Source organism: Tetrao urogallus (assembly GCF_951394365.1).
Source record: "Tetrao urogallus genome assembly, chromosome: 24".
Classification (NCBI taxonomy): domain Eukaryota; kingdom Metazoa; phylum Chordata; class Aves; order Galliformes; family Phasianidae; genus Tetrao; species Tetrao urogallus.
This window is the reverse complement of record NC_136837.1, coordinates 4,409,813-4,479,894: the sequence shown is the minus strand read 5'-3', so window position 1 is coordinate 4,479,894 and position 70,082 is coordinate 4,409,813. Positions and strand designations below refer to the sequence as shown.

Below are 70,082 nucleotides of genomic sequence, written 5' to 3'. Positions count from 1 at the left end.
ACGTGAGGCTTTTGGAGCCCGGGTTTGGCTGCGGAGCGAGCAACCCCAACCGGCACCGCCCGCCTCGCCCCCGCTCGGCTGCGCAGCCCCAAATCGGGTCGGTCGCTCTTTAAAGGGCCGCGGGAGCGCCGCACCATGTGATGCTCCGTCCTCAGCTGCGAGCTGCCTGCGGGAGCAGCGCGGTGCTGGGCACCGGGGCCGAGCGCAGCCCCCCGTCCCGCAGCCCCCCGTCCCGCAGCCCCCCGTCCCGCAGCCCCCCGTCCCGCAGCATGCCCCCCTCCCTGCCCGCCGGCTGAACGCCTCAGACTCGGGGACACCGCCGGCACAACCTCCTGGAGCCGGACAAGGTGAGGCGTCCTTCGGAGCTACGGACAGCAGAACGGCTGCTCGCGGACCCCCCCCGCCGCTCCCCCCACCCCGGCGCGGCGGGTCACGGAGCTCCGCTCCGCGCGGTGCGTTGCGATGGACGGACGCGCTGCGGGGGGACGGGGCAGGACGAGGTCTGGGGGGGCCGGCACAGGCAGTGGGATATTTTTTTTCCCACCCCACCCCCGCCCGGGTTCCGTCCCGGCTCCATCTCGGCTCGCAGCGCAGTTTGTGACCGCCTCCCTCTGCGTTTGCAGGTAACAGAGGGAGCGCAGAGGGGAGCGCAGCATCATGGCACAGCCCGTGTCGGCTTTCCAGGCTGCTTACATCTCCATCGAAGTGCTGATCGCTTTGGTGTCGGTGCCGGGGAACATCCTGGTCATCTGGGCTGTGAAGATGAACCAGGCGCTGCGGGATGCCACTTTCTGCTTCATAGTCTCGCTGGCGGTGGCCGATGTGGCCGTGGGTGCTCTGGTCATCCCTTTAGCCATCATCATCAATATCGGACCGCAAACGGAGTTCTACAGCTGCCTCATGATGGCGTGTCCCGTCCTCATCCTCACCGAAAGCTCCATCCTGGCGCTCCTGGCCATCGCCGTGGATCGGTACCTGCGGGTAAAGATCCCGGTCAGGTAGGACAGTGTGAGGAGTGGGTCTGAGGTGGGCACTGGGGGGGTTCAGAGGGAACAGTGATGTCTCAAACCCTTTGAGAAGCAGCAGCACCAGCAGGAAGGTTTGGCTGCAGCAGGAATCGGGGCAGGCTGGGTAAAGGGGATCCCACAGCTTCTGGTTGTTTTGCTCGGGGGGGTCACTGTGCTCCACTCTGTATCTAGAAGGGGACGACGGCTCTGTCCTCAGCCCAGGTTTCCCGTGCTGAAGGTGGAGGGCACTGACAGCCTCAGGGACCTGTGGGTAGGGGTTGTGCAGAGTAGAAACAGTCCCTGTGCACTCCCTCCCTACCACACATGGCTTCTCAGGCAGTTTCCCGTTGCACAATTTGTGTACATGTATTTTTTTTCAAGCCTGAAAAATCCCCATTTTCCACCCCAACAGCACTCCAGAGCCCTCTGTGCCCTCTCACTGCTTTTGGTGCTTTTTTGGTTCTTCTGCATCCTCTGTGTGCTGGGGACAGGTTCAGCTGTGGGAGGACTGCAGGTCTATACTTAGCAGCGCCGCTGAGCTCGTGTCTCTGCTTCTCCCAGCAAATGCAGCCTCTCCTCCCTTGCTCCCTCTGAGCATCAGTTGGGCTTTTGGGGGCAATTTCTGCCCTGGCCCAGGACCCTGAGAGCATTAAGGTGGAGCCTTCTGTGCTGCATGTAGTTTGGGTGGGTTTTTCTCCTGCTATATTAACTTTGCATTTGGTCCATCCTGGTCTGAGCACGGTGAGATTTTGCTCTGCCTGTTCAGATCTTTTTCAGTATTGAATAACTTTGCACTCAGTGGTGCCAACCTTCCCACTCTGTCATCCACCCTTATCCCAAATTCCCAGCAGCTGGCACTGTCTGTGGGTGATTTTTTGCCCTAAGCACATCAGGGATCACAAATGGTAGAAAATACCACTCAAGCATAATTCCTGAATCTAAAATGCTCCAGATTTCCCCCAGCCTGTTGCTGGATGCCAACAATAACAATAAAATGATACTGAAACATCTTTCTGGTGCTGACGTGCCCTCTCAGCCCATCACCTTTGCATCTGGGGCTCTGTGGCTCCCACGGATGGAACTGATGGGGGAAGCTGGACCAAGGGGACTCTGTGGGGATGGATGTCCCATGCCTGCATGCACTTTGCAGAGGTGGTGCTGTGCAGCCCCAGGATTCCCTGCAGGTCCTGTGTTTGGGATTTCTGAAGGGATGCATGAGAGTTTCCATGCCATGTGCTGGCTACCTGGGGGCTGAAGGCAAGGGGGCTTTTGGCTGGGAGCAGTTGACTGAAGGAGATAAAGCCAAAAGCATCATTCAGGTGGAGCAGAAGGTACCACACCCCCCCCAAGCTTCCCAAAGGGAGCTGCTCCAAACAGCTGGAAGCCACCTAAAATAGGCTCAGTGCCTTTGTGCTGGAGGAAAACTCCCATCTCCCCCTCGTATCCTTCCTCCCCGCCCGGCAGCACCCCTGCATTCCATCTCCCCTCGCTGAGCGCAGCGGGGTCCCCCCAGCCCAGACCCCGCTTCCCCCTCCCTGATGTGCTTAGGGAAGATGAAACGAGTTCAAAGGGAGGGGAAGGAGCCAGGCAGGAACCGGCCCCCGGCATCCCTGTGGCAGGATGCAGGATGCAGGAGGGACGGTGCCGGAGGGATGTTTTCATGGGGATGCAGTTCCTTTAGTATAGGAACCACGGCCCCCTCGACTAGGGATGCTGGATGCCAGAACACAGCCTGATCCCATCCTTGGGCTTCCTTAGGATTTCTCTCCCTTCATCTGCTTTGAAATACACGCTAGGAGAAGAAAACCAGGGGAAATTTGCTGGAAATCTTGTACATGAAGGATCCCCCTCTTCTTACCCAGACCCTAACACTTAAGGTTGGTGGGTGCCCCCAGCCCATCACACCCCATGGCACCCTGAGGAGCAGCTCGCCTGGCCAAGCTGCATTTCCCACTTCTGAAGGTTCTGAGCAAATATACGATGCTGCAGAGATGTAGAAGTTAGATCAAACTGGGCTGGAAATTGCTCAGTAATGGGAGGCAGGAGCAGAGAGGGGAGGCTGAGGCACAGCATGGGTGAAACAGGGTCTGTGGGTGGCCCTGGGAACAGCACTGGCACTCTGTGCTGCTCCAGCAAAGCCCTGAGCCTTAGGAGATCTGAGAGCACAGGAGCATCCCTCAGCCCTGGACCACAGATTCCACCAGTGAGGAGGATTGCAGGTAACCTCCTGGATGGAGGCAGCAGTGCAATGCTTCCTCAGCTTGGCTCTACACTTTCTGGGCTCCTGCTGGGATTGCAGCGCTCTTTCCCCTTCTCTCTGGGCCTGCCAAGAGCCACAGGCCTGGGGCCAGCTGGGGTTGGGTCACAGGAAGGCTCATCACCCTCGGCCAGCTGGGGCACAGGGCTGAGGTTTTCCTCCACTGAGGTTTCAAGGGAGGACTTGGTGGGATGGTGGGGGGCACTTCACTGTGGTGGGGGTGAGGCATCACTGGGACAGGACACTGCATGGGCCTAAATTCCCATGAATTGGAGAAGAGAAGCACCTAAGGGGTATGGAAAGTATTTCCAGTGCTCCCAGCAGTGAGTGTTGGGAAATCTGTAGGGATATTTAGGCTCTGAGAGGCAGCAGCAAGGCCAGCACGGAGAAGGAGAGGTATGGGATGCGATAGGGATGTGTGGTGGCCCCAATCCCCGTGGCTCTTGGTCCCCTGGAGATGATCCCTGTGGAAAGGGGGAGGCACTGAACCTCAGAAGCAAGATTTTGGGCTGTCTGAAGGATTTTGATCCAGAACAAAAGGTTGAAATGAAGAAAATGAAGTGCATGCTGCATACGAGGTGATGTGACCCACAGGGAATGTCCCCAGGGAGGCAAGGGTGACCGGAGATGGCTCCCAGCAGCCTGGACAATGCAGCAAATGATGTGTGAGGGCAATGGTGAGTGACTCTGTCCATCCAACCAAGTGAATGAACAAAGCCACGGCTTGTCTGAGGCTTATTTTTGAATTTGGAGGACAGGTTTCAAAGCATTCAGGCGACTCATTGGGAGCTGAGGGAGTTCTGGGGAGCTCACGTTCACAGAAGCTCACCGAGGCATCTTTCAGCTCCGTTAGCTGACAAAAAGATGCAGTCCAGCCTTACAAAGCAGGCTGCATTTCTAAGGAATCCTGTTTTCCTAAACCAGAGGAGTTCTGGGAACCGGCAGCTCTTTGCAGCCTCCTCTTGCTCAGAGCCCTTTTGTTCTGCCCTTGCTGCCTTTATTTTTAGCAGATGAGGGTGACCCGCAGGGAGCAGGTAGATGGGAACTGAGAGCAAAGAGGAACCAGAGATCACAGCCCGGAAGGGTTTGCTGGAGAGCTGTTTCCAAGTTGTATTTGTCAGCACTCCCTGATCAGCTCGGCACATGGCTGCTAAATCTCAGCGTTTCACATCATGCTCTGCTCAGAACCAGGAAGCACAGACAAGTTGTGGTGCTGGACCAGGAGCCTGAACCCAGTGCCACCAAAATGATCAGAGCCCTGGAAACAGGCAGGCATTTACCAGCAGGTTTTATCAGTCTCAGATCCTGCAAACACCTGATGGAGCCACTTTTCATCATGACTGTGATCCACGGAGTAGCATTCAGCCAAGTGAATGCTAAGTCACAGGCTGGGGCTCTTCCCTCTGCGATGGGATGTCAGGATTAGACTCTCTGGGAGTGCACAGCTGCTGCAGCAGCACTGTGAGACGTCTGCTGGCAGCCCGAAAATCAGGTCACAGAAGAAGCCACAGCCGCTGCGATGCTGGCTGGAGGGGGGCGAGCTGGGCTGGGAGCACTGTTCCCATATCCTTGGCTTTTGGGTTTGTGGATGTCCCCTCCCTGGGAGGTGGCAGAGATCGAAGCGTGGGATGCTCCGTACTTGGCAGGGCAGAGGAGAGGGGGGGAATGCCTGGATTTTTCTGAATGTAGGGGTTATTCCCAAAATTTTTGGACTAAGAAGGCAAGGGGAGACGTGTGGCTGTTGGGGATGCTGCTCCCCATGCCCACACGCAGGGTCTCCAGCTCATCCCAGCCTCCCAGATGCAATCCGTGTGCTGGGTCAGCTGCTGGGGATTGTTCTGCCCTGACCCCGTTTGCTGGAGCCAACATCTGTCCCCTGGGCAGAGCTTCCATCTGCCTGCTGGGAGATGAATGGTAACCAGCTCCTAGCTGGTGTTTTCCTCTTACGCTCCAAAATCACACTCTGGGAAGATTTTCATTGGGATTTTTTTATAAATGCTACCAATTGTGAGGTAAAGGCATTGACAGTGCCTTACCAACAAATGCGAGGGCAGGTTCCCTGGAAGGGTAATAGTACACTTGCAGCTAGGGAAACTGAGGCACAGTGCAGTGCCAGGACTTGCTCAGTGCAGGAGTAGTGTGGTGAAAGAGGGGTTACCCATTGTCCTACTGGTCTGAAGAGTTTAGAGTCGGGTACCAAAGGTTCATTCAGGTGTTTCCAAAGGTGCTGGGTTGGTGGAGGTGATGCCAATGCACACTGGGGTCTGATACTTTCCAAGGACCCCATAGAGGCAGCGAAAATAGTTCAACACGATACAGGAGGTTCTGCCAAAGCTGCTGATTCAGTCTGCCTGATCCCTGCCAGCCCAGCCTGGCCCTGCAGGCAGTGTGTCAGGAGTGAGTCAGGAGCAGCTCACCCTGGTGTGTGCCTTCACTGCAGCCAGTTGGAGCTGGAGCCGAAGAGACCTTTGCTGGGTTGTCCTGGGTCATCCTTCATCCCTGAGCTGGAAGAAGTTGACTGCAGCAGTGAGAGATGTCACTGTCACCCCGCCTTTATAGAAAGGCCAGCTTGACTCTGATGACCGGAGAGGGATTTTGGCCATAAGTTTGGTGGAGACAACTGGAACAAAGCCCACCAGACTGTGCTTTCAAGATCTGGTTGGCAGGGACCCACAGACCAACAGCCACGGTTTGCAATCAGTGAGGCCAGAGCCAACCACCCCTTCTGTCCAGAACACACCAAAGCAGACTGCACCCAAACACAGGGGGCTTTTGGGCATGGGGAAGTGTAATGAGGGGATGCAGAAGCCAATTGTGTCCTATATCCATGCTGAAATCAGCCTGGCAGTGGGAGAATGACTCATCCTGAGAGGTCACAGCCTGGGCATGGGATGGTACTTGAGGAGAGTGATTGGAGATGGAGGAAGTAGAGAAAGTCAGGAAGTTGGAATTGTGATGGGTTCTGACATCCTGGTGTGGAAGAGGGGGTGGAAAGGTCTTCAGAGCACAGGAAAGAATGGGGAAAAAAGGAGGAGGATGTGTGGAGGAGGCAACCTGGTGAAATGACCTGGGAGATGAGTTTCTTTGTGACACACACGGGAGTCATTTCAGACTGGAACAAAACCGATGGGCTGGAAAAAAAACCTCTGATTGGAGGAAGGTCAAGGGAAAACCTGCAGGATCCTGTCCAAAGGGTGCAAGGGAGGTTCAGTCAGGGAGCAGGGAGTCATGGTGCCTGCAGAAAGTGGGATATGGGGCAGGGAGGAGATCATGCGAGGGAGAGACATCGGCCTGGTGGGATGGAGATGACTTGAGCGGTGTGACTCCTTGGGGGCAACACCATCCTCAGTGCCTGAATGAAGAATTTCCTGCCCACAAAATCAGAAACCAGCCTTCCCTGGGGCTGGCTGAGCTCCTGGCAGGGAGATGCCATTGCTGGCAGCATGGATGCCCAGCTGCTGGGGCAGGCGTGCTGCTCTCACGTGGCATGCCCAGCCACAAGAAAGAGCAATTGATGATCTCCAAGATGTGGACAAAACAGCCCCAGAGCCAGCAGGGAACCCTGCAGAATAGCAATAAGCTAATCAGCTCCTGCTGCACCAGCACCCAGCCCTGCTCAGCCTGCCCAGGCACGTAGCTAGCTGCCTTCCTGACAGGCAGGTCTGGGGGTTAAAAAGACGTCACTGGTGATGCCATCAGCAGGTGTGAAATAATCCCACAGAGATGGTCTCCTCCTCAGTTGCTTGTGGGCTAAGAAACATATTATTGATGGGGTGAGAACTGAGGAGGAAGGGACGTTTTTGGAGATGCAGGGCAGAGTAGGATCGGGTGCTGGGAGGTTTGTTGGTGTCTGGGTTTGTCCTTTGCTGCACAGAGCAGACAGTTCCTCTGTGCCCTGTCCTGTCCCTCCCCACCCCATCCCATCCCTGCCTTGTTCCTGTCTGGGCTCTGCCCCCAGCGCCAAGCTGAGCGTTGCTTCCAGAACTTCTGGTTGGTTTGGTTGGAATTTTGTTCTTAATTAAAAATCACTCTCAAAAAGGAAAGGGATTTGCCCCCCAAGCCTCATCCTCTTGTCTTCTTCAGCTGCTTCAGTCTTTGCTGCCCCTGCACAAGGTGCCCATGGGCACAGCACCCAGGTACCAGTGATGACTGGGCAGGGACACAGCAGCAGGGAGGTGACGTCCCCTGGTCCACCACCCTTGTGCCACTCATGGAAGGAGGGCTGCACTGAGCAGCATGGGGCACTGCCTTCCCCGGGCCATTGCTATCAGAGCTGAGAAGTTTTCTCTTGGCTACTTTCAAAGGAGAGAAGTGCCAGCTCCTGGCACTGGGGATGCGCTCTCATTCAGCTCAGTTCATCTTGCTTCGCTTGGCACAGCAGAGCCCCCCTCTGCAACTCGGTTTCCCCATCTGCTCGCAGAGGGAACGGTGCTACAAACTCTCCGAAAGCACCGAGGAACGCTGCCTCAGACACAGCCATAATTAGCACAGGCTCTCAGACTGTGTAATTCCTCTTTCTTTTTTGCACTGGTATCAACACTCTGTGAGTTAAACCCTGCAACGTGCAGCTACGACGCATTTATTTCAGCTCGAGTGGCTCTGTTTGCCCGTGACCCTGCGCGGCCGAGAGCTGATGGCACAGCCTGCATCCAGATGGATGAGCACCACTGTGCAGAACCAGGGTTTACTGAATGGAGATCAGCACCCACTCCCATCGTGCTCACAGCCTGGGCAGTGCAGATGTTCCGTGCTCGCAGGGCCATTCCCAGCCCTGATTGCAGCCACAGCAAAACGTCTCCATCTCCAGAAGCGTGGGGACCCTCTTTGTACGTCCCTTGTGCCCCAGGAAAAGGGATGGCGGGGCCTCGGAGGCTCCATGGGGGCTGATGTGGTCCTCACACATGGGGAGGACTGGCTGCTGCCTGACCAATCAGTCCTCCTTGTCCATGCCCTGCTGCAACCGGGCTGCATCTTCCCACTGCTCCCTGCCTGGACTTAATTGCCAGGGTAATTAGGAAGATGCACAGGGTGTGATTTATCACTGCAGTTTCTGCTCTCAGGTCTCAGCTCTTTCTCTGCCATCCTGGTGCAAACACCAAGCGGGTTCCTTCCAGGCTGCAAGGTCAATCGGTTTCCTTCCAAGGGAATAAATCATCATTTAAACCTGAAGGAGGAAACGGGAATTAAATAATGAACTTCAGGTTTGCTTTGCACTTGCATTTATTTGTTTTCCTGGTGAAAGATCAATTCTCTGCGGTGAGGGAACATTTGATTGCGGTGCTAACTGGAGCCTTCACTTCCAATTTGGCGCTGCATTTGGCTGATCAAGATGTATAGATCTGCCCTGGACAGATTCATGTGTACATAAATAACTTGATGACTAAACACATGCGTGTTCTGTTCCTCACTTCTGTTCCCCTGATGTTGCCAAGTTGAGTAACACGGGTTTTACCCATGATTTGTGGCAAGTTGTGTTTGGGCTGAAGGTGGAAGTGCAAAATGGCATCTTTGAGACAGGTTTCATTAATTGAAAGTACGTATAGACAGCTCATTAGCCAAAAAAGAAATTTATCTGCCTGCTTTCTGCATTTGAAATTGAGCTTTAAAGCAGGGAAAAGCTGCCCTGTGCAGAAGATGCTGGATGGGTTGTTTTGGGTTATCGTGTCCTCTGCGGCTGAGGAGCAGCAGATCTCATCAGCTCTCCTAATTCTCATTTAGAGGTTGGGTGGGGAAAACAACCTCCCCTGTCTGCTGAGCCTCCAGCCAATGTTTCAGCCTTGGAGGTATCAGTCCTGGAGCTGAATGAAGTGCGTGAAGGGAAATGTTCCCTCTGCAGTGACAGAATGTGCCGCGAAGATCCCGAGCTGCAATAACAAACCGTACCTAAGAAAACAGAGTTGGGGTTGTTGACTACAAAGCAGGAGTCAGGTCAGCAAGCAGAAGTGCAGAACCAAGAAATTAAAGGAGAGCCGATACCAATCTCCTGTTCCATCTGTAGTTTAGGATATCTCATCTTCTGAAGTGTCCTCCTGCAGCTGAGAGATAAAGACCCACCTCAGCTGTGCCTCACAGCTGGACTAATGCCTCCCCCCAGGAGATGCTATCGCAGCTTTCCTGCCTCCTGCTCACCCAGCCAACAGAACAACTCGAGACCCTTCTTGTATCCTCTTCTGTAAGTTCCCCATCCTTTCTTTTAATAGCTCTTGGTGCTTTTCAGCCTCACCCACTTGGATGCCACTGGGATTTTGGTACTGGGACAATCTCCTGGGAGATGCTGGCTATCCATCTCCTGCCTTTGAAGTATTTGCAGGAACTGTCATGGAGAGCTCATTCTAGCCACCAGCTTTGGCTAATGATGGTTGACATCGATCCCTCCCAAGGCCACGATCCACCCACCAGCTGTCACCAACCCTCACTTCTTCCCAAGTGGAAAACCAGAAGTGATGCCATCAGGAGACCAATAGGCTGAAATGACCCCTCTGCCCGCGAGGTGCCTTCTCACATCACCTCTGTGGCTCATTGCCACCTGTCACCTCCATCCCAGCTGTGAGAATTGCAGGGATGACTCAGGAGGGTGTGAAATGCCCTTGTGGTGGAAAGGAGAGCCATCACCCAGCAGCTCCGGCCACGTCTGCAGGCAATGCAGGCTCTGCTATTGGCTCGCTGCAGTCTTTGAATGGCTGTTGGGAGCATGAAGGGCTGAGAGATGGGTGTGTGACTCCAAAGAGCCACACAACTCCCAACCATCACAAAGGAGGGATGTGAACAGATGGAGCACTCAATGTCCCTTATGCAGCACTTCCCACCTTGCAGCTACACGTTCAGCCCTGAGCTGAGGTAGCTCCTTGCAGGACTTGCATGCTGCTTTGCATTTCTCAGCTTCATGTTTCTTGAGCCTCACATCTCTGATGTTTTTCAAACACCAAAACTGCCCACCCAGAGACCTCCAGGACACTGAGATCAGAAGCAGAGATATAGCAGGGAAAAAGGAGCAGAAACCAAACTCCCCTGAGATCAAGGAGGTTTTGTCTAGAGATTTTCAATTAGATAAGGACATGCTCTGGCTGCTCTTCTGTGCTGTGCTCGGAGTGCAGATGATCTTCATGTCAGCTTGGTCTCCTTTCCTTCTACCTCATTGGCTCCAGCTTCATTTTGTTAGCGATGGTCTGCCTTCATTAGTGAATTAATTCCCCAGGAGCTGCTTTGCAGTAAGCCCTACCAGAGCGTGGACCAGCAAAGCTGCATCTCAGGGCAGGCTGGGCAACTGTACACATTTTATGGACAAAAGAATATTGAGAAATGCTGAGAAAAAAAACAAAAACAAAAACGTATGATACAAACCAGATGTGGAATCACTGAAGATTTGTCAACCAAGTCAAGAGAATATGTTCCCTGAGTGCCATATGTGGATCAAGCTGTGAGTTGCAGATACCTGGACATGTCAAGATGTGCTAGAAGGTAAATCAAGTCTGGACATGACAAATAAATGGAAGAGAAGGCAGATAACACCTTCAGGATGAGGGCCAGGGGGGCACCCCACAGTTTCCTGAGGAGGGGGCACCCCAGCATCTCTCCCAGTACATCGTACCTGGCTCAAGGAGCCCCACTCCTTTCTCCAGGCCTTGGCTGGGTGTCCAGGAGGGTTTGGGGCGATAGCCATCTCCATGGGGAAGGGACAACGCAGAGCCCTTCAGGAAGGGACGAGAAGTGGAAAACTGGCAATTATGGTCAGGCTCAAAAGCCCACAGATGAAGGAAACAAGCCCAAATGATGTGATGACGGAGGTGACTATTATCTTGGATGGTTTCGTGGCAGCTGTTAATAAAAATAATAGTAGCAATAAATTTGTAATGATGGTAGCAATCATTACAATGACAACAATCATAATATAATTATTTATTAATTGTGAGCCATTATCAGCACTTCCTAGTGCTTCTGCCTCCCAGACCCATCCCAAATTCTAGCTCTATCTCATTAATACAAAATGAGACAGATGAGAAAGATGTTTTCTTGTTGGTGTGATCAAAGCAGAGACATGGGAGCAGCAAAGACTCTTTCTTCCCTCCCTCCTTCCCCAACCACCAAACACTTTGGGCCATGGGGTCAAGCAATAGGCAGAATCTTGCATTTCCCTGCCTTTCAGTAGGGTTTGCAGCCTTCAGAGCAGCAGAGCCCCATGTCCAGACCCCGTGGGGTGTACAAAGCTGGAACTTGGAGTCATTTTGTGGTTTTATCATTCCTTGTGTGGGGCTGATGGGGGGCATGGGCACCTCGAGCCCCAGGGATGGATGTCACTGCCCTGGGCTTGTGGCTTGAAGGAACAAAGTCAACAGAAGCCCCAGTTCCAAATGTTGCTGGTTTCTGTGAGTTTGGGTTTTAGTCCCATCTCTTGTGACCACGATGACACCGGCACATGTGGAGGGGGATAAACCAGGGAGGTTTTGCTTTCGGTGGCCTGGGTTGTGCGGTGAGGAGCAGCGGATGTGCAGCAGGGCACAGAGGTGAATGTGCAGCGATGAGCAGGAAGGGATGTGCATTAAGGAGGGCTGAGTGTACAGCAAGGATGAGTGTGCAGTGAGAAGGATGGAAGGGTGTGCATAGAGGAGGGATGGATGTGCATTAAGGACAGATGGATGTGCACTAAGAAGGACGGACGGATTTGTGCACTGAGCAGGGATGGATGTGCGCTCGTGGGGGGTGGATGTACAGTGTGTTGGATGGATGTGCAGTGAGAAGGAAGGAGGGCTGTGTGCTGATGTGGGGCTGTTGCTCTATTGCGTGTGTGTTACACCCTCTGCACCAAACAGACTTGTGCACGACCTCTGCAGCTGTCCTGATAGCCATCTGCAGCAGCACGCCCTGTTCTGGAGCAATGTGGAGCCAGGACTGTTGGTGCTGGCCCCCAGCAGCCGTTCTCCATCCCCTACACTGTGGCTGCAGGCATGAAACCTGTGTCCTCTGCTCCAGCTCACGGCTAAAAATGGGGTCTCAGTGTTCCCTCTGTCCCCTGTGCTTCCCAAACCCAGGCAGTGGAAGGGAAGGAGGGCTGAGTGCTCTATGCCCAAGTGCCTGGGGCTATGGGACAGCACTGCTGCAGGGTGGGGAGCACCTCAAACTGCAGAAAAAATAGCAGAAAACCCCCAAAATCCTTGAGATGTGAGGCTTGCATGGGGGCCTGTCACCCATAACACCCATCCCACAGTGCTGACTTTCTCCCACCACCCTTTGGCTCCCCAGAGCTCCAGATCTCCCTGCCCCATGGCTTTCTCAGGGTCTCCTGCCCTCTCTCCTCCCAACAAGGAATAAATCACCCTCTGGCTCTCAGAGGAAACAGCAGCCTGCCTTGCCACCTCCTTCCCACGGGATCTGCCTGGAAATGATTTCCCAGAACAGAGGGGGGCTCCTTCAGGAAAGCCATCAGGGATGGGCGGCTGTGGACCCTCTGAGCTCCTGAGGATGGATGTCCCCTCTCTATCCTGCCCCCCTCTGTGCTCCCATCCTGCCCTTGAGATGGGTCTGGAGAGTGGACCTTTGAGGGGGAAGGAGTGGGTTTGAGTTCTTGGCAGATTTGTTAAGACAAGCAGCAGGGAGCTCAGAGCATCAAGATGGGACTCTGTGTTTCCCAGCCACCTCCATGACCAAGTTAACACTGGCACCACAGCAAAACCCAGCAGACAGCCAGAAAAATATCCCTCATTCAATCCTCTCCAGTGGAAGGCAAAAACACTTGGGTTGTGAATCTGTCTGGCCTCCAAGGAGGTGCTTTCATCTGAGGACCAGGGGGAAAAATCAACCTAGCAGGCTTTGTTCCCGCTTGGAGAGCTCTGGGGAGCCAGGACCATGTTGGTGAGGAGGACACAGAACCCAGCCAGCCTCCTCCTTCCATCCCTTGGCACGAGCCCATTAGGAAAAAGGGTTTTGTCAATGGGGAGAGCACTTATGAAATGTAACAAGCTGTGCCCAGAGGACCATTAGCACCACTGGATGCTTCCTCCACCCAGCAGTCTCTGGGGAAGTTTTTGTCAGCGATTTCCTCCCCAGCACAGGGGGAATTGGCTGAGGCAGGGTCCCAGCGGGGCTGGAGCAGGGAGACAGCGTGTGGTTACTAATGCACCTCCTGGCTTCTCACCAATGCCAAAAGCTCTGGGATCACCTCCAGGAGGTCTCTGCCCATCCCCTGGGATGGAGGCGATGGGAGTCAATGGGAGTCACCGTCCCTGGAGGTGTTGAGAACAGTGGAGATGTGGCTCCAAGGGACATGGTCAGTGGGCACAGTGTGGAAGGGTTGAGGTTGAACTGGGTGATCTTGGAGGTCTTTTTCAACCTTAATGATTCTATGGAGTGAGCAGCATCATGGGCATCTCAGAATGGGCACAACCACCCCATGTGCAGAAGTCTGAACCCCCAGGCAAAACCTCCAACTCACGTTTCATTTTCCCTGTGGTTGTTGTCTCTTGCACAGGTACAAGAGCGTGGTGACGCCCCGGCGAGCAGCAGTGGCCATCGCTTGCTGTTGGATCGTCTCCTTTCTGGTGGGACTCACCCCAATGTTCGGTTGGAATAACCTGAACAAGATGCTGGGGACTCAGGATCTGAACGCCAGCCATTCAGATTTTGTCATCAAGTGCCAATTCGAGACGGTCATTAGCATGGAGTACATGGTGTACTTCAACTTCTTCGTCTGGGTCCTGCCGCCCCTGCTGCTGATGCTGCTCATCTACCTGGAAGTCTTCAATCTCATCCGCAAGCAGCTCAACAAGAAGGTCTCCTCCAGCTCCAACGACCCCCAGAAGTATTATGGGAAGGAGCTGAAGATCGCCAAGTCCCTCGCGCTGGTTCTCTTTCTCTTTGTGCTCAGCTGGCTCCCTCTGCACATCCTCAACTGCATCACCTTGTTCTGCCCATCCTGCAAGACGCCTCACATCCTCACCTACATCGCCATCTTCCTCACCCACGGCAACTCGGCCATGAACCCCGTTGTCTATGCCTTCAGGATCAAGAAGTTCCGGACAGCCTTCCAGCAGATCTGGAACCAATACTTCTGCTGCAAAACCAACAAAAACAGCAGCAGCACCACGACTGAGACGGTCAACTAAGAGCTGAGAGATCACTGCTGCCAGGGAAGGGGGGATGAGGACCCAGGAGGGCTGAGTTTGCCATTCCCCGTGCAATCTGAACAGCCCAGCCCCTGAGCTGCCCCCAGGGGTTATTTATTCACAAGCATCGTACTGTTTTGATATTGTAGCCTGCACTGTTCCTTTCTTTTTATTATTTTTATTTGTTATTGTTCTCGTTTTATTATTTTTATTTTTAAGTGTTGCCAAGTATTTAAGGAGATGTTGTACAGATAAAGATGCGGTTTATCTTAACGCAAATAAAATAAAATGGTAATGAACACCCAGGAGGTCCTCCACCACTGATGGGTTCCAATGGCTCCTTGGAGCTGTTTGCAATGTTGGGCACCCCACGCTCTGCCCACCACATTCTGCCCTTTGTGCAAGGCAGGGTCGCATCTCCTCCATAGAGTCATGAAGGTTGGAAAAGACCACTGCAATCACTCCAGCCTCTGTTTGCCTCATTTCTCTCCCACTTGTTCCCTATTCCCTCCCCACACGGTCAGACAATGTGTACGGAATGCAGACACCTCCATTGCCCAGGGGAGCAGAGGAGCCTGCACCCCCCTGAGGTGGTTTGGGGCGCTGTGTCAGGGCTGACGCTGCCATGTGTGCCTCTCAGGTTTGATCATGGGCAGAGGGTATTGCTGGTCCTGCTGGTGGTGGGGTTGAGCTGTCCTCCCCACCCGGCTCTGCAGTCTCTACAGCAGCACTGCCAGACTCAGCTCTGTGGCAGGATTTCTTCCAGCGGTGGGAAGAGTTAATTAGAGTTAATTGGAATTCCTTTCTTATCAGCGTCCCCTATTCATTGGACTCCCTTTGGAAGCACATTTCCTATGGCCTTTTCCCAGCCCTGGCAGGGCTGTGCCCCTCAGACGTCACCGATGGCAAAATGACTGCAGTGAGTTCCCGTAGGGGCTGGGAGGAAAAGGGCATTGAGATTTATGGGTGGCTCTTTCACTGGCTATGGAGCACAACCCCATGCACGTGGGTTCACTATTGGCCCACCCCTGCAGACAGCCATACATTGCTCTGAGAGGAAGAGGAGGATAGCAAGGAAGCGTGGTAGAAAGGATGAGAAGGGATGAGGGGCTCTATCCCACACATTTTGCAGGGGTCTCAATACGTTCAAGGTGGCTGTGAGCCCTGCAGGCTCAGACCACGGTAGGTAAATTGAGTGAGGAACAAAAGAGAAAACAAGACGGATCCTTGTCTTGGGTCTCAGCTCTGTAGAGGGGCCCCAACTGCCCCCCATCCTACTCCAAATCCCTTATCAGTAGTGCCCAGGGGTGCTGCAGCCCCAGGGCAACCCAGAGAGGACCCCCAGCCCCTGCCCACAGCCCCTTTACGCAGCAGCAGCTTGGCTGCAGATTAGGGCTGTTGTTTACTGAGTACAGGTCAGATTCCCACTTGTGTCATATTTCTGCAAGAGGTTGCTTTCCTGGAAATGATGCCTTTGCCTGCTCCCTGCTAAGGTGCCCAGAAACCTAACAACTGGGATGTTCATAAATTAAAAGGCACTTGGATGATTGCTTTCAGTAAAATATACGTCTAGCAGATTTTTCCACTTGTGTGCCCTCTGGACCTTTCCCAGGAGGGCTCACTATGAGTGGATGCTGTTACCCTCCTTGGTTCCCTGGGGGGTTACAAACACACTCCTTGCCCAGCAGGGCTGAATTAACAGTCAGAAAAGGGGCACAGTGTGCAGCACTGCTCCAGGTCGGTGACGCCTCTTCTCTTCAACAGGGCTGCACACCGCCCTGCTAACAGCCCGCTCCCAGCACCTGTCTTTCACCTGTCAGTGCCACATGCTGAGATGATGACAATGTGAGAGGGCAGAACATCAGCATCAGTGCCCAATGCCCAGTGGGTCTGCTTGGCCCACTGCCCAGCCAGCTGGACCACAACCTGCACCCCGGTGGCATCACTAGCCCCAGCCACCTCCATGAGCCAGCCTGACCCTGGGCTGGGATAAAAATTAATCCCACGATGCCCTCTGATGGTGGAAAGTGTGGTCTGGTGTGAGCAATACTATGATGAACCCTCAGGCTTCAGTCTGGGCACTGGGGGACCTGAGGCAGATGGGCTGCAGGGCTGATGGAGCAAGGGTGGCAGCTTTATCCATAGGTTTGCAGTGCCATGGCTCACCAGGATGTCAGTCTGTGGGTCTGACCCCATGCCGCCTCCTTGCCCCATGTGCCTGTTCCATCAACCCCAGCAGGCTGTGCTGATGGCAGAGTGCTCTGTGCTGCTGACCCCTGCTTAGCAGCTCATTCGCTCACCCTGATGGATCTGTCTGGGTTCTCTGTTAATTACCAACATCTGACCTGAGCTGTCTCACAGATGGAAGTAATGAGGCTGCCTTCCTGCACATGAAGGACGTGTAGCTAATGGGCTGATTCCTCCTCTATATAATGCATGGGCACAGCCTGTCTGTGTTTGGGTGAGAGGGTAATGGTGTGCTGCTGAATTATGGCAGCCCTGGTGAGGATGAAGAACTTGCACTTGGATGAAGGTATGCCAACATGACTGTGTTGTGATGTTGCTGTTTCTCTTCTTCATTCTCCAGCTGCAGTAGGTAACCCTTCCTCCTCCTCCTCGATGGTTTGGTTCTGCTTTAGCCATCTTCATGTTTTACAAAGCTGACACTCTCTCAAAAGCTGTCTCCTCCACCCATGGGTGTGTGGAATGCTGTGACACCCCATAGTATCCCTACAGCTCCCTCTCCTCCACCCCAGTGCCCCCCCCCCCCCCCCACTGCAGGACACAGTGACTGTTGAGGACCAAAGCTCAGATAGGCTTGTTTTATTGTCGCGGATAAAAACACACCTAGAGAGGGCCATGCCATGGCCAGGACAACACGCAGGACCCAGGGGCACTGCTGGGGAGGGGACAGGCCTGCGGGCTGTGATGGGGAGCATCACCATGTGCTGTGCTGCTGCAGCATCCACCTGGGTGAAAGAACAGGATCTGAGTCCTGCCAGCTGCTGGAAGGTGAGATGGGAAACCAAATCCCAGCTGTGGCTCCAAGGGATGACAAACCCACACAAGTTCCTCCACCCTCATCTGCCCCACAAGGTTCATCTGCAGCCGTTCTGCTCCTCTGTCTCACACACCCTTATACCTGCCCCCAGCCCCCTATATGTGTATTCACCCCCATATCTCCAAGCCCTGACTGTTGTTCATGTGTTTCCCCATTCACGTCCTCTTTTCTCTTGGCCCATTTACAGCCTTCCCTCCTCCCAGCAAAGGGGCAGGTTTCTCCCATCTCTCCCCACCAGCACATCTCCAGCCCTGGGAGGAGGCAGTCCCCAAGCAGGGCTTCATCAGCAGCTGGCAAGGGCCAGTCCAGGATACTCAAGTTGCTCCATCCCCAAAGGATCCACCCTCAGCCCCAGTCCCAACATACCTCACTCTTCATCTCAGCCTCCAACCCGTCCTCACTTGGGCACTGTAGGAAAGTATGGGAGATGTAAAGGCCCTGAAATCCCCTCACCTCACTTCCCTATGACATCTAAATGTGCACTGGGCATGACAAATCCTCTCAGTGTGCTCACACCTATGCACAGCATCCCTGTGCACTCATGCTCTGAGAGCTGACACATGCACTGCTTTCTCCCAGACAGTTTGTCCCCATGACACCATGTTCCAGCCTAGGCAATGGTCAGGTGCTTTGTGTCCCCAGCACAAGGACAAGCTTGTCATCAAGGTTTGGGCTCTCTGCTGAGGCAGGGAAATGGGAGCTGGAAAGCCTGGGCAGGATCCTGAGACATAAATCATGGCAACCCAGGTGCAAGTGAAGCAGTTTTGGCACGCGTGGCTTGGGGGTGACTTAGGACACAAGTGATGGTGGACGCAGTGAGGAGCAAGTGGCCATTATAGCCTCTGCCAACATCTCTGCTCCTTTGCATCTACAGACTCTGGTTTCCTGCCCACTTTTTGGCCATGAATGAAAAGCAAGGGATGCTGCAAGACTAAGCCCAAGAAGCCAGAGAGCAAACCAATGCCTTTCAGCTCCTCCTCCACCAAAACCCAACAGAAAAGAGGCACAAGCTGCACCACTTGCAGTGGAAAGCAGGCAGGGAGACCTGCTCCTGTCTCTCCTCAGTCAAACTTACTTTTCACATCAAGTTTGCAGTCTACTGAGGCTTCCCCCAAAGGGTTCACAGCTTTGCAGGTGTAGACGCCCGCATCGAAGGGGCTGGGCTTGCGGATTTCCAGGGAGCAGACGCCCTGCTCAATCATTGCTATGTATTTTGGATCTTCCCGTATCTCCATCTTATTTTTCATCCAGATGATTTTGGGCTAGGAGGCAGAAGGGTTTCATTTATTGATTTATTTTTAAAGCAGGGAGAAACATGAGAAATCTAACTGTCCCCAAAATATAGCCTTCTCCTTCTGCTTTGCCTTGGTCCTTCCCAGTGCCACTGGCCATGATGGGATCCATTGTCAGAAGCCATTTGTAGAGTTAAAACACCCATTCTGGAGCTCTAACCACCATCCACAGCTCCTCTCTCAGTGTGGAAGGAAACAGGACATGGCTTGAATTGAGACCAACCTCCCCTCCCTGTGCAGAAACGCCCCAACCTGCCCTGCTTTGACTCAGAGGGCAGCTGCAGACCCTATCTCCATTCAGCCCTCATTCGACGTGGCCAGCCATCTCCCAATACTTCCAGCCACTTTGCAGAGCCCAGCTGGTGGCTGCCTGCACACAGAGGCGATGCTGCCCTTGGAGGAGCACTGACCTGGGGGAAGCCCCGGACGGAGCAGAAGAGGTGTGTGCTGTAGCCCCGGGTGGTGGCTCGGTCTGTCAGGGGTTGGGTGAATTTGGGGGGCTCCATCATGTCCCGTTCGGGGATCTTCTGTGGCTGGTAAACAGTTTCTAGGAAATTAATGAAATCAAGGTGAGGCAGAGTTTGGGATCCTTGGTTGACCATCACAGGGCCATGTGAGCCCAGCCCCAAGCCTCCCAAAATACTTCTGCTCTCTCAGATGAGCTAGACGGCATCTAGAGCGACCCGAGGGCTCGGCCTTCAGCTCAACCAGCCCTGTCTATAAATCTCAGCTTATCCAACCATGCCCAGTCCTGGGCTGATGCAGCCTCCTGCCTGTGAGCCAACAAGGTGATGCTTGTCTCGCTCTGTGCAGACGGTCAGACCAAGGCCAGGCCCCTCAGAACCTTCTACTTCATCCATCCCAAGGACTGAGAGCCTTGCCCCGCAGGGCTCATCCTGGTGACCAGCCTGGAGGCATCACCACTGACCCAACCCCAAGGAAGCCCTGTTGGGGACAGGATCCTTCCCTCCCACCCCATCACCCCAAACCAATTCCCCGTCCCCACTTGTCTTCTTGATGTGAGCCACCCCAGAAGCAACAGCTGCTGTCTCGCTCATCCCGCAGGCGTTCTCTGAGAACACACGGAAGGAGTACGTGTTGCCTATGATGAGGTCGGAGATGGTGCAGCTGGTGCGGGTGCAGCGCTCCAGCACTGTGAACCATTTCTGATGGGGGGAAAAACAAAAACAAGCAGTTGGTGGCTGCCTAAAGGAAAGGGAACCCAGGGGTGCAGCCCCAGCACTGGGGTACGTGAGGCACAGGAGTGGCCGGACTCACCCCGCTCTTCTTGTCTGACTTCTGCACCGTGTAGCCCTTTATCTCAGAGTTTCCATTGTCTGCTGGGGGACTCCACTCCAGGGCCACGTTAAAGCCCCACACATCCACCAGCTTCAGGTTCTGGGGGGGACCGGGCCGCTCTGCAATTACAAACACTCACATGGCTGTGTCCTCATTTGCTCCCCACAAATACTAAGCTCTGTCCATCCTCTTCATTTTTAATGTATTTTTACCCTGTTGCAGCACACGAGAGGTGAGGATCTGCTATGGGCATGGGCTGGTAGACATCCTGCAACCCCCACAGTGGTTTCCTCATGCAATGGAAGAAGGACCCCAGGGCCTTGCCCTTGCTTTGCTGCTGTCCCTGTCCCATACCACCCTGACCAGGAGCTAGCCCCAACCAAAGGGCAGAAATGAGCCCAGGATCCACCTCTCACAGCACAACTCCACGGGTCCCCATCGGTAGCCATACCAATCACTTGGATATCCAGGATGGCTTTGTCCTCTGCTCCATTTATCCTCACTGCAAGCTGGTATTTCCCCGAGTCGCTGCGCTGCGCCGTGCGGATGAAGAAGATGGTGTCCTTCTCTGTGTTGCGGATGTTGACCCGGCTGGTGTCCAGGGGTTGGTTGTCCTTGGTCCAGGTCACCTGGGGCTGCGGCTTTCCCTGGAGGAACCCATGTAGGTAGGTTAGAGCAACTGAAGGACGTGGTCCCAACAGGGTGAGCAGAGCCACTCCACTTCATCCAGGCACAGCCATGGCCTGGATACGCACCATAGAATCATTTGAGTTGGAAGGGACCCTAAGGGTCATCTAGTCCAACTCCCCTGCAGTGAGCAGGCACTCTCCCATCCAGCAGGGCCCAGGGAAGAAACTATAGCGAATCCCCATCACCACCCATCATCCGTCCCTAAAGTCCCCACCCAGCAAATTCATTTGCCTATCAAGAGATTTGCAGACAGAGCCGTGCTCATGTTGCTGAGCTAAGGGTTTGCGTTTGGTATCCATGGCTGATTCACCCCTGGAGCACAGCCAGCACAGCCTCCCAGCTGCCTACAAGACAGGGGTGGACAAGTCCCTCACTGCAGGGACAGCTTTCCGTCTCTTGTTTCCCCCTGCTTAGAGGTGTTTCAGGGGTGGGTTTAATCCACAGCAGATGCTGTAGTGGAGATGCTTTGAGGATGCCACAGACAGCAGGTAATGTTAGCCCAGGAGATGGACTATGGACTCCAGCTCGTCCCACCAGCATCGTTTTCAGTACCTTCTTCACACAGCCCTGGGGCTACCCTGCTCCAAAATAGCCGCCTTCCCTGGGAGGACACCCAGCACTGAGTTTCTGGGTCCACAGCACTGTAAGCCAAGTTCCTGAACAGGAACCACAAGCTGAGACAGCAGCAATACCTAGTTCATGCCCTCATCTGTTTGGAGTTGTCCCCTTACCAATGGGAGCTAGGCAGGAATTGGAGAGGAATTCCCACCCTTCTCAGCCCGTAAGACACGGGGACCAGGACAAGCTAGCACATAGCAGAATGGGGCATGCTACGTTGGCTAGGAAGGTCACTGGGGAAACCAACCCCGGGTGAGCAAATCCAAGGGATTAAACCCCAAATCACCCACATACCTGGAAAGGGATCAGCAGGTTCACAGCCTCCCCAACATGCCTGACATACACCTGCCGCAGCTGGCGAGGTAAGCGGATCCTTGGGAGATCTGGAAACCAGAAAGTCAAACAGTGGGTCCAGGAAATCACAGCTCACAGCCTCATCGCATCTCATAGATGTGGTCAAACATAGGCAAACCCATCCCAGGCATTCTGCTCTTGGCCATCAGGATGTCCTCCCCAGAAGCAGCTCTTCCCTTTCATCACCAGGTTTTAGTGGGCATGGTGATGATGGGTTAATGGTTGGGCCAGATGATCTTAGTGGTCTTTTCTTAATGATTCTACTATTCTGTGATCTCCTGGATCGTGCTTCCCATTGCCAACACTCCAAAATTACTTTCTTGTCCATTGCAATGCAATGGCACCACTACGACAAACCATTCATCTTTATAGCCTGCCCATGGCAACCGGTGTGGGTTAACCAGCAGAGCCCACGTGACAGCAAGCTGTGGGCAGCATCTCCTGGTTGGGAACCATTTATGTCCCAACTCACACAGCAGAATTTCTAGGAACACACAACCCAACTTTCAGCAAGGGCAAGGCTTGGTGGACCTCTTCCTCAGAGGCTCAGGGCTGTCAAGAGGACAAGATGGTGCACAGTTTCTTACAGCAGAGCTACAAAAGCCCAGGCTAGAAAATGGAGGCTGATGTCCCCAAGGGAACATAACAAAGACAAGCAAGAAAACCACTGCAGAATGCCGATGGAGTGCATGCCTCCTTCCCAGGGTGAAAATAGCAGCCGTGTAACTCAACCAGCACGGAGCCAGCAATCCTTCTGGGGAGGCATTGGGTTGACGTGAGCCCCTCATAAAAGAGCTGTGTGTCTCTGCCTGGATTAAACGTGCTGGAGCTCAGCTCTGGGGAGGGGGCTCGTGCAGGGCGACAGCCAGAATTAAACCAGGAGCAGGCGAAGCCTCAACAGCTGTGAGCAGTGAGGGCTGGGAGATGCCCGACGGTCCCAGATGGCCCCGCTGACAGCTGGGGAGGTCTCTGCTTTGTGCACACAGCTGTTGGCTGCAGGAATCCACGTGTTGGTGCTCTGCGTGGGCTCATTCATCCCAGCAGGGCAGAGAAACTGGATTTCCTTGGAGGAACATTAATTCATGGGTGTCTTCTTCAGCTCAGCCAACAGGGCTGGCTGGGACAGTGGCCCAGATGGAGTGTGCATGTGGCTGGGAAGGCATTGCCTTGCCCTAATTCCCTGCAAGATGCTGAATCCTTGGCTGGTTTCTCCCCATCTCTCTCTCTGCCTCCCAAACCCACTCATCCCACCTGTTCTTAAAATCCCTGCTGCATGTACTGCTGCTATTTAAAGCCCTATCTGACGCTGTATATGTACCAAAGAGGGCTGCAAGATGCAATCCTGAATAAAATAGGGAGGCCAGAATGTGACAGACAGGATGGGGATGAACGGACTCAGGCACCCAATGTGCACCAGTACCACTGGGGGGACTCGGGAGGGGTCATTTGTTTCTCAGCACAGCCAAAGCATGTGGCAGGCTGTGGTTCAGATGAAATGCAAAAGCTGGCAAGTGCCAATATGCCAATAAAGAGTTTCAGACAGCAAAAGAAAGGGAAAAAAAAGGAAAAGATGTAGAACAGAGCAAGTTGCGCATGGATCTTCCAGCCCTTTGGGTTTTACTCTCAGCTGGCACACGTGGTTGGGAAAAAGCTGGCAGTGATGACAGCAGAACAGGCAGCGTGGTGCAGCATGGAACTGCCAACGGGAAACCTGAGCTGTGCGCCTGGCATCTCAACCCAGTCCCTGTGCCTTGGTTTCCCCAGTTCTGCAAGGAAAATGGGATCTGGAGGTGAACATGGCACCGCTGGCAGACACCTCTGTGATATCTCTGCTTCAGTCCCCAGAGGATTCAGGCAGAGCTCTGGACACAGCACCCAACAAGCTACACGCACAGCCCTACAGGACCCTTTCCAGATGCTGGAAGCCTTCTCCAAGTCCTTTCCTACAAAAAGCCGGCAGTTCCTGCAATAGCTCATGCTGCCATTAATACTGCTTTTAAGCTGATGAAAAAATCTCTGTTCTTTGAGTCACGGGAAAACTTGTGCACTAATAATTCCCCAGAAAGGATAAATAACTATATTTCCTGTCAGCTAAATGAAAACCAGCCTTGCAATCATCCATCAACCTCAGCACATTTGCTGCACCCCAGTAGGAATGCGAGTCTTGCTAAGCATGGGAGCAAGCCATTCATTAGCGCGTCCAGCGTGATTAGAGTTCCCAATGTCCACACAGCCAGCTCTCGACTTTCCTCAGCTATATAAACAAAGCTGCCTCCGACCCTGCTGCCTAACAGGGATGTGCTGGCACAGCAGAGATGCAAGGAGAGGAGATGCAAGGCCATTTCCCAGCCATTGCAATGAAATGGGAGAACGGGGCTCTGTGTTCTGGGTGCGGTTCGCTCCCACCTACAAGATCAGTGCACTGAGGTCAGGAAGCTGCGCCATTCCCATCCCAATCCGGGGGAATTGGGCCCTGTTTTGGAGGATAACATCTCAGTCAAAGGCTGGATTGCAACAGTGAGAGGACAGAGGATGATTGGGCTGCAGGGATGAGCTGCAATTTCTTTGCCTGTCGACAAGGCACACGAGGATACTGCATGGCATGAATTCTTACCAGTGATCTCCCTGATGAGGATTGGCTGCTCCAAGGTAGCTGGGACGCTGGTGCCACTGGCACTGATGGCCTTCACCCGCACGTGGACCTTCTCACCAGAGCCAAGGTCCTGGATCTTGTAGCGGGTGGAGAGAAAAGGCTCCTTGTTCACAGCTGTCCAATCCGTACCTGGAACAAACCCAGCAAGGCCCTACAGATGCGGCATGGCCAGATGGATGCACGCCCCCCAGACAGCAAGATCAAACCCCAGGAGGTGAAACAGAGAAGCAACCCTTAGAAGGTTGGAAAGGGTTGGAAAGTTGTGCCTTGGAAAGGCACAAGCAGAAAGATTCGTGTCATCAGATTTGGGGCACCTGGCCTCCCCACCCTGCCAAGGAGTGTGGGTTACCAACTGGCAGGTGGTCAACTGTTGTGCAGGAGGCAATTTGCAAGGCGTTAGACCAACAAACATGGGCTCTGCTGACATTCCAGGTGCATTTCTGGAAGTAGTTAAGATCCTCTGACCACCCTGCCAGCCTATCTTTCAAATCCTGAGGATCCTTTGCTGTGGCTTACTGTGCTCCCCTGTACATCCTCCACATTGGGTAAGGCCTGTCCATCACCTGCCACTGGCATTACTCTACCTTCACTCCAATCTGACCACGTTTTCGCCACCCAGGTTCTTGTACCAGCCCAAATGCAGCAGTCTCAGAGCCCACGTAGCCATCACTGAGTGACTACTCCTCTTCTGCCACTCAGCCAAGGCCAAAGCAAGCTAGGAGAGCATCCAAAACCGTGACCTTTGGCGGCTGTTAGCCAGCTTCCTCCAGGAACGCCTGCATCTTTGGACCTCTTCACAGGTCCTGTCAAGCCAGTTACTTCCCCAGCCTCCAGCCCGACAGAAAGCCTTCCCTGGCCAAGCTTGTAGTTTTGCTTGTGTTGATCATGCCTGCCACAAGCTGAACGGCCAAAGGCCACAGGTCATTTCCATGGACCCCCTGGATCTCCCAAACTGCTCCAGCCTCACCCAGCACCCAGCACCCAGCTCAGCAGCCCCAGCCTCCCCTTGCTGTCCCCACACACACCTCATTCGCTCTCACCCCAAGGCCAAGCAGGGCTTCACAAGAGCGCCCAAAACACATCTCACCCACCTCCTTCATTCCACCAACAAGCCATGCAACCGGAGAACCGCAGCTAATTGCTGCCGCCCACCAACCCATCTCCATCCTCTGCATCCATCCTCCTTCCAGGCTCTTTGAGCCCCATGTTCCTGGGGGTGGGCTTGCCTGCTGATACATGCCAGCCTCTCACGCCACCCAGCAGAACACTTTCCCCTCTCGTCCCCCCATCTTATCCCCATTCCTTTAAGCAGACATGGAAGATTTGTGTCTTTATCCTCCCATGGTCTTGTATGCCTGTCCCAGTTCCATAGGTTCATCATCACCAGACCATCCCCCATGGGCCTGCTGCTCCCTCCTCCAGCCTTGAGCTGGATACAGAAGTGACATTAAACCCCTGCAGTCCAGCCCATTGCTAAAGAGACCACCAACAGCTGAAGCCAGCGAGATGACCCTCTCCTTTATAGGAAAAAAATATATATAGCACTTAAATGAAAGTATCTGGGGCAAAGAAAGGAAAATGGGCTGCACAGAAAGGTGCTGCCAAGTTCCACCCAGCTCCGTCCCACACCTCTGCAGCACCTTGCCCACTCTCATGCTTACGAGGCAGGAAAGCCCAAGCCTACTTCCATCTTTGCAGATCTCCACCACGTATCCATCCAGGCTCGATTTGCCCGTCTGCTCCGGTGCTTTCCAGGTCAGTGTAACAGAGTTTTCAGTCACTTCTTCCACAGCCAAGGACAAGGGGATGCTGGGCGGCTCTGCAACAAAGCCACAGAGTGAGGGCAGGCTGTGGGCTCTTGGGGAGCAATCAGCCCACCCACCCTACTCCCCCAGCCCTACCCCCCTCCCAAAATATCACCGTTGATCTCACGCTCCAACTTTTCACCCATATGTGTCCCCTTCTCATCCTCACACCTTCCCCTCCCCACTTCACCATCCAGTCCCCTCCTCACCTTCTTTGGGTTTCTCAGGCTCAGGCTCTGGGGCTGGGGCTTCAGCCGGGGCAGCCGGGGGGGATCCTTCCTCATGGGCTGGAGTCGCTTCAGCCTCATGGGCCGGAGCGTGCTCAGCTGCAGGGGCCGCAGGCTGCTCCGCATCGGGGTGATGCTCGGGGGCTGGGGGTGTTTCAGCAGCGGGGGCTGGGGCATGCTCTTCCTTTGGGGTGTGTGCTGGCTCCTCCTTTGGGGTGTGTGCTGGCTCCTCCTTTGGGGTGTGTGCTGGCTCTTCCTTTGGGGTGTGCGCTGGCTCTTCCTTTGGGGTATGTGCTGGCTCTTTCTTTGGGGCTGGTGCTTTCTTCGAGGCTGGTGCTTTCTTTGCAGCAGCTGGAGCCGTTTTGCCAGTCATAGCTGCAAAGCCGAGGGGCTGTTTTGGGGTCTCCGCTCCTGGATCTCTGCTTTCAGTGGGGGTCCCCGCTCCAAACCAAAGGTCTGTCCTCCAGACTTGGGATCTTAGCTCTGAAGCTGGGGTCCCTGATCTGGATCGGGAGCCTCCACTCTGGATCCAATATCTCCACTCTGAAGGGACGGGCTGTGCTGCAGGACGGCTGTGCTGGGAGGGGGGAATCGGGTCACTGAGCCAGGACAGGGGGCTGGAGATTTTTATAGGCTTGAGCTGGCACTTGTCACCTCCCTGCAAACCAATCTGCCTGCGCAGGCGGGGGCCTCCAGGAATAGCCACCCTGGACCTGCACATTCAGCAGCACGCCCCTACCCCCTCCTATGGGACTGCAACACATGGTCTTGCCCCCCCACTCCCCCCATGCCTGCACGGGACTGCGCAGGCCAGGGCCAGGTCACCTTTCTTTGGGGACACAACTCCTGTTCCCACACCACCACCACTGCGAGCTTCCCACCCCACCACTGCCACCTCAGTTGTTACCTGCCAGCCCCAAAGTTTGTGCTCACCCCACACACCTCATGCCTTGTCCCAGACAAGACCCTCCATCTCCTGATCTCCGCATTGCTCCCTTGACCCGCTTGCCCCCCAGGTCCTTCCTTATTCCCTGCCATCAACTAAGGCCACTCTGCTCCCCAGCTCAGTCCCAGAAACCCAGAAGAGCTGAGGCTGGAAGGCACCTCTTGAGATCATCCAGACCAACCCTTCACCAAAGCAGGGTCACCAAGGCAAGATGCTCATGAGCTTCCCCACTTCTTTGTACCCAGGTCCTCTCCTAGCTCCTACCTGAGCACCCAACCCTTCCCAGTCCCACAGTCAGCACCAGATCCCCTCTCTCCATGTCCTCCCCATCGCTCCTTGGCCTTGATACAGCTGCTTTCCCTATCACAATCCTCAGCACAGCCCCATGGACACCTGCTCTGTGCTTTCCCCAGCCCTGCTGACCCACATTCCTGGAGAACATTGAGCACAGGCCAGCCTTGCAGTGTCTTGCAGCCTTGGCTCTGCACATACAAAGCAGAACTGTGTCCATGGGGTCTGGTCACCCCAGGACTCACATGCAGCCACTTTTCTGCCAACCTCACATTCCAATTCATCCCAAAGGACCACAGTAACCCAAAGCCATGTTATTCTATAGGATATAAACCCACTCACCCCCCTGCCTGTCCTTGTTTCGTTTGCTGCCATATCACGCATGGTATGCTACTAAAAATGCCTCTGTAACCTATGGTCTAATTCCTTAGCCTTCCTCAAATTCGGGTCAACAGAGTGTTTTCTCCTCTCCCCAGCTATTTCCCTCCATGGATGCTGTATGGAGGAGATTCTGGGCATTTCTCCAAAGGCTCACAGCTACGTGGTCCCCAGGAAACACCTCCAGACACAAACATCAGGGTCAAGAGAGCACTCAGGGACAGCTGGAACACAGAGCTCTGTGCTCTGACAGATGATGATCTGATGGGAGAGGTTTTCTGGGTGGAGCTGGGGGCACCCTGGAAGGGCATGGAGCAAAGGAAAACCCCAGGGGCCAGGCTGGTGTTTAATGAGAGGCTAACATCCGAGAAAAGATCTACAGAGCTTTGAAGGATGCGTCCCATGGGGAGGAGAACCCTGGGTGGGTAAAGGAGCTGGTGGGAAGAAAAGTGGCCAGGACAACAGTGCTGGTTGTTGGGCCCATTGGGTGCTACTTGGGTGCTGGGTTTGGCCAAGCACGGGGATCCGCTTCTGGGCATGGAAACAGGGACAGCGAGCACTGGTGGCTGCACAAAGGCATTGCCTGATGCCCTCTACACAGCAGAGGGTGGCTGCCAGCCCCCAGGAAGAGTGTGAAGGAGACCTCCCATTTTCTGCCTGCTGTGCTCCTGTAAGGCGAGAAGAAAACTCATCATCGGCCCTGCAAGTCAAAGGGGGATCCAGCAATGTGAGCACAACCCCCAACACCCCACTCCTCTCATTGGCTGCAGAGTCTGCAATCTGCAGCACAACATTCCTGCCCCACGGTCTGTCCGTCCTTCTCCACCATCCTTCATTCCCTGGGCAGTAGGACTGGGGAAAACTCCATTTCTTCAATGCCTTGAGCCACCAAGACTTTGTCCAATCTTTGACCTCCTCAATCTAAATGAAGGTGGAATGAGACCTTCCAGCACCTCTGCCCAGAGCTGGCCCTCTGAGTGCTATCTCCATGGGGGACTTCAGCCAACACACGGCCTCGTCATGGCTGGCACACACCTGCTGGCCTTTCCCATCAGCTCACAGGTGGCCATTTTATGCACCAACTCTGCTTGAAGCCTTCATTTTTTTCCCCCCAAAATGACTGGGATGTCTAATCTAAACCACAACACTTTGCAAAGAGGAATTTTCTTTCAATTGTGTGTCGAGAAAAGCAATTTTAGAAGCTCAGAGAAAAGAATTAAAAAGAAGATCAATACCAAAATTCTGTCTGTAAGGAAATGAGCACTCTGATTTCTATTTCTATTTGTGTGAGTGCAGTTGCAAATTAAACATTTTCCCCTGGAAAGGAACATCAATGCAATTATTCCACTCGCAGTTCTTGATACGAACAAAATCTGAGTTTTTAGGACCTGCTGGGTGACGTTTCCACGTTGTTTGCTCTGTTGACTCACAGGATGACTCATAGGTTAAGAGCAAGTGAATCAACACGGCTTATCATCCAGCCTTATCTGGGCCACGTTACCGTAGTATATTGGCATCTTGTTAATTCTCACATCACCAGCGAAGCCACCATACATTAAATGCACTCAAGCACAGAAACACTGTGTTCCCTGACGGGGGTCACCAAAGCATCATGGCTGGTTGCCCAAACCCAAAGTCAAAGGGTTCCCAAAGGGACCAGCCTCGAGGTTTGGTCACTCACCTCAACATCTTCAATTGTGGATGAATGATGGGGAGGGGGAAACGGGGCCAAGGAGACAGGAGGCAGAGTGTCCCCAAAGGACCCGTGCTTTGTGGGGAGCTAAAGTTAGTGTGCTGGTGGGAGAGTAGGAGAAACCCACTGGTGTGGGAGATGGGGACAAAAGGAGATGTCCAATGGGAACAGTGCTCCACCTCAGCGTATGGCCACCTCCAGTCCTGTCCATGCTGTGTGCACTGGGATTCCATGGAAAACACCCCAACCAACCCAGACAAATGCCCACAGGAGGCGTCCAAAGCCCTTTGGTGCCCAACCCCTCCTTGCAGGGGTTAAGCCAGACCTCCTCAAAACCGTGGCGCTCACACAGAGACCACGCAGCCACCAACCACAGCCACCAGCTCAGGGTCGTGTCATGCCTGCTGTCACTTCCAGGCTCCAGCAGCATTTCCAGGCTGTCCGTCACCACGATATTCACAGCACGCTGAGTCAAGCACCGGGGCAGGCAGCAGGTGGGCTGAGATGCAGACAAGCTTTCCGTCTGGTGCACCGCACGCAAGCAGATGCTTACTTCACCCCACAGCAATGAGCGCAGGCAGGGACTCAGCAGGGACATGGGAGCAACCCCTTCTCTGAAGCCCCCAGGCCAGGTGATGGACGACTTTAAAATGTCCTTATTGTGTGTGCAGAACAGCCAGGCAATCGAGAGACGCATCCAGCACGATTCAGGGTGTCTCTGAGCTCCTACTGGGGTATCAGCTGGGAACGCAAATATGGGTTGTGCTGCCCAGCCCAGTGGATGTAGCCCTGTAGGATTGTCCCCACGGTGTGATCACGCATCATCTCACACCACCAGCACTGAGTGTCCCTGTGGCTCAATTTGGCACCTGGGGATCACCCACCCCCAGCACCGGCTCACCAAACCATACTGTCGGAGGCTGGAGCCGAAGTCGTTCCACTGGAGCAGCCAGATACAGGCAGGAGGATACCAACACTTAGCCCTGCTAGCATCAGGGTGTTATTTTTGGGCAGAACTGGGATAACCATCCTCCAAGCTGGCAGGGGAACAGCAACAGAGAAACCCAAGTGGGGATGCCCAGACTCTGCCCAGTGCCTCACTGGGAGCAGAGCCCAGCTCAGCTTTCCTGGAGGTGGCAGCCTGATGGGGAACGCTGTGTCACAGTGGTGTCAGCAGTGCCACCACTGAGGCAGCCCCATTGCACATCGCAGCCGCACAGGGCAGGAGCAGCAACCTCCCAGGTCAGCATAGGGAGGCAGAAGCACCTGTGGGCCTTGGCACCCCATAAGTCACCCACGTCTGGCACTCGGAAGCCATGACAAAACCAATGCATTGCTTTGCCTCCCATGGCTTTTTTTCCAACCCTGCCCCACCTCCATGGCTGCCAGCAGGAGCTTACCTATGCCAGGCTGAGCCCATGCCAGCCTTGCTGTCCTCAGCCTGCTGGGGGTCACCTCCACCAAGGGCCAGAGAAGCAGCTGGGGATGCCAATAAGGCTCTGTCACCACCTGCCCTGCCTGGTTTCCCTCTGGGACAGGGTGCAGACAGCATAACCCAGAATCCTGCTTTGCTGAGCTGGGTGCCTGCAGCCCCAGGTAGCATCCAGTGCATCCCAGTTAGCCCAGCCCTGGTGTAAAACACATCCCACCACCAGCTACAGCCTAAGGCACGCACTCACTTGGTCTTCAGCATCCCCCTGCCTCCACCACCTGCCAAACACAACTCTGACATCTCCTGGGCTTCTCCCCCATCCCTCCTGCAGGATCAGCACTGCAGATTTCCCTCCCCTGCCCTTGCCCAGGATGCTGTGATGCTGAGAGGAGCAAACCTTGGACAAGGGGCGGCGTATCCTGGATCCCCCCCACCCCAAAGTCTCCCTCTAATCCAGGTACCATCATTCAGGACCTCCCTGCCATGCCCCCTCCCTGCAGGGTTCACAGGATGGGATGGGGGCTATGAGAGGTCAGACCATGCCCACATTGCCATGACTTGCTCCACATCCCAGGAAGTGGGAAAACAAACCCATTTCAGGATTGTCCAACAGTGGCCCAGCTGCACCCTTCCCTGCTGCCAGCAGAGAGCATCATGGGGACATTTAACCAAGCAGTTCTCGTGCTGGGTCCCTGCTAAAACCTCCAGATACTGCTCCAGAATTTGGGAAGATGCCTTTTTTGTCCCCACAGATATGGCCCAAGTCTGTTCTGGATGCTTCACGTGTGCCTGCTGTGAGGAATGGGGAGTGTGGGCACTGCTCCCCATCCTGACCCACCTCTGCTGCCCCTTCCACACCAGGACAGCCCCCTATGACATCCCTGTGCCTTTCCTGGAGGAATCACCACCCCAAAGCACCTCCAGAACAGCTGGGCCAGGACCTGGGGATCCAGTGTGTGAATGGGGTTTGATCCCTCAACCCAAAACATCGAGAAAGCAGCCATGGCAGAGGGTGCTCCTCCTCCTAGCACATGCTCATGCCAACACAAAGGGACATGTGCGTATTTTTGCAGGGAAATGCCACCACATGCAGCCCCTGTGACCCAGCGAGGGCTGAGCCCGGCAGTGGCTTTTGCTGTGATGGTTTGCTTCCATCTCCCAGGATTTGGAGGTGGCAGAAATCCCAGGGGGGGTCTGTGGACGACATGAGGGTCTCGTGCCCCCCCCCCCCCCCCCCCCCCCCTCCAAAGCACGGTCCTTCCAAAGGAGGAGGACATCCTAAGTGTTGAATGAACGACGGTCCCCACTGCAATGGAATCAATGCAAAGAGAGCCCACTCCACCATGGGCTGGAAACACCCCGGGATCCCACAGCACCCTTCCTCCCCAGCTCCTGCAAAGCCCTCGGGATCCCATGGATGAAGGAATGCTGCAGTAATGTGCAGGGATGTGCAGCACTCCTGCTCAGCTGCCACCAAAGCTGAGAAGCTGATTTAATTTCACAACCTGCAAAGCCCTCGGGGAGGTAAACGTGGCCAGGCTCTGGGCACCAGGGCTGCCTATTTCCTACCCCTGGCTGCATGACTTCAAAACCAACGTGCCCTGCAAAACCTGCAAGCCAGACGTGCACCCACCCCGCCACCTGCATGGGCCAATGCACCCCCGCTGTTCCCTTTCCTGGTACCCACATCACCTGCTTGCAGGGTGCAGGGAACCCATGTCCTTTGCACCCCAGCACAGGGGGATGGAGGGGGACAGAAGGAGCAGCCAGCAACTGACATCTGATCCCAGCTGCTCCGGTGTAAACTTAGCATGGCCTTTTGGAAAGTACTTGCTGTGGCAAAACATGCAGTAAATTACTGTCCTGGATGCCAACAATATTTTGAGATTAGCAAATCTAACAGAGCTCCTTGGGTACAAGCTGGGTTCGGGGTTGAGGTTTTCAGCCCTGCCAGCAGAACCGGGGGCTCTCACCACCCGCTGCCCCCCAGGCAGATGGCACTGAGCTGCAAATGTACTTCAGAGGGATATGGGGAGAGGTCTGGGCCAGCACCAGGTGTGGGGCTGCAGGTCTCATGTGGGTACCCCCCCCCATTGGCTGCCCCAGCACTGCCCCACGTCCTCCAGGGGCTGAGCCATCTTCATCCCCACCTCCATCACCCCACAGCACCCAGCAGCGGGCAGGTGACACAACCATGGTGCTTTGAGGCAGCAAAGCCCAGAGCTTTGAAAAAGCCACTCAGAACCTGCTGCCACCACCTGCCCCCACTCCAGCCATGGGTTCCTCCAGCTCAGCTGAAGGCTAATTCCCCCCCACAGCCGTGGGGTAATGAGGAGGGAGAAGTGCAGAAAAAGAGGCAGTGAGCACCTGGGGGTTAAACCAGGTGCATCCAGGTGGAAAGCCATTGCATGCTGCAATTAACCCCTGAAACACCCCCAGTGCCAAACAGCCCAAAGGTGGTGTTTTAACCCATGATCAGCTCCTGGCTCAGCACAGGGCAGCTGGGGAATCTCTCCTGCTACACCTGAGGCTGTGCAGCTCAGCCCTTTCCATCTATGGGTGCCTGCATGCAGCCCGGCCATGGAGCTGTAAGCTGAGACGACTCTGCACCTCCTGACCATCAAACTGCCCCTGAAAGGAGCGGATTCCCTGCACTATATTTGCAGGAGGCTGCAGCTCAGCACGAGTCCTGCCCCAGCTCCTCTGCTGATCAACCCCTCCAAGGAGTCCCAGGGGCAGATTGAAATGCTTGGGGTTAAATCTGTCTCACTGCACGGAAAAGCAGCAGGGCTGACTTGGGTCTGTACCCTCCTCTAAAAAAAACCAAACAATTCTTAAAACTAAAGGATGAGGTTTTCTTTCACGTTCTGGGGGGCTGTGAGTTGGACGCAGGGCTCTCTGCACTCTGGGTATGGGGACAGGAGGACTTGGGGCTGGAGATGTGGCCCTGGGGCTCCCAGCCCCAGTAGGGGAACCCAACACAGATTGGGGGGGGGAAGGGAGGGAGGTCTTATGAGGGCCCTGAGCCCCCACTCTGTGCCCAGCCCCAGGTCGGCCACGGGCAGGATGAGATGAGCTCCTACACTGTGGGGATCTGAGCCTGGGTGCTCTGAAATGCAGCACCCAGTGAGGGGGGGGGAAAAAGGGCAGGAGGGGGAAAAGGGGCAGCCGCGGGCCTTCCTCACCAGGAAGAGGAGGAGGAGCTGCAGTGCAAGCACAGGATCCTGGTGCAACGCTCGGGGTTTCGCAGGGCAATGTTTGCAGCACAGCTTTGCACCCTGAATGCACCATGCTTGCAGAATTCCAGCACGCAGCCATCAGCACCGGGGCCACAAAGGAAGAACAAAGCAAAACAAAAGAACAGACAAAAGCTCTCCGGGCTCGGTGCAGTGAAGCAGAACAGTTTTGGCTGTGCACCCACAGCAGAGCCCACAATGTGTCTGTTTGTTGGCACGGTGGGAATCTGGCAGAAAGGAGCCCTCAGTGGGAAGAGTCCAAATTCAGCAGGGCACGGATCGTGGCCAGGGCACAAAGGGACAGTGTTCCTCCAGAGCACAGAGGTTTGGGGCTGGGAACGCAGCACAGAAGCTGTCAGAGCAGAGCGAGGTGATGGCGAAACGCATTCGTGCTTGGCTTAAAGGGAGCAAGCAGAAAAGCTTTGTGCGTGTGGAGAGAAAAGAAAAAGCAACTACCAAACAAGGAATTCGGGGATTTCTTCTGGCTGAAATCAATGATTGCCCTCCTAGGGTGGCTCCATTTTCCAGGAAAGGAGGGATTTTCCTCTGAAGTCGAAAGGGAAAACCCCTAAATTTTTTATTCTCCTGCTGTTCCAACAGGAAATGTCTCCTGGGAGCAGCACACAATCCTGCTGCCGTCTGCTCCGTGAAGCACGAGTGCTCAGCCACCCCCTGGAACGGCAGAAATCCCCCCGGACCCACGGCTCCCAATGGCCCTGGTGGGGAAAAAGACATCGCCGGGGGCAAAAGGGGGGTTTTAGGTACGGGAAAGCTGCGTCTGCAAACTGCTCTGACAGCGGGGCTGAGGACTGTGCACAACTCATCGCACCTCACAGCTGTGCCCACAGGGCCGATCCGGGCGTTTTTGAGGGAGGGTGCAGAGCTCTGCCCACGGAGAAGCGCCAGCACAGGTGGGAGCGCAGCTTTCCCACACCAGGACAAAATCGCAGCTCGGCGTTGCCAGCTGGAGCTGCTTCCCCATCCCGGCAAACGGCCCCGGACCTGCGCCCTGCACAGGGGCGGCTCAGCCTCGCCCCCTTCCTCTGCCCAAAACAGCCCCAGGGAGGCGGAGCGGCCGCTGCCGTAGGACATCCCTGCCGTGCCCGGCTCCTTCGTGCCCAGGGATGCTGCCGGCCCTCCCCATACTCAGGTAATCCCAGAACCACGTGCCCGGTGCTCCTGGTTCCCAGTGCTCCCCGTTCTTTCCGCACCCCACGTTCCCGGTGCCGTCTCCCCAACCTCCATCCGACGCCAGGTGCGGCCCGGCTCCCCCCCCTCCCCGCTCCTCCTCTCCTCTCTTCTCCTCTCCGCCCCGTCCCGTCCCTCCTCCCCCGAGAAAGCGAAAGCTCGACGGGCGGAAGCACAGCTCCCCGCAGCGCCGCACCGGGGCCGCTCCACGTCGGGGCCACCATGGCCTCCTCCATCAGCAGCTTCTTCCGACGGAGCCTACGGCGCCCGCGCCGCAGAGGTGAGCGCTGGGAGGATCCGACGGGACGGGACGGTGCCGGGACAGCGGGAGCCGGGCGGAGCGGGGATGCACACGGGCAGCGCAGGGCGGTCGCGTCGGCACCGGCACCGGTTCGGTCCGCTTCAGCGTTCCCCGAGCCTCTGCCGCGGGGCTCACCCCAAATCCCGAGGCTTATCCCAAATCCCAGGGCTCGTCCCAAACGCCCTAAATCCCCGGGGTTTATCCGTTATCCGGGGGCTCACCCTAAACCCGAGGCTTTATCCCAGGTTCCGATGTTCACAACACCCTCTGGGGGCTCAGCCCGACCCCTCCTGCTCTGCCCTATTCCTACCAACCTCAACCAAAACCCATCCTGAACGAGTCTGCCCCACACCAAAGGGTATTTACACCTTTAGCTCAGCGAGGGCATCCCCCACGTGGAAGGATCGTCCCCAAAGGCAGCACCGCAGGGTGAACCGGAACCCGGCATCGTGGCTGCGCCCCACAGCCCTGGTACCCACAGGGCACGGTACCACCGGAGGATGGTGCAGAAATTGGTTTCTGACGATCTGTGAGCATTTCTGAGACATAAATGGAGGTTTTCTCAGCAGCATCAAGCTAAAGCCACCCTCGGGGCTTTACGATTTTATTCTCAGCATTGAGTAGAAAGTGAAGCGAAAGCCATTTCCTTTCTGTCGGGGCAGGTGGGTGGCAGCACGGGGTGAACTCAGCCGGCAGCAAGGGCACAATGGGGTGGGTTGTGCAGCTCCCAGCTCTGCCTTTGGCTGATAAGGAGCTCGCTGTCAGCGTGGGAAGCTGCGTGTGCAGCATGAAGTCTTTCTTGCAATGCCCTCGTTGCGGGCAGGGTGCAATGCTGCAGCCTTTGTCCTCTCTGTGCCCATGGGAGGGAGGGGTGAAAATCCACAGCTGGGAATGTCTGCAGACTGAAGGCTGTAGGTGCCCACCAGGCCGGCCTTAAAGGTGCACGACAGTGGCCGAGCTGCCACAGGAACCCACAGCCAATCCCTGGGATACAGGGACAGACTGCAGGAGTTGGGTTTAATCCAGCTGCGTGCCCGTTTTCCTGCCTGCTATGTACCTAAGCACAGGTACTGAGCTCATCTCCCAGCCCTCCATGCTGCTGTCCCACCACGAGCACCCCAGCACCCTTGGGCATGTCGCTGTGGGCTCTCCTCGTTCTTGTTTCTCATTTTGGGGCTGTGAAGCTGACGCTCCCCAGCTGCTCTCCCAACCAGCTCAACGAGAAAAAGGGTGCAGTTCCAAGGAACTGCTTTGCTGTGGGAGCTGTGGTTTAAGGAAAACCCTCTGGTATCTCATTTGCAATCAGCAGTTCCCAGGACTGAGTGCATCTGGCAGGGAGACTCTGGGATTCATCTCACAGAGCCCTTGGAGGTGCTCAAACCAGACCTGTGCTGGCTGTTTGCTGTTTCTTTGTCCCCCTGAGGAAACAAATCAAAGTGCTCTAAAAGCACTCCCATGTGGTTCTGCTCTCCATCCCCCCTCCGTGCCCAGGCATTGCTCTGGGCATCCCCAGCCTCTCTGGAATGGGGTGAAGGAGGGCTGTGGGGGTCTGATGGTGCCTTGATTTCCTCCAGAAGACTCACTGAAGTTGTCTCTTTCCATTCCATGTCCTGCACCCATGGGTCCCCTGGTCACCCATGTTGCCCTCAGAGGGACCAGAACCTGCTATGTGTCTTTCTATGGTCCAGTTCACAAGTAGCCCTGTATCTCCCTCCCTGCACACCTCCCAGCCTTACCTTTCACTGTTCTCTGCTGTTTTTGGCTTTGTTTTTTGGCTGCAGAAGGCAAACAGGAGGTCCCTGCAGCCGACAGCATCGCATCTCGTGTGCCTCCGGGAAAGGCAGGAGAGCGCAGCTCCGTCTTCTACTCTGCTGGGCAGTTCTTCTTTGAGTACCTGGTGGTGGTTTCACTGAAGAAGATGTCTGATGGACGTTATGAACCCAAGATAGCGTATCAGTTCCCAAAGGTATTTGGTCCTGCACCCTTCTGGGGAAAGATGAGTTTTCTGAGGGTAAGAGGAAAAAGGGGACGTTTCCCTTCCCCATCACCAGAGCCAGAGGAGTGCAGGGAGGTACCCCGTGCAGGCACCCCAAAGCCATCCTGTGCCACCCCAGCCCTGTGGGTGCCATCCTTCCCCCTAATGGCATCATTTTGTTCCAGCGTGAGAACCTCCTGAAGGGTCAGAAGGAGGAGGAGGAGCGGCTCCTGCAGGCCATCCCCCTCTTCTGCTTCCCCGACGGCAACAACTGGGAGCCCGTTACCACCTTCCCCAGGTACCTGCCCTGCTGCGGTCCCACCTGGAGGGCTGTGGGCTGCCAGCTGCCCTGTGCCCATGCTCTGTATCTCCTCGCAGTGAAACTTTTTCCTTCGTCCTGACGAATGTGGATGGCAGCAGGAAGATCGGTTACTGCAGGCGGCTGCTGGTGAGCGCTGGTTGAGGCTGCGCCAATGGGGAGGCAGTGTGATGAGCAGTGGGGGTTGCCCGATGGGCTTGGGGTGTTTTTTTATGTTGGGATGTCAGTTGGCTGCTGGGTGGAGGAAAGCAGCCCAGAACAGAGCTGGGAGGTGGGATGTGGGAGGTGCCAGCCCCTTACAGCACTGGGTACAGGGATGTGCGTGGTGCCCATGTTGGGTACGGAGGACCTGGGTGCTCTCAGCCCCATCCCGTGTTCTGAGCTGTGGCTGCCTCTCAGCTCACGGATTCTGGCCAGCATGGGGGCACGATGGAGTTCTTCTTTGGGCCTCAGTTCACCTGCAGGATACTTAAATAGGGACAGAAAGCCATAAGGCTGCAGCCCACGCTCAGTGACTTGCTGATCCCACCCCCCCATCCTTCTCTCCCCACATCTGCACCAGAGATTTTGGTACTGGGTGTCTGAAAGGCTGAAAGCACAAGGAGGAAACGAGTGTGGGATCATCCAGGTGGAAAGGAAAGAGAAACCTGGGCACTCGCTGGTGCTGTTTTATCAGGAGGTGGGATTAGCTGCAGGAATGGGGCAGGAGGTGGCAGATGGGGAGGAAAGTTTGGGAATGTGCCACAGGGCTTTGTACCAAAATGATGAACAACCCTGGCATCCAAACTCCGGGCCCTGGTGCCCTGTGCTCTTACAGCACAGCACATCCATGGCTGAGGTCCCAGCTCTGAAAGTCCCCCAGCGAGCAACTGGGATTTTTCCCATTCCAATTCCAGAGAAGGTTCTCCTTGGGGTGAATGGGTCTGCAGATCACTGGGAGGAGGAGGGATCCGACGTGATGGGGCTGGGCGACGCTCAACCCCTTCTCCCATCCTCCTGCAGCCCTCTGGCCGTGGTGTCCGCCTCCCTGAGGTCTTCTGCATCATCAGCTGCCTGGGCTGCTTCGGGCTCTTCTCCAAGGTGGGGCTCTATGCGGGTACCGCTGTGCCAGGCGGCCGTCCTGCTGCCTGCTGGCATTTCGTGGCTTCCTTTTGCCTCCCTCAGATCCTGGACGAGGTGGAGAAGAGGCGTCAGATCTCCATGGCTGTGATTTACCCCTTCATGCAGGGCCTGCGGGAATCGCCCTTTCCAGCTCCGGGGAAAACAGTCACCATTAAAAGCTTCATCCCCGAGTCGGGCACAGAGGTTGGTTTTGGGGACTCGGCACTTTCTGTGCTGCTCCAGCGTGGGGCTGCCTCCATGGGTGTGGGTCGGGCAGTGAGGAGTTTGTGCCCTGGGGGACAGAGGTGCCACCTCCCATGGGTGAGAGCAGTGGTGAGGATGGAGCCCACTTGTGGGCGATGCCACTTTGCAGCTCCATCAGCCCGGAGCCCTCGGTGCAAAACCTCACCTGACACCATTCCTGAGCATCGCTGCTCAAACAGCCTCAGCGTCAGCACTGCTGTGCTGGGGCTGTGCTGGTTCACACCCCTGCCTCGGGGCTGCAAACCAGCAGTGCAGGCTGCAGCTCGCCCTCTGCACTGCCTCAGCCAAGCACCAAAGGCATGCTGGAGGCATGCAGCAAGCCCAGCTCCTACCTGCAGTGCTGCTCAGAAAGATCTGAGCAGGGCACGGTGCCCACCTCGCCCATGCAAAGCACAGGGCCAGGTTAGCACAAGCAGAGCTTGTTCTGTTTTTCCCTTTCTCTTATGGTGAAACTGCAGTGAAAAGTTGGAAGGATCTGCCCTGGATCCTGCAACAGTGTTGAGCATCCCCAGGATGCGTCCTGCTGGGGTGGGTCCGAGAGCAGGATCCTCCCTCTCCAGTGCCATTTGGCAGCTGCCTGTCAAATTACAAGGGATTTCTTCATCCAGGAAAACTTGTGCAAGGGCTTTGCACGTTGCTCAATGCTCTGGCTGAGGGCCAGGCTGCAGGAGCGTGGCTGGGGGTGACGGGGAAGCAGGGCGAACGGGGACGTTCTTTGGAAGAGATGGAATGTGAGGCTCCTGGCAGGGGCTGGAATGAGGCAGGGAGATGCCAGGGAAAGGGCTGGAAACACATCCTGGGTGCTGCAGGGCTGAGAGCTGGACATCGTACAGGATTTGTGCTGGAAGAGGCTGTGGAGGCCCTGCGCTGCCTGCTGGGAATGCAGCACTTTGATGGCAGTGTCGCAGCACAGGGTGACCCCACAGGGCAGGCAAGGTGCAGAGAGGTGACAGGGCTGTCCCACCTCATGCAGCGCTGTGTCACAGCTCACTGCTGGGGGCTGTGCACCCAGGGCAAAGCCAACTGAAGGGACACACCACCACCGAACACCAGCCTGATGTTTCACTTTTCCATCCTTGCAAGCATGAAGCGTGCCTGCCCTCCTGGGATGGCTTTTGAGGAAGTCTGTGTGGTTTTCGTAGCAGAAGTTGTGCCTTCCTCCCTTTTCTGGGCGACTTTCTCCAGCGCTGCCCGCAGGTTGTGTGCTGAGGTCTCCTACTGGGGCCTTGTGAAAACTGGAGAACTTTGGGTTACAACTCCACTGCCCTAATCAGTAAATGCTACAGTAGGCACTGCCCGTGGCATCCCCTGCATTTTGTTTCTGCGTGTCCCAAATCCCCATGCAGGACAAGGGGAAGGCTGTGCTTTGCAGGAGGTCTCGATGCAGATGCTGCAAACTCCAGGATATTTGGGCAGCGCCGTGGTCATGAATTGCTCCCAAATCATCTTCTGGGAGGCTCAGGTGGGCACAGAAGGGACGTTTGCCCCTTACTCCAACCTCGGTGGCTCTCACCCCGCAGCTCATTGTGCTCACACGTCCTGTGGACGCCCACCTGGAGCACGTGGAGTTCCCAGCGCTGCTCCAGCGGCTCAGCCCCATCCTCATCCTGCACATCTTCGCCTCTGCCGTGCTGGAGCGGCGGCTCATCTTCCTGGCTGAGGAGCTGAGGTCAGTCCTGGGCCGTTTTTTTTTACCCAAAATACCCCCCAGGCCCTGGGAGAAGCACAGGTTGAGCTCCTCGTGCTCTCGCAGTGTCCTCTCGCAGTGCATCCATGCTGTGGCTGCTCTCCTCTACCCCTTCACGTGGGCTCACACCTACATCCCCGTGGTCCCTGAATGCCTCCTTGACACCGTCTGCTGCCCCACGCCCTTCATGGTTGGCATCCAGATGCGGCACCTGGAGCGAGTGCTGGAGCAGCCCATGGAGGAGGTATTTATTGCAGCCAGGAGGGGTGAAGGGGTCTGGCTGAGCGCTGGGTTCAGCTGTGACCCTGAGTTTGTGCTGGGTGGGAAGCAGCAATGGGGAGGAGCGCAGCGGATGTCTCGGTGGCTGTGGTTGCTCAGCCCGTTGTTCTGTGCTCTCTTCCAGGCTCTGATAGTTGATCTGTGCAAAGGGAAGATCCTCAGGGCGGTAGGTTTCCCCACTCAGGATGTTGGGCTGAGGGACAGCACCAGGAAGGGCCCCTTCCCCACTTTGTCCCAGCTGCCTCTCGGTGGCAGGGCTGTGGCCTCGGTACTGGGAGTGGTGGGGGTCACCATCCCTGGAGGGGCTCAGAATGGTGGACGTGTGGCCCTGAGGGACATAGGTGGGCACGCAGGGTGGGGTTGGACTCGGGATCTCAGGGGTCTTTTCTGACTTTGATGATCTGATGATTCTGCGTCTTTGTGTCCCACGAAGGGATTCCTCCACCCGCTGTGCTGCCCCACGAGCAGCAGCCTCCGTGTGTGGGGCACCCCATCCCCAGCATCACTGCACACCATAACCACAGGGCCCCGCAGAGCCCCTGAGCACCTCCACAGCCACGCGGATCCTTCATGGCCCCATTTGCCTTCCAGGTGGGTGATGAGAAGGAGATCTTGCCTATCAAGCTGCAGAATGAGATGCTGGCATCTCTGAACAGGCACAACAGCAACAACAATATACACAGTAAGGGCATCTCTTTACATGGGGTTAAGGCGACAGAGGGCAGACGGTTCTCCTAATGAGACCTGGGCTCCATTTGGAATAACAGAGTCCCATCTCCACCTCTAATGCTGTGTCCTCCCCCAGCATCCGAGCAGCTGAATGCACTCATCTCTGAGGCCTTTGTGCAGTTCTTTGTCCGTCTGGTTGGGCATTACTCCTCCCACATCAAGTGGAGTAAAAACGGCCTGGGCACCTTCCAGGAGAGAGCATTCTGTAAGGCCATCGCCTCCAAGACCAACCGCAGGTTTGTGAAGAAGTTTGTGAAGACCAACATGTTCTCCTTATTTATTGAGGATGCAGAGAAGAACAGGATCCCACAGGAAGGTAAAGGAGGCTGCAGAGTGCTGCTGGGGGGTGGAGAAGGGGAAAAAATGCCCCATACTCGGACAGGGCTGCAGCTCTGTGCTGGGGATGCTCAGGGCAGTAAGTGGGACCCAAGCACCCATTTACCTTCAGTGCATTTCTCTGCTCCTATTAGCAGTCAGAAACCAGCTGGGCTCATTTTGACACTTAGGCAGACAGCCAACAGAAGCACAAATATTTGGTTTGGATGCGGATCTCCCCAGCCTGCTGCGCCCTGCCCAGGGTACACAGGGACAGACCTGCAGCAGACAGGGCAGAATCTGAGCTGTTGTGGTCCTGCTGTGTCACCTTTTTTAGCTGCTTGCACTCTCATGGTCTCCCGCTTTCTTCCTTGTTGGTTGGGTACAAAGCACAAAAATGGAACAGGAACAAATATGTGGGTGAAAACCGATCTGAGTGTAACCTGAGTTCACTCTGGGGGGGAAGTGGTGGTGGGTGGAGGATCCCCACAACCCCGTTTCACCCGGACCCCCCTGGACGTGGCCCTCTGTAACCCAGTGCGTGCCATCCAGCCCCATGCACCACCTTCCAGTTCCGTGCACGAGCTGCAAGCACAGCTGTGACAGCTCTGGCCCTGTTTGCTGACCCCAAACCACCTTTCTGTGCCTCCAGCCTACTTCCAGCAGAAGATAACAGAATACCACCAGCAGAAGAAGCATCGAAGGGACTCCTGAGAGCAGCCTGAAGGGCCGGCACCCAGCAGGGCTGTGTGTTCCACCTGTGCCCAGCCAAGGGCAGAGCACTCCGGATTCTGCTGGGTCTGTCCTGCCCGAGACTCATGGAAAGCACCCAGCACCGGTTTCTGCCCTTTCCCTTTTCCCTCAGGGCACCGTTGCACTGGAAAATAGTTTTGCACAGAGCTCACAAGCGGGCTGGGGTGTCTCCTCCCACCTGGCTGGGCCAGGAACATGGCTCAGTGCTCAGCCCCACGCTGAGCTGCTCTGGGGAACCCCAGCGCTGTGTGCTGATGGATGGAAGTGGGGGGCAGCTGCAGGACCGGTCATTGCTAAAGGACAAAATGGACCAGTGATGAGTAGGGAGCACTGTTAATTTCTAAGTAAGCCAAACATAGGTTTGGCAAATAGGTAGCATCCTATGGAATAGTTTCTGAGGATTCTGGTATCTGTTGTCTTTGTTGGTAATGCATGGAACCACTTCAGCTGCTTGGGGAAATGAACTGACAGGCTACTTATTCACAGCATAAGCAAACCTGAAAGTCACAGGACTCTGATCTGCAGCAGAGAGAGGAGAGCTGGGGAGGAGGAAGTGCTGGTTAACTCACAGTAAAACGTGGCAACGTCCTCCTCACTGCTGGGTTTGATGCCAACCCCTGCTGTATCACTGTGGTTATCTCAGTGCTGCCACTGAAGCGTGATGCCTGCAGCAGACTTAAAGTACTCTTAAAATACCCTTTTTCTAATGCATCTGCACAGGAAGCAAGGGCTGCTGCACAGACTCTGAGCTGCAGGTCTGCCTGGTTCCTCCCTGGCAGTGGACCTTCCCAGGGGAGAGAAGGGATGAGCAGGGAGAGATGCTGGCTTTTCCCAGCAGGAGGTGTGGAGAAAGGTAGAGCTCTGTCCACTCCAAGGCTGCGTGGCCGAACTGCCCCATCTCAGTCATCACAGTATCTCTTAATATAACTTCCTTCCTCCTCCACTCCCCCATGGTGGCACTGAGCTGCTGGAGACATTTAATAACACGATCCGTGATCCACCTGCAGATGTTGGGTCAGAGCTGCTGGGACGCTGACAGAACTGAGGCAGAAGCAGAGGGCATTTGTTGGAGGAGCAGCTGTGGGTGCAGCCCTGCACAAATAGAAGCAGCAGAAGCGCTGCTGAAGAGCAGTGATGTGCCCAGCCATGCTGGAATAGGGATGGTGACTTTTTGCTCCGCTTCTGTTTGGGTTGGGGGAGGACGAGAGCTGTTTGTCAAGGGCACAAAGGGGCTGAGCACTGCAGGTGTCATCTTTGCCTCCAAATCATGGGCAGTGAGGCAGTTACCATCATCCTATGGGAAATTAAAGAGCAGTGAACTTTGGCTGTGCTTTTTTTTTTCTTTTTTCCCTAAGATTTTTCATCTCCCACCACAGAAGGGGAAGCGGAAATGCAGGGCGTTAATAAGCAGCTGTTATCCTTTCTGCACAAACCACTCTCCCCCTTTTCCTTCTCACTCGTTGGCGTTTGGAGAAGTCATTGACCTTCTGAGCTGCATAACATCTCATTGAGGAGAAAGGGAAGTGGTCCCTGCTTTGGCAGCAGCTCTTAAGTAATGAAGCATCGCCACTTGCCTGAAGGTCTGGAAGCTGCTGCTGCTTTGCTTCTGCCTGAGAAGCACCCAATGGAAAGTGACTGCTGCTGAAAAGAGAATGGAGGTGTGCAAAAACGGCTCCTTTCCTCGAGCAAGGTGTAACTCCAATGCATTTTATGACATACTGCGTGTGCTATGATTCAATGAGAGAGGAAGGAAAAAAGCCCAGGGCCACAGTCTGCCCCCAGGCCCCTAAATCCTGACCCCCACCTCTTCTCCTGTCTTTTTCCCCTTGGGTTATGCTCTAACTTCCTCACAGCTCAGCCTTCATTTCCTACACCTTTATGACTGGTGATGTTTCTGAGCTGTGAGCACTAAGAGCTTCTCAATTTGGGTTGGCCCAACATTGAAAATCAGCTTGACTGATAGAACTACTCACTCACCTGGGCAGCACAATCCAGCAACAGCTTTAACAACACCCTGCCCTGTAACACCCAGAGCCTGGACCTCAGGGATGTGCAGCAAGAGCAGCAAAGAAAGCAGATCCAGTGCTGAAAAGCAGGGCAGGTGCTGAAGAAAATCCCCTCCTTTCTTTGGGCTGCCTCCCAGAGCAGCTGCTTGCAGCCGTGCTCAGCTCACATTGCAGCCAACCAGCAAAACTCAGTGCATTTTTAAACCCTTCTTCCTGCTCAAGGTCTGCCTCACACTTTGCTCTAAGTCTGCAACAGTAAATAAAGCAATGCCAGGAAATGTTGCCCTGAACTGGAAAGTGCTCATTTCTGATAAGCTGTGAGCGCAGCTCCCAGCAGCACAAACAACCAGCAGCCAGGGGCTCCGTGCTTTTGGTTCTGCTGCACAGCTGCCCCGTGTGGAAGATAAGGTTTGTGTTACGGTGTGTCACACCAGCAGCAAACAGCCCTGTGCCTGTTTAACCTACCAGTCAGCACAGTCACCATTGCTGAGTGCTTTCAGGTAAGTGCAGGATAATAACACACAGCTCCTATCAGCACGCTGCTCTCCTGCCTCTGACCTCAGAACACTGCTGTGACCTTCATCCCCTGAGGATTAAACCTCTCCATAACTCCATTCCCAAACGAAATCAGGCACAGAGAGGCACTGGGTGAATGCAGGGTAGGAAGAAAACACAAACATGAAACACAACTGCTGCTCAGATGAGCCAGAACCAGAGCCCAAGCTATCTCAACATCCTCTTCCCACTCTAAGCCCTTGCTGAAGGCAGGGAACCCCTCCATCAGTCCTTACAGCATGCAGCAGTCCAGCACCAACTCACATTCTCAGCTTCCCTCGATGGTTTCACAGGAAACCTCATTATGAGCTCTGAAGGATGTCAGGTCCATGCAGTGCTGCAGGAAGCACAGAGGCTGCTGTTGCAAAAGCTTTTCCCTCTACAGCATCTTCTGCATGCAACAGAGTGGAAAAGGAGTGTCACAAGATTGGCGTGAGTGTGTAAATGCTGCTCCTTCTCCACCTCCTACAACTTTAGGCCTACAAGCATATCTGAGATAACCTATGATCACAAACAGCAGGGCTGCAGTGCACAGTGCCAAAGTTCATGCGTTCCATCGTTTGTTACAGGCATTTATACAATCCCTACGCCCACAGCAGTGCCCTGCACGGCTGGGGTTACAAGCAGTAATGTTCTTTTATGAACAGGATGCTGCCCTCTGCTAACACTGAAACCTGATCTGCACAGACATGGGAAGGGATCCCTGAGGTCGCTCCAGCTTTTGGTTGACAAAAAGCTCAAGGTATCACAGTGCGTTTCCCCATTGCAACAGGCATTGGACTCCCTCCTAACAGCTTGTTTGGACCTGGACAGCCCCTTAAAGACTTCAGTTCTTCACCATATCAGTCACACCATCAGTGATAAGTTACTCAAAGCAGCTTAACCTCAAAACCCTAAAAACCAAGAGAACAACTCCCTGTTTGCCCCACTGCTTCAGCAGGGACTTCCCAAGGTCCTGAGTTCTGCACCCACCCCCATCTGATGGAAGGAATCCCATAGTGGGAAGACTCAGCAGCTTCCAGCACTGCCAGTCCTGCAGGCTCTTCTCCACCACCTGAAGAGCAGCAGTGAGAGGCTGGGCTTCCCCTGACAGAACCTTCATCCAGATGAATGCAGTTTAGATAGACTAAGCGTGAATGCTATCTACATCTCAGTTACCTGGAACTGGGGCAGCTGCTGCCCTGAAGGCTGTGTGACCAAACTCCACCACACTTGCTGGGCGAGCAGCACCACGCAAGGAAGGATGCAAGCCTCTTCCAACCCAGGCAAAGCCAAGACTGCACTTTCTGCACCTGGACGTGCTGCCATGGAGAAGTCAGCATCTCACTCCAATGCCTGCAATGCCCCAAGCAGGAGCCAGCCCCACTTCTTCCCTCCTTAAGGGAAACATCTGACTGAACCAGAGCTCTTCTCCCTCTGCATTCTCTCTCAAGCATCCCGTGTTTCCAAGTTGCCATTGGGGAGACTTCACCTCTGTCCACGATAAACTGATGCCGGGTCTCTCCCAGGAGATGGAAGAAGGGTTTTTGGGTGAGGAGAAACTGAATTTTCTCCCCCTTTCCTGCGAGAGTTTTCCACTCACTGGGCTGCCACAGGAAATACACATTTCCACTTCCCACAGCCCAGTGGGGCTTTGGTTTAGCATTCTATTGTCACTGACTTTTAATGAGCCACATCCACTCCTTTCAGAAAAGAAACAGTTCTCAAGCACTGCTGCGCTCTGGGTTCCCAGCAGACAATTCTCCATCACCATCAGCCAGACACCTCACAGGCAGGTCTGGGCTTTCAGCCTGCAGGCTCCCAGCACATCCCACCAACGGTCCCAGGCAACCAGAGCAGATCCTGCTGTGCACAGCAAACCTGGGCCCTTTGTTCAGGGTCCAAAATTCACCTTCGTGCCACACGAAGTGCGAGGCACGCACTGCAGCACTTCACTTCTGCCCGTTTCAACCCTTCATTAAATCCAGCAGCCTCCGCACTTGAACTGGTATTAAAAACAGAATAAAGAGCAACTTACCACATTACACAGCACAGAGAAGTCTTGGAGATCCCAGAACGACATCACTGTGCAGTTACAGCACTAGAAAACTGCTTTTGAAATGGCAGGGTGGCTGCTTCTTAACATTAAGTACTTCAATCCAACAGGACAGAGCAACTCACACATCTGAAGACAACTGCTGCTCTCAGAATCCTTATTTATTAAGAGCAGAAAGGAAATTTTGCTTAAGTTCCATACATAAAAAAAGTAAACAGTAAAATCTTTTTAAAGTTTTTCCCACTGAAGAAAATTGAGAAGTAAGTTGTCTTTTAGATCACGTTTATTTAAAAAAATAAAATTAATTGACAAAGATACCACACTATTTTGCATGCTGGTCATCCCTTCCTCCTGCAGATCCCTGCTCTGTATTCTCCAGCCAAGAAACCACTTCTATCAGCAATGCTGCAGCAAATGAACCGCATCAGCCTGGACTCAAGCCTCAACAGCTGCTTCAGCCACACAAGTTAGTGAGATATCTGTTACCAGCTCAGGTCTTTAGTAAATGAATTTCAAGTGGACACTAAACAAGTATTTCACTAAGAGATGACGAAATATTAAAATTAAAAGCAAGTCGTATTGCAGCTGTAATTATACTACATTAGAAACTTCAGTTGTTGGGGATCCATTCACCATACATAGATTATTCTGTAATCAAAGTAATTACAAAGAGAGCAATGCTCTCTGCATGCTTTCCTGGGCTCGGAACCAACAGAGTTGACTACATGTAGAGCTGACTAAGGGTGTGCTTGGAATTCACTCTCTCAGGCAGGAGACTAGTTAAGGAGTGTTACTGATAACAAAGAGTAAGAGTTATACAACATTGATGACGACAGATTTTGTTCTTTTCTGCTTTTTGCCTTAGTCTCCGACACATCTTGCCCTCCTCATGTAGAAAACCAACTCCTTTCCCGTTTTCCTCCATGGTGGCTCCCCGTTTATTAATGGTGATTAGAATGAGTGGAAGAGGACTTGATTCGGAACACGTGGATGTGCAGATGGGCAGCAATCTGGTTGCATACACTCACACAGTATCGGAGCAAATCAAAGAGGGAAAAGATCTGCCGAAGGAAGAGTTACACATCAGCTCCACGCCGCCACGCCATCGGTGAGACACGACCCGCGTGTTTCAGAAAGAAAACAGCCCTTGGGCTCTTCTCAAAAGGAAGATCTCCAACTCTGCAGGAGCAAACGCTGTCTGCAGGCAGTTCCTAAAAGTGCTGAACTGCCTTCAGCTTTGTGAAATAGAAAATGCAAACTACAGAGTCCAAGGAAGGAAGACTCCATTCACTACACAAATGCTGTGAAATTTCCCTCTCAGCTCCAAACAGCAATAACTGTAAGCCATCAACTGTATTAGGTTAACACTGACAGGTAATGGCTGACTGCTTGAAAAATGTAGATGAGTTTAATGCTAAGACTTTTCCTGATGCGTTCTACCAGTAACTGTGGGCACACTCATCATCACAAGATGAAAGCAGAGCCATGCTGCTCCTGCACCACAAATGACACATTCCCTTCCTGATAAGGCATCATCACACACCTTCAAAACACTCAAAGCTCTGAAGATCTGCTGCATTGCTTTACAACCACATGAACCATGCACCAAGCAAACCCTCTTCACCTTGGTTTGCATAAAGGGCTGCTTAAAAATCAACTCAGTCAAGCAGGTCCCCAGTGCCACCATCCTCAAGGGGAGTCAGCTAGGTTCAACCAATGCCAACAGCATGGAGGAAAAGAGCACTAAATGTTAGTTATCACTGCAGACAAGATGAGCCCATACTTACCAGGGCAATCCAGAGTACAATATACTCATCAATAAAGCTGTTAAAATACTGGTCCAGAAACAACAGAGCCGGGCCTATGAAAGCTGTATCGTGCAGGTGCATTTCACTTTTGGTCATGTGTGCAACCTGCAGTTAAAACCAAAGGAAGTTGAGACATTAACATACTGACAGTGATTCACCCAAAGCCAAAAAAGCTGCAGTTAAAGCCACGTTGCAGTATAATGCATCAGGTGCCTGGTGACAGCAGCAATGCTGGTTTGCCACAGAACTGAGACAGTGTGGGGCAGCACTTGGTTGATCAGCTCCCTGCTACAACCCAGTAAATGATTCTCACTACTATTTCTCTCCAATTGCTTAACTTCAATTCAAGCACTTGTCCCAGACTCCCACAGCTCTGTCAGTTTATCTCCTCCCCCAGCAAACACTCCTCTCTCACACACACACACACACACACCAGGAGAGGGATTCAGCCAGCTCTTCTCCAGTCCTTCTCATGGCAGAGATGTGAATGAACAGCTGCAAAGGGGGGAGAGACGGATGGATGGATGGAGAGACAGAACCCAGGGCTGAAAGCTGTACTCTCTGTGTAACCATGGCATCAGCATGATGTTCACTGCTGCCGTTCCAAGCGGAAGAAAACTCGTGTTCCATCCCCTGCACCTCCAAGCTACTGAAGTGTGTTTATCACTTTGCTACACAGAACAGATGCAAGTCAGCTGATGGAATAACCAGAGAACTTGAAGAGTTACAAGAAGTCTTACTGCAATAACCTGAAACTCTGGTGTACTTACCACGAGTTTGTTTGTTATCTTAGCAGATACAAAACCGAAAGTAAGTATATACAGGCAGGGGTGCTTTTCAAACAGCTGCACAGCAGATTTCTTGTAGATCATTGCAGCGAGTGCAATCACTGACCCAATATGAAGAAAAGGTGAAAGGACGCTGGTTCCCTGCAGTGAGATAAAGTTAAAGCACAAAGTTGACAATGTGCACGTTGTAAAATAATCTCAGCCAGCCAAATGCTCGCGTGGCGTGCAGACGTGTGGTTTTTAAACTAAGAACACATGAAAAGCAAGTGCTGTGCACTAGCAATAACAGGAACAAGATGGGGTGAAACTCCAGCCAGCGCCAGCTGAGCGCGTGGCCAAACCTCTCCTGTGCTGAACAACAAGAGCAAGAACTGCACCGTGCTGGCACTCATCACCCAGGCAGGGGCTGATGCTGACTTGAAGCTGGGAGAGATTTCCCTCAGTGAAGCTTAAAAAGCAATAGAACAGCCTTCTAAGCAGCAAGTCATTGTTCATCTGGCCTTCTGAAAAGCTCCCTGGGCTTCACAGTCAATATTGCCCACTGTAGCAGAAGACACCTGTACAGAAATCTATACTTTTTAACTGGTAATGTAAATATTACTCAGAATGAGCAAAGCCATGCTGGTCTGCTTGACCAGTTTCTTTCTGAATGGATTTCTGCACTGGATGCCTGTGAACTTTTTGGAAATACATATTTCTGTTACCTGTTTGCTTGTGAATTAATCACACAAAACATCAAAGCACCACAGCCTTCTTATACACAGAAATGTAAAACCTTTGACTTGTAAAGCTATTCTTACACAGCCTATCTTAACTTTCCTCCCCAAGTCAAAGAACTGAACGGAAAGCATCACCATCATGCTTCCTTCACGTGAAATGAAAACCAAGGTCATGGCTGGAAAGCCACAGCATGCTGGAAAGGAACTAAAATGAGCAAACCCAGTACTCACTGCTATGGTGGATCCATTTTTGCCAACTCCACCTGTGAAGATGACGCCAAAGTAGTTTGTACAGGAAAATATGGTTCCTGCGACGGTACAGAGAGCTGGGAATATTTTCACCTGAATATTCAGTATTGGGATCTTCAGTGGAAAAGAGAAAAGAAGTTAAAGATGCACAAGCACACTGAAGCCAGGTTTAATACTTCTGGTGCACTCAAACAGTCCACTTTCCAATGCTCCATTTGTTGCATCCTTCCCCCCCCTCCCCACTACTCAGACTTCATTTTTATTGTTATTTGTTTGGTTTTGTTTTTACAAAGCACATCAGAGAAGTGTGCATTCGCCCAGTCCTGCTTCCATCAGGCTTCCCCTGAAGTGGGACTCACCTTCAGTTACCTGGAAAGAACTGCCCAAAGCCAACAAGCAGGTAGAAACTGAAACCTCCTGGTTACACCCCCCAGTTTGCAAGTGGGAAGATGGAGGCATCTGTCATCTCTTCTGAAATGGGTTGCAAGATGCACAGCTGCAGCCCACCATTGGGCAAAGCAAGAGGCACCAGGGTGATTAAATAAAGGCCTGTAAGAAGCTGGGTGCTGCCTTACAGGCAGGGCAAGGGAAGCGAACAGATCAGACAAGTCATCTCAGAGTCAAGCAAGCCTGGGAGCACAAGCAGGTGGGCTGCTAAGTGGAAAAGCTGAGCGCTGAAAAGCAGTTATTTTCCTCACTTAATGACAGTGTTTTGAGCAGAACAGGAGAAACTAGAAATGAAGACAGTTCAAATAAACCACAGCAAAGACATCATGGAAGCAGGTTCTGAGACAGAGCTGCACAACAACGCCTTCCAACCCGATCTGTACCACTGAAACCTTCCCAGGCTCTTCGCTGAGCAGCTGCAGCACTCAACCAAAGCAACGCTTGGCCCCAGCAGCAAGGAGCCCAACCACTCACAGAAGCCCAAAACAGGTCAGGTTGTTTCTATTTTTCAGCTGCACACGGTGCAGCTTTTAGCAGATAGGGATCACTAATTTTTCTGCTGTGTTTAACATGTTATTCTGCTTAACAGCTTAATCTCTTGATCTTCTCAGGGCTGTACGTGGCAGTGTTAACTCCTTGCTGGTACACATTCTCTGAAAGACAGCAGAGAAAGAAGGATGGCTAGCAAACAAAAGGCAGGTTGCCACAGAGCAGAGTGCTAATTGCAATCCCTTCCAGGAGGCACAGAACCTGGGAAGGTCTCACCTCTGGTTAAGGAAGGTGGATTTCCTGCCAACAGGAGGAAAGCAACGGCGCGCCTCATATGGGAATCAAGGGATTAAAGCTGAAGTGCCCCAAAGAAAAGGGGATTTTGCTGGGGAAAAAAGCATCTCTAGAGTGACTGATTCAAAGAGAAAGGCCACGCAGCGCAGAGAGCTGCTCTGAAGCAGGGCACGTCCTGACTAAGCAAGCAAACCAAGGTCTGGCTGGGAAAAGCAAACACATGGATAAAAACAAGTGGCAACAGGCAAAGAGTGGCTTAAAGAACGCTTGCTGGGGAATGAATTCCAGCAAATGGTTCCACAGAAGACAAACCTCAGGCCTGCAGACTCACTGTGGATCCTTCCAGATGCCATCACAGGTCTGTGAGTGGTAAAAACAGATCTGGGAAGCAGACAGGTGTGGGCAGCAGCCAATGGGACCCACACCATGAAAGAGCCCCGCGCTGACACAGCACCCACAGCTGGCAGAGCAAAGCCCCTGGAAGCAGCAACTGACCAAATGCACAACTCTGCATTCAGCAAATCGGGGCTGTTTTGCTTGTCACGTCTTAGCATCAGAAAGTGGAATGTTTGAGCACACGACCATTTTATTCCATTTATTTTCCCCTCCCCAAGAAATAAATCCCAAGACCAAGCCACCAATTTTGCTGTCGTAGGCAACATTAAACAGGGGTGGTTTCCTTATGTGATATATTTTGCTCTGCAAATAGCAGACAGTGTTTATCTCTGTAAATAGCAGCAATTCCACAAGGAGAAAAAGGAAAACTCCTCATTGCCAGGGGAAGCCTGAAGGCATTTACTCTCTGGGGAGATTCCTCCATAATTCCAGTGCTGGACTTCAAAACAGCACTGGGAATTTGTTCCACCCAATGCTGCAACACAGCACTTCTCACAAACTCCATGATTTTGCTTGAAAAAAAAAAAACCTCAATAACCCAAACTACACCCTACCCCAAACCATGCCACAGGTTCTGTGGCAGAACACGTTATTTTTCTGCTTTCTTTTCAAACAAATAGAGAAAAGGAAACAGAATAAATTGGGAAAACCTAACTGGGAAGCTAAGCAATAGCTGCGTGGATGTTGGTGGCAGTCATTGCTTTGGAGAAGTCTGGCACCAGAAGCGTGACCTGCAGCCTCATGGCTTTAGTAGAGCAGAGCTCTATCCCTGCTGATGCTCTTCATTCACTTTGCAGCATCATTTGTGATTTCTGGGGGTGTTTAGGCTCAAACCAAAAGCACACGCAGCAAGATGGAGGCAACCAAGGTTAGCTCCTCATGCCAGACATTCTCTCCAACATTAGAGGGTTCCTTTCTTGGGTTTTAGGAAGCAGATTAGGGAGAAATCAATCAATCAATCAGTGATTTGGGGTGATGCGATTCAGTATTTTTGACCATCTCTTGGTTTTATGGCTGATCAAGATCCCCTTATCCACCTTCAGAAGGATGTTATGAGCGCACAGACACAATCAGTGCCCAGGGAGGAAAACACTCCAGGAAAAGAATCCTTTGGAAGTCACTTCCAGGCATCTGTTTCTGTTTAATCCATACATGTGCAGATTTACATGCACTCAAATGCCCAGTGTGGCTTCACACACAGCATGGGAGCGACGCTGCCTTCAGCAGCAGCTCAGCTGCCCCCTGAGCCAGGCAGCCCCATGAAGCCCCCAGGAGCCACCTGCACCCAGGTTCAATCTGAATGATCTTTTGTTTTTTAAAGATGGCCAATCTGTTTTGTGTTTTGTGCTCTGTCACCATCACCTAAGCAGGAGCTGAGCACACTCAGGCCCAATTATGTACTGATGGCCCCCAGCTGATCTCCAAAGCTCTCCTCCATACCATCAGTCCAATTCAGAACTCTCCTGCTCCTGATCTAGCTTGTGGCACAAAATGCATTCAAGTTTTGGCCAGCTCACTCAAAGGAAGCTGGGCTTCACCGAAGGTGCATGTAAGTATGGGAAATATTTGGTAGCTTCCTACCTGCAAAATATGACAAAATAAAGGAAAATAAAGCTTTTTTTTTTTTTAATTAACTCTGGTAAAAACCAGTGTGCAATTATTGCCATTTCAATGCTAATAGTGAGGAAACAGGAAGAAGCAAAAACCTTTCCCTCACAAAGGAAGGCTGCAGGCAGGTGGTTCTTCCAGGTGTCTGAGATTATTAATAAAGGATAAAGATAAGAACATGAACAAAATTACCAGAGATTGCCAAAAAGGTGGTCCTCCAATCACTGCCAGTAAATGCATGATTATTATGAAGATTTGCACTTCAGTCACATCAATTCTGATTAAGCACAAAAAGCCAAAAAGAAAAGCAGAATTACTCAAAGCAATTTCAAGTCAATTATCTGCAAGCTCGGCAGCTGCCCTCTATCATGCACAGTGTAAAGAACTTCAAGATCCTGAGGAACACAGAAGAGGCGTCAGCACCTTAAAAAGCAAAATACATTTTAGTTTTACTGTTAAAAGTAAAAGCCGTGCTGCTTTACACTTGTTTAATTTCACAATAAAATCCATTTTGCAATAAAAATCCATTTTTAGCCCTTCATTTTGTTCTGGCTGACCGCTGCCAGTTGCAGAAGTGTTCAGTTTTAACCCTGCCCATAAAAACAAACAGGTGGTAATATTTGAAAGATGCTTTTAGCCACTGTTACATCTTCTACTGTATTATTTCCCCAATGGATGTTAACTCTGAAAAGCATCACGCTTGAAAACAAAACAAATCCCTGAAGAGGATGCAAACCTCAGGTTGCTCACACAGTGCAGCATCCAGCAGTGAGAGCTGCAGCAGGGCAGGAAGGACAGGCCTGCAGAAAAGCCCGAGTTTAAGCCTTTGTTCTAAAAACCATAAAACAAGAAGTCTGAGCAAGAAGGGAAAGCAAAGCCGTATGAAGCAGCTCCAGAAATAGGAGTCAAAGATGGAAGCAAAAAGCAAAGAGGACTCTGGTGTGCGATACGGAGCCACGCAACGCCACTCGTACTCAGATACTGGATCACAAATAATCCTTTGGGCCAACTTCAAACACTTAAGGCACACATTTCTCTCACCAGACAGCTCTACCTCACTCCACAGCCCCCAAATGACCACTAAGAACAGCACTGGGCAGCTGGGAAGGGCTCAGCAATCACCTCGAAGCCTCCTGGGTTAAGAACTCCTCTCCGGCTTGCAGTTTAATTGCAGAACAAATGAGTTTTCAGTGCTGCAGAAAGGCACTAAGCGGCTCCTTAGGACAGAAGACAAGACTTCAGATCCACTGATGACAAATGAAAAGCTTAAGCCACCAATAAGAATAAAGTGCATCTTAGTGTCAAGGGTGAAAACGTCAGGGAACACTGAACCTAAAGGGATCCTCTTGGCACCATCACTGCAGCCACTGTCAGATGACATTTTAATGCATCGATGCAGCATATGCCTGATGCTGGAATTGCCCAGTGGTGTTTTGGGTTTGTTTTCCATGCTCCCATTGCCAGATGGCTGCTGCTCAGGAGTCAAGGAATGTAGGAATCTAAACTGGCAACTCCTCGAAGCCAGATCACAACAGGGAACAACCCTGGGAAGCAGAAGCTGGGTAAAATGGAAAGGAGCCACGCTGTTCCTCTACTCATTTAACTAGAGCTGATGCTGTGTTTGCAGTTGTTTTAAATGCAGGCTGCTTCTATGAGCCACATTCATCCCAGCATCTCCAAAGAGCAGCTCCTTGCTGCCCAAACACAGCAGCTCAGCCTGCTTCCTCCACAGTGCCACAGCACCAACCAGATCAGGAAACTGGCTCCAAGTGACCCAAACAAGAGAAGGAAAGGGAAAGAAAGGCTCCTATCCCAGCTTAGAGCATATCAGCTTTCCTTCTGCATACTTTGCAACCTCGTGAGTGATGCAAGCACAGCACAGAGGGCAGCAGAAGGTCTGTGCTGCCTCTCTTAGCAGCAGAGCAACACTGTGCTGAGTTGAACAAGGAGGGAGTGAAAGCATGGCAACAGGCTCTGGCTTCTGAATGCAGGGTAAGCAGACTGCCACCAGCAGACAGAAAAGCTGTCAACAGCCCTTAAAACACATCACAGTAATAAAGAAAATTGGAAGGAGAATGCCTTGTAAGTCAAAAAACTAAAGTAATAATGGCTTTGTCAATAAAGCTACTGAAAAAAGGTAACAGCCTGCTTTGGTGGAAGTTATTTAGGAGCAGGTGGATACACAGTTCCTGCCTAAATATTCCAGAAATAGAGCTTTTCCTTTGAGACAATTCTTTTGCACACTGAGGTGCCTCTTCCTATAAGGACAGGAACATAAAACACTGCATAAGAGAGGAATATTTTTGCTTGAATGGCAAAGGGGAGGTGGCACCTCCTCAAGGAGACAGAAAGTGGCATTTGGCCATCAGAGCAGAAGCCCTGGGATGTGCAGCCCCCGGTGGATCACAGCAGCACAGCCTGGTGCTGTACAGACCTGCAGGAAACCATTTCAAAGCAAGAAGGGAATGAGCCAGTTCAAAGCCTGATACTATTTTCTCCTCGTGTTTGTATGTTTAAATGCCATGGTGGACATCCTAAGAAAAACACAGGGAGAATTAGCAGCAGAAGTCCTGCAGCTCGAGAGCAGGGGTTCCTTACAGCTTCTTTGCTGAGATATTTTCAGCAATCACTTGGGGCCACACTTCCCCTAACCTGACAGTTTTCTGTCTGCTGCTTCCTGATAAATTGAGTCATGTCAGCATTGCCCAAACAGTCTGTGTCGCTCAGCTGATGCGGAGATGTATGGCACAACACGTAGCTGCTCCCCAGAACCTATGGAGCAAAGATGAAACAGTTCCCTGAGACATGCCCACACTACAATAGAGGGATGTAGAGTTACTGCAAAGTTCCTCAGCAGACACAAAGCAGTTCAGCTCCAAAGATTACCTTGTCAAATAAACCAAGGACTGTTTCATCTTCAAAACAAACAAAGGACCCCAAATTAAGTTTCTTAAAATCACCAGGGACAGCCAGAGAACAAAGAGCAGACTGAAGGCAAAGCTACAAAGAACCCAGACCTGGTTTAACCACCTCAGAATGCCTCAACAGAGCCTTTAATTGCAAGGCTGGGAAAAAGCACTGCAAGTCACTGATAGCTCACTGTGCTACGAAAGAACAAATAGGAGCTCTGCAAAATAGAGGACGGCAAGCAGGGACTGGGTCGAATGACACCAACAACTGCATGCTCCAGTGAGAGCTGAATGAACATTAACTGAGAATACCTGAGGGCTTTAGAGCACAAAGAGAAGCGTGGAAGCTGAGAGTTTAAAAGGTGCTTTTCATGCCGTGCTGTTGGTGTTCCTGACCCGGGAGCAGCATTCCTGCAGATGCTGGAGGCGCTCACCAAGGCGCCACACGCTGCAACACACTGCGCCTGCCCTGCCACACCAACCTCAGCTTTACCACCTCTCTTCTCTGCCAGAACAGCAGATTATCAGGAACAAAACTATTTTATCGCTTTCTACAGAAGCACTGAGTATTTTTCCAGATCTGTTTACCTTCAGCTCCCTCCTGGCAGCTCCTGTAAATGCAGTGCATGCAGCACGAAGCAGCGCTGCTAGCACCTGGTTACAGCTCCTGCTTCTGGGCTGTGAGAAGCAGCAAAGAGAGAGTGAAACATTGCAACAAGTCCCCTGCCACCATCAGTCACTGCAGGATGACAGTGCAGAGCTGTGGGAGGAGGTGTGCAGAGCTGCAGCTCCTCAGTCCTGCGCATTTACACTTCACAACACAGCCTGGTAAACTCTATTACTTAACTTGAATCTTAAAGTCTTTGAGGGTTTTTTTTTTACTGATTAAAAACCTGCTGATCTTCTAAATAACCTCTCCGTAAGCTAGAAGTGTAAGCAAACCCCATCAGCAATTTTTAGCATTTTTTTCCCCTCTCTTTAATGCATTAAAAACCTTTCTGCCAGCACATGCAACTGCAAGGCACAGCTATGGTGCAGGAACCCACACAGCCCATCTGTGCCCCTTTGGCAGCAGCTCCAGGACAGGGCCATAATTATACCTTCTCATCAAAACTGCCTGCCACCTGAAACAGCTACCAGATGTGAAACAGCACAAATAGCAATTTCCTGTAGCTTATCCATTTCAGAGACAGAGCAGCATTGGAATGAAATCTATACCATCGATCTCCAACTGCAAAATAAGCGTGATGCTGTCTGCGTGCCAGGCAAATCACCTGGAAGCAGCAGCAGCATCTTCACTTATTAGTTAAGACTAAAAATACAGATGCCAGAAGGCATCCAAACGCAAGAATTTAAGATGATTAAGGCTGTTCTGGAATTTGGCCTAAAATAAATGCACGTGGGGGGGATTGTCACAGGTAAACACTGCATTCTGCTGCTGGAGGATGAGAAGCAGAACTCACACCCACTGCACACAGCAGTGCCACCAAGCAGCATTTATTTGTGAAGCATGGCAAAGCATCCTTCCCAAGGGGGGTCACTGGTAGAGCCTAGACAAATCGCCATTAGTCCCTGCCCAGCTGTGCAAAGGGACAGAACTCTTCCCTCTCCCCTGCACCCATCCTAATCCATTCACTTTCCTTGCAGAGCTGAAGCTGATTCCTCTCACACAGCCCCCACATCAACCGGCTGCTTCTGAAGTTTGAGCCTTCCAGTACTGCAGCAGGGTACAAAAAAACAATAATAATAGTTCTTCCTTCCAGTCATTACCTGCTACACTGCCATTCCCTGAAACTATTTCTGAAAGCATTTCCAGCCTCCCACAGACTGACAACCAAGTGTTTAAGAAGGAGACCAGCTGAGCCTTCACAGCACTGCTGACCCTGCTGCACACACCTGGCTGCTGACACCACTGGACTGAAAGCAGAGCCCGTGCCCAGCAGTATGCTGAAAGCAGAGACTGAGCTGAAACACTGCATAGAAAATTTAAAACCAAAAAAGAACAGTGTAATACTCATCAGCACAGCTTGAAGTAAGGACCTGCAAGTCTGCGAAATAAAGAAGATTTTCATTTTAAGGTCTACAGCAGTTCTGAGAAGGCCAAAGGACCATCATTTATCCTCTAAGAATCCAAGGAAAACTCCTGGCAAATAATCCAGGAGAAACAAGAAACCTCAGAAATCCCAACTCGCATCCTATTGGTGGCATCTTATCACAGGGAGGAGGGAGCAGAACACCATGGTATGCAATACTAGGAAAGCTGAAATAGGAATGAGAAGTCCTTCCTGAAGGGTGGCAAAGCAGCAGAAAGCACTCTGAGAATCCAGACAGGCAGAAAGCAAAGTCACTTCATGAAAGCACAGTGAAGAGACTGGAAGATGAGGGTGAAGCCGTACAGCTCAAGAGAGGCATTCCTAAGCAGTAACCAGCAGCTCTATGTAACACACAGCACACAGCTCCCTCACTGAGCTCAATCCTTATCTTTTTTCCTTCTGGTGAGATGGTATGTAAAGAAATGCCTCTTTACAGCTTCTTACGGCACACTGCCAGAGCTGCTCGCACAGCCTGTGACAAAACAAGCAATGCTCACAGCAAACTGTTCCTCTTCAGGGCAGCCTTGCTTTGTTTCCAAGCGAAAACACGATGCTTTCAGAGAAGAACAACGTGGTTAGATTGGATTTTTACTGCTCTTTCGGACTTAGCAAACATTTTCCCCTGCTCTCAAAGCACGTGTGAAATACCCTCAGGAAGATGCACTTCCTATCCCAGTTACTCTGTGCATGACAAAGGTGCTGGGAGGCTCAGTCCATGCCACCACTGCTGGGAGCATTAAGGCTTTACCGTGTAGTTCCAGAACGTGGGCCCCAGGGTTCCTGTGAGGAGCTGCATGACTATTGTACAGAGCACCGACTCTGTAACATCAAATCTACGTGCGAGGGAAAGAAACATTTCAAAGCGTTCATTATTTTTTATACACTTCGGTTTCAGAACCCATCAGAACGGATTTGCATCGGAGGTGTAAAATAAAACTGCTATGCCATGTTAAGAGAGCAGCCACTGAGAACATAAGGGGTGAGAGGGAGGGCTTTAGCAGCCACACAAAGTGACAGTATGAATGAGTTTAAAGCGTTGTCACCCAGGTGGGATTTACTCACAGACGTGACACAATTCCACGTTCTACTCAGCACGAGAGAAAGCCTCATCATTTCTGGATAACGAAACAATTAAACTCCTTGCTCCAGGTCACAATTAAGAGCAGCCCAAGACCTCCCGTCTCCCCATCCCGTTCTCAAGCCCACACAGAATGAAATACTTCAGTGCTAACAGGTTCTTCTTCGGGCAGCGCTTCACAAAGTCCATTCAGAACAGCAACAACTGCCATGCCCCGTGCTCAGGGAGCAGAGCAGCACAGCTCACTGTGTGCTTTTCAGTCCCATGCCCCAATGCCCACCTGATACCCATTTTCTGTTCTCTATCGCGGTCAGTGACTAAGGAGATCTAAAACTCTTCTTTTAGCAAACATAGGAAGAGAAAGTTGCACACAACACATGACTTTGGTCTTTCTGAACAGCTACACTTTCCTTTTCTTCCCACATTACTCAGTATTTGTAATTTACACATGGCTTTTTTCTAAACATTAGGAAAGCTCAACAAAGAGGCCACCAACCTTGGCATGTGCTTAACCCTGCTCAGATGTTGGCAGCAAGAAGGCTTTTGTGTGCTGGCCACTCTGCTGGGTTCCCTCATCAAGCTGGTAAGAGCCCGATTAGCCAATTAATGCACAAGCGATTAGTCAGACATCAAGAATACACACTTGTCAGTGCTAATTTATTGAGCACATTGAGTGTGCAGTTTTTGGATGGCTCTGTTTGATGAAACAACTCATCAGGCTTTACAAGTATCACCCTGAATCGAGTTTCAGCTCAGAAACAGCTGCAGTCCATTCTTGTCCAGAACGGTGAACTGAAAGGATTTCAAAGTTAAGAGATTTCCTGAGAAGTGAACCAACCAAGAACAGAAGCAGACATTTACACTGCCCTGAAATCACATCAGTCAGCACTGACAGCCCTTCTGCTGTGCACAGCCATAGGGGAAGACCTGTGCCCTCCTCCTCTACATCCAGAACCCCCTGTGACAGCCCCAGGCAGCACAAGGCAGACAAGAGCAGCGCTCCTTTCCCATCACAAAATGCAACTGATGAGGCTGGGAAACTCACGGGGCTGTGCTTATTACTTAAAATTCTGCACAGCAGCACCCTGCTCTGAGAAATGATTCTTCCATCTGTTGTACCAAGCGTGCAGTGGGATTACTCAGGCTGAGCCACTACCTACAAATCCGACCACGAGACAAAAGTGTGTTTTCCTAAGGGAAGCACTGCAGCAAGAAAAGAACGTTCATCGTCACAGCACAGAAGAAAAAGGCTGTGAGACACACACTGGAATTCAAATGCTTTGTTTTAAGGGACATTACAGAGTTTAATCTCAGCCAATTGCAATCTACCATTTTCACTTGAGTGTAACAAAATGTGAAACACTTACCAGAGAGGGAGGCTTCATTCTGGCTGGTTTCTGAAATACAGCCCCAGTTATTGCTCTCTCCTTTCTACCTCAGCAGTCGTACAGCAGGAGGGCTCACAAGGAACCAACTGGAACTTCTTGAGCTGTTCCTTCCTCTCAGCATTTACTGACATGCCATCATAAAACATCCTCAGAAACTGATTTCCATTGTCTGTATGCACACACAACTAATTTCTACCAGTGCTAACTTCCCATATTTCAGTTCAGCAGGGTTAGGGTACAGTGAATAACTCACAGGGGAAATGATGGAAATCATGATGCAGCAACATCCCCATGTCTCTGGGTGGACGCCAGTGATCTCAGCACTACCCACCAGCACTGCTGAGTGTGAAGGACTCCCTTCTGTTCTGTGCCACTGCCTGTGCTGCACCAGCATCTCTGCTGTGTTCTGTGTCCCTTAGAACAGCACCTGAGTGCCAATGCAGAATCCCACACTGCTCCAGCAGTGACTGAGAGCTCCAGCTTCACTTCCAACCACCCTGGATTTGAGACAGCTCCTGCAGGCTGCCTGCACACCGACCTCGCAAGGTTAAATGCGGTACTGAGTCTGCAGAAACAGCTGCTCCTAACATTCATGAGCAGCTGCAGTACAGAATCCAAGCAGAATGAGTCTGGGTCTAGAACCAGAGCCAGTAACCACAACAGCACAGCTAACAGCAGGCAAATTCCGTTCCGGTTTTGTGCCCCATACCACTGAATGCCCTCAATTTCTGCAGGATGTTCCCAGGACAGCAGACCTGCTTCCACACAGACATGTGGAAGTCCAGGTGGATGTAACAGCTTGATTTCTGTGACACAAGAGATGCAGCTTTCCAAACCAGAGATGCCCCAGTTACGGCACAGCTGCACTCACCCAGCACTGAGCCTGAAACACTGAGCACCTTCTGCACTGTGGCACAGCTATCCCACAGCCCAGAGAAAACAGGACAGGAAAACAAAGCAACTATCTGCACAGCTGGAATATCACGTTATCCTGCAATTCCAAACCACCCTTCTGCTCCTTCAGCAGGGCAGCACATCCCTGCTGTCCCGTGAGCCCGTTCCCAGTGGAGATGCTCCTGAACAAAGCCTCCACACAACACACCGCACTGCTGCTCCAACGAGTCGCACTGTAACAAACCCGGCTTGGAGAGGGATCCAGCCTCCTCGCAGTGGATGCTTACACAGCACTGACCTCTAGCGACTGAACCAAACCGCTCTGAGAAGAGCATCAGCGGCCGAGTTCTAGTGGAAATGTTCACATTAAATCTAAAGATGGAGACAGAGCACCAGAAGCACGCTGTGTCAACAAGCCTGGAGTGTCCAGGCTGGCTCTGATGTTGATGAGGGGAGAAAGAACCAAAGCAGCTGGTGTATTCAGTAATTCAGTTTTTGGTCTCTACCTGCAATAAATACTCTGTAGCAGTTTAACAGAAGCAATTTAATTTTCTCCTCCTTCAGGGCAAACACGGCTTGCTGATAAAATCCATCTGCAGAGCAGCAAAGTCGATTATAGGCTTGAATGTTCAAATCTGAACTGTGTTTAAGGAGAAAAGTATTAATCTGTCTTTAGCAGCCTGGTGCTGTTTTGAGCCACTCACAGCTTGCCTACTGAACTGATCTCTGTAATCAAATACAGTTTCTACGTTGCACCTGAGGACACACAGGCAGGAACAAAACACTGCAGGCTAAAACCTCTTCTGCCCATTTCAACAGCTGTCTGCTTCCACGACTCAGGAGCAAGAATAACGAAGCCCACGTGTGCCTGCAGATCTGCAGAGACAGATGCAACACTGACTTGCATTTGGAGAAATGGAAGATTGAGAAAACAACAATTTCTAACAGTGAGAATCAGTTCACAGAATAAATAGGCTCAGCTTTTTTGTCACAGAAACAAACGTCAGCTTGTGGCAGCCTGTTAACCTTACGACACCAGGCAAAGAAACAGATGTGTTCACATCACAACGTAGGCTGTTATCTGAATTGCCTTCTCTAGATCAGCTACACACTGATGGATCAAGTTTTCATAACGTCGGGCCATGGAGAACAACAGCATCTGCTGCAGCATGAAGATCCTCAGAGCTAAAGCCAAAGTGGCAGTGAACAGCAGGAGTAACCCACATCTGCTCAGAGCACAGAGACGCCAGGCAGCTTTGACACCTACATCTGCAAAGCCAAGCACATGCCAAGGTTTTTTTGCTCTCCAACTGATAAGAGGAAATCTGCCACTATCAGCATCCCACAATGCTCACAGGGAGCTACAAACACTCAGTACTGAGAGCTTCAGCACAGCGTGACAGGAAAGAGCCTAAAAACCAGCCCAGGTTATGAGCCAGGTGTCTTGTTTTACTCTGCCCTTAAGAACTGGGACACAGCAGAGGTCCACAGCCACTGCTTTAGCCCTGAGTGGCTACAGGTGAATAACAACTGACCATAAATAAACAGCACTCGTTGTAGCATTGCTTCAAAATCCCATACAAACTATGGGCGGGTTTCCAGAGGTCTCCAGAATCAAATTCATTCTGCAGCTTATTTATTTGAAATACATTTTGGATTGCAACATCACACGTCCCACGTGAAGGCTGACAAGTCCCATCACTCAATCAGCCCCTTAGGACCCTCACAAGTAAATGCAGCTTCAGCTGCTGGCTTTCAAAACATCACATTTTGTATCATTACTGACAGAACAATAATCCACAGTCAGATGCAGTCACAACATCAATTAAAGCACTGCCTTTAAGAGTCCTGCTGAGAGGTGGTTAAGGCAGATTCCCACCACCTGACAAAGCTTTAACATCTCAGAGGTGAAGCCCCATTTCTCCCCCTTGTTTATATTTAAATCAGATCACAAGCTCCCAGTGTGACAGAGGGCTATTTTACCACTCCTAGGACAAGCTAAACAACATCCAGTGCTCACTGGGGATCCGACAGCTCCCACAAGCTCTAAGCACACAGATACAAATCTAAGCAATTTACTACTGCAATGACAAGAGCTGCAATCACAAGGAGGGATGAGACAGGAAAGCCATCAAACTTTATTTCCAGCCCAGTACTTACATGCCAAAGCGCAGCGTCCCAGAGACGTACGTCTGCCAGTGCGCGCAGTAAAACATGAATGTCCCAGCAAAACAACAAAAGAACATCCAGTCAGGGTTCGTCCCCAGCTGCACAGCAATACAAGTTCCCAAAACCACAAAGACTGCAGAAGAAAATCAGTCACAGGGTAAAAATATAAAGTGTGTGTAATGATCCTCACCGGCAGCAAATCTAACAAAGGACCCAGGCAGGAGAGCGTAAAGGTACTCGTGGGCTTTGTTTTATAGGCATTTATAAGAGAGAGACATCTCCATTAAAAAAAAATAAGGGTAATTACAATTCCTGTCAGTTAACAGAAGTTCTCAGTGTTAAGGTTTTGTCTCCTCCATTTTTACTGAACTCAGCAGGATTACAGACCAGCAGATCTGAGCCATTTAAGCCTGAGAACAGAATTTCAGGCTTTCCTCGCATAACCGAGGTTTGCTGAACATCTTTCCCCTTAAGCTTCAATATATCACCAAGAAAACCCAAGCTATTCAAGGTGCATGAGGCATCTATGCATTATTTTATTATTATTTTAATGCAAGACTTCGATAGAAGCATTCATCCAAATAAAAAGCATAAGAGCTTCAGAATTTAAATCACTGAGAGCAGTGGATCATCTCCTTCAGCGAGGGAGAACTTCAGGCTGGTTCAGCGAACCCCACCTACTGGGCAGGGAGGTGACCTGACCAACACCACCCAAACTCAGCCTTCCCCTGCCCCAAACGTGCCCTGTAATCGTCCTGTACAAATTAGAGCTAAGTTAATACAGCAGAGCACTTCCACTGTCTGTTACAGTCAATTTTCACAGCACTGAGAAAGCATACAGAGAACTGCTGGACTTAGTGAGGTGCCTGAGAAGACATTCAGCTGATCAACACTGTCTGTGGAAAGAAAACTAAACAACCCACAGCTCAGTAAAGGAACTGCTCCTATATTCCAGATTTCATCCTTGAAATACTAACTTAATCTTCATACTTCAATTTAAAAAAGTGACAATACCTGTAGAAAGCGAATCACAGCCATGATCAAAAAGCTCTCCCAGAGGAGTGCTGCTGTTTGTCCTCCTTGCCTGCTTCCCATCTATAGCATCCAGAGACTGGTAGATGAAAAGGCCACAAGCACAGGCAATGTACGCCCAGGGAGGTGCCTAAGGAAGAAATTGTCAGTGAGGGTAAGAGATGTTTTAAACTGTAAGGATGTAGTTTCACTTCAGACCACCTGAAACTCGCTTTACAGCTTTGCACTTTCACACATTCCTTCACCCAGAGGTCTATAAAGGCACATGAATGGATCTTTCAGTAGCTTGGAGGGACGGACAGAGGGAGTTGGGGAATGTGAAACAGCACGTAATGGTTTGCTTTGTTACTAAGTTTAATTGGTGCAGTGCACTTTCTAAGCAGGAAGCTGTGTCTGAAAAAAGACACCGACAGCACATGCAAAGCAGGACAGTTACACCCTTCTAGCTTCTATTTCCCATAGGGGAATTTGTAAGCTGGCTGAGCAACGTTGGGACTTGAACACCTTCTCAGCCCCCAGAATGTGGAACTGCCTCCCAAACACTGAGCTCACCTTCACCTTGTTCAGACCTTTGGTTGAACTGCACTTCCTGAGATCTGCCAAGCTTCAGGGCTCTGCAGCACAGCATGCTGCCATATTTTTACTACTGTGTAAGAGCAGCTTTGCCAAATCTATGCTAATAACCCTTAGCATTCATATTCTATATAGCAATTTGTATGCCCATAGAAATACAGAAGGCGTCAAACCGCCTGGCTTCCTCTGGCCAACGCAGCCTTGACTCATTTGTAGCTCATCCAGCTTTCTCTCCTCTTGCATTGTTCTAAAGCTGCCACCTGCTCTGCTTTCAGCCACGTCTCTATTCAAACTGCCTGCATTTTCTCTTAGCTACCAGCATATCTGTAAGGGCAAGCTACATTCCTATGACTCCTCCTGTTGACAAAAGGTGTAGCCAACCTGCTTTCAAAAAGAGCAGAACTAAGAGCTGCAAGGAAGAGCCAATTTACACCTCAAAGCAACGCTGCTTTCAGAAGAAAACTGTCTTTCTAGAATCCCAAAGTCCCACTTTCACCCCAGACAGCTGCCTGACACTTCAAAGCAGAATCCTGCAGCTCCAGCACAGAGCTGGCATCCCACTGCAGGGCAATGAGATCAGGCTGAGCACCACCTCAGCAGAAAGCCCCTTTTCAGCAAAGTGAGAAGGCAAACCCACCAAGCACAAAGCAACTCCCAAGCTGTTAAACGTGTAGCGACTGTAACGCAGCCAAGCACAGCTGTATCATTCCACAGCTTGCTTAGCATGAACTTCAGAAGTTTAAGTACTAACCACAATACAACTGTGCTCTAAATGAAGCTCAGGTTCAGTGCCTTGTACTGTTATCAAAGCAAGCAGCAAATTACAGTCACATAGCAATGCTGCTGCCTGAACCAGGAAGCAGCTGGGGTGCACAACATCAACCTACACGATTTTTACAGAGTTCACAAAGCCAGTAACTTGAAATGCCTGATAAAGACTTCTGCACCCTTGAAACTAGAAGTTATGAGAAGGTGAGACCTGAGAACAGGTCACGAGCGTTTAGTACACCCAGCACAAAGCACACAGCTCCTGGCTCTCACCCAGCCTTCTCACATCGCAGGCTGCTCAAGTGACATGCTGCTCCATGTGATGTTTTTGTGCTCCCACAGCACATAACTCATTGTGCCTGTAGTCCTCATCTGAGCTGCTCCATAACACAGGGTGCCAGGACCACAGAGGATACAGAAGGACACTCCTTGAGTTCAGCACAGAGGGGTCAGTTACATCAGCCATGGAGGAAGCAGCCTGCCCTGATCTCCTGAGACCATTTTGCCAGTGCTCAGTCCCTGGTTTGATCTAACATTGCTCACTGTTTTGCAACTCTAGCTGGGTTTGCAGCACTCAATTAACCACGGATCAAGTCACCCTGCTCTTCTTGTTGTGTAGTAATTCCAACTCAGATAGCTGAAGAGACTAACCCAGTGACAAACAGGGAAAGCAAAAAGGAAAACAGGACAAAAGCTACACAAGCAAGACATGTAGATTTTTTAGTTGCCTGCACATGAATCACAGAATGGTTTGGGTTGGAAGGGACCTCTAAGATCATCTAGTTGCAAACCCCTGCTGTAGGCAGGGATGCCTCCCTCTAGACCAGAATGAACTCAAGCATATCCTTGAGGGGCTGCAGCATCACGCAGCAGGTCCATCACAGCTGCTGCCCCAACAGCTATTTTGGTACTGGACTCCATTTCACACAACACATGATGGCCCACAGGAACCCTTCCACCAGCCCTCAGCAGAACACACGCTCCCCAAAACCTACACTGCTCTTCCTGCATGCAAGCACCAGCATCACAACCATCTGTATGACAACTGTGGGCTACTCATGGAGAGACAGCTCCCCATAAACACAGGAGCCCAGCAGGGAACAGCGCCAACCACTATCAGATCACAGCAACGACACAGGCTGTCAGAGGCCCAGAACTTACCTGCTCTGTAGCTGTTGGGCAGTAGTATACTAATAGCAGGGTTGTGAATATATTTATTAACAGTCCAATGATGGTGATCAGATTTGGGGCAATCCAGGCTGGAACTCTTCCAACTAACCATTCCCAGTAACCTTGCATTAGAGGTTCAAGCAGCGACCGTCCAGCACTCTGATATTTGTGTTCTTCTAACCGTTTCAGCTGGTGCTTTGACAAGGGAGGTGTAGGCAACTGAACTAGCTTGCTCAGCACACAGGCAGCAGCAGGACCGTGGGCACAGCCTGCAGGGGATTCCAGGTGCGACTCCCCGCATCGCCTCTTGAGGTTCCGATGCCCGCTCATGGATTGGGTGGCCTCAGAGTTTTTATTTGGCAGGTAACAGCTGTTACGGAGAATCATTAAGATCCTGCAACATAAAGGGTTGAGATAAACTGATGTTTGAAATATCAGGAGTTTTTAATGCTCCACAGAGCATCTCATTTTGCTAGCAGCAAACCAGGATGACCGTACAAGAGTTTTACCTTAGAAAAGAAGGATATTTGGAGAACTGTTGAGGGAAGACAGGAAAGAACGTTCTCAACGTAGTCATAAAGTAGCAAGTTGTACTGTTTACCTTTTTTGCTGCCTACAGAAGCAAATATCCTGCAGCCACCTGCCTAAATTTCATCAGCAGCAGAAGCTTGCAGCACACTGCTGCCTGATGTTACAGACCAAGGCACAGTCAGGTCCCTCACAGCTCCCTAGGGCAGTACACACAGCCCACGTTCCCTGCTCAGATTATCAATTGATGGCAATACAAATAAAGGGAAAGTTCAGCAGCTTTGAAGCAGCTGTGCCTCTTTGGTGAGGAGTAACAAACCCGTTAAGGAGGAATAAGCACGTTTGGTTTTTTCCCCCACTTTTCCTTAAGTGTAACCCAATCCAGCTGAAAGCTCGTTGCTTCTTTCAACTCTTAAGTGAGAGATATGCAGAGCTCCAGCTATCAAAGAGAGCTGCAATGAGAAGACACAGGGCCAGGAGCAGCACCTCCAGCACAAGGAGCTTTGTGGTATCCCAGCTCTCCAACAACACAAAACCCTCTGTACAGACTAACAGAGAGGTGGTGGAGACCGAAAAGGAAAGTTTGCTTTTTAGATGAGGGTCAGCCTATGTAAATAAACAGAATCAACCGTTAAGCAAGAATCAGCTGTAAATCAAAGGTCAGCTGCGGTGTAAGAACAAGCACACGGCAACTTCCAGCCCCGCTGCAGTTAACTAAGGCTATTTCTGACAGCACGGAGCTTCGCGAGCGGGAAGAAGGGCGCAGTGGGGAGCAGAGCGCGGCTCCGCAGGGAAGCGGCAGCGGAGGCACAGCGGCTCACGGCGGCTCGCGGTCCGCCC

The 70,082-nt window shown here is 52.2% G+C and overlaps 4 protein-coding genes across 5 annotated transcripts; 2 read left to right on the top strand and 2 right to left on the bottom strand.

Annotated features, from left to right (window-relative positions):
* Positions 1-633: 633 nt before the first annotated feature.
* On the top strand, positions 634-14,360 carry LOC306955055 (adenosine receptor A1; the record flags this gene model as incomplete). Its single annotated transcript, XM_079546287.1, has 2 exons — positions 634-998; positions 13,727-14,360. The coding sequence occupies exons 1-2, from the start codon at positions 658-660 to the stop codon at positions 14,358-14,360; spliced, it is 975 nt and encodes a 324-aa protein (XP_079402413.1). The 5' UTR covers positions 634-657.
* Positions 14,361-17,183: 2,823 nt separating this feature from the next.
* On the bottom strand, positions 17,184-26,732 carry MYBPH (myosin binding protein H; the record flags this gene model as incomplete). Its single annotated transcript, XM_079546284.1, has 11 exons — positions 17,184-17,329; positions 17,788-17,829; positions 18,497-18,683; positions 19,124-19,260; positions 19,720-19,879; positions 19,992-20,131; positions 20,464-20,659; positions 21,615-21,703; positions 24,289-24,456; positions 26,012-26,146; positions 26,342-26,732. 10 exons carry the CDS (start codon positions 26,730-26,732, stop codon positions 17,819-17,821), a joined length of 1,614 nt encoding a protein of 537 aa, XP_079402410.1. The 3' UTR covers positions 17,184-17,329; positions 17,788-17,818.
* Positions 26,733-35,745: 9,013 nt separating this feature from the next.
* DENND2D (DENN domain containing 2D) lies at positions 35,746-43,207 on the top strand (the record flags this gene model as incomplete). The annotated part of the gene is made up of 12 exons (XM_079546477.1): positions 35,746-35,803; positions 37,606-37,790; positions 37,985-38,097; positions 38,178-38,247; positions 39,121-39,198; positions 39,283-39,423; positions 41,004-41,152; positions 41,237-41,414; positions 41,574-41,615; positions 42,041-42,131; positions 42,255-42,494; positions 43,146-43,207. 12 exons carry the CDS (start codon positions 35,746-35,748, stop codon positions 43,205-43,207), a joined length of 1,407 nt encoding a protein of 468 aa, XP_079402603.1.
* Positions 43,208-48,783: 5,576 nt separating this feature from the next.
* CEPT1 (choline/ethanolamine phosphotransferase 1) lies at positions 48,784-69,101 on the bottom strand (the record flags this gene model as incomplete). Of its 2 annotated transcripts, none has more annotated exons than XM_079546546.1 (8): positions 48,784-48,903; positions 49,630-49,755; positions 50,421-50,579; positions 51,389-51,520; positions 54,833-54,917; positions 65,163-65,304; positions 66,186-66,333; positions 68,706-69,101. In XM_079546546.1, 8 exons carry the CDS (start codon positions 69,099-69,101, stop codon positions 48,784-48,786), a joined length of 1,308 nt encoding a protein of 435 aa, XP_079402672.1. The 2 variants fall into 2 exon arrangements, with proteins under 2 accessions (XP_079402672.1, XP_079402673.1); XM_079546547.1 differs by lacking the exon at positions 54,833-54,917 and adding an exon at positions 60,391-60,475 and having other exon boundaries at positions 68,706-69,044.
* Between the last annotated feature and the right edge of the window lie 981 nt (positions 69,102-70,082).